The sequence below is a fragment of the Triticum dicoccoides genome, chromosome 3A, assembly GCF_002162155.2.
Source record: "Triticum dicoccoides isolate Atlit2015 ecotype Zavitan chromosome 3A, WEW_v2.0, whole genome shotgun sequence".
Lineage (NCBI taxonomy): Eukaryota > Viridiplantae > Streptophyta > Magnoliopsida > Poales > Poaceae > Triticum > Triticum dicoccoides.
The window spans coordinates 254,697,289-254,769,377 of record NC_041384.1 but is presented as its reverse complement, the minus strand read 5'-3'; positions in this window follow the sequence as shown (position 1 = coordinate 254,769,377).

Genomic DNA, 72,089 nt, shown 5'->3' with positions numbered 1-72,089 from the left:
CATCGGACCGGTGACGGCGTTGGCGGTGGTGATGGGGAACGACGGGGAGGCCCGCCGACGGGAGCCGTCTGAGCAACAAGGGAGGCGAGGGCGACCCGGTGCTCAGCACGAGCTCGGCGAGCGTCGGCCACGAGCTTGGTGGAATGACGAAGCGTGGGTCGATGAAGAAGAAGGCTTCGGCACACCCCTACCTGGCATGCCAAATGTCGGATTTCGGGTTTTGGGAAAACCCTTAAGGTTCGAACACTGGGGTGTGCGCGAAGATCTCTCCCCCACCGATCAAGCCCCCAAGCACTTCGCGATCTCTAAGGCTAGCTCGACGAACTCGGGACACAGGAGACACAAGATTTATACTGGTTCGGGCCACCGTTGCAGTGTAATATCCTACTCCAGTGTGGTGTGGTGGATTGCCTCTTGGGCTGATGATGAACAGTACAAGGGGAAGAACAGCCTCCTGAGGTGAGGTGTTCTTGTGCTAGGAGAGTGTGTGGATGGGTTGGATCTAGGTCTCCATCAGCTGCCTCCCTATGGTGGTGGCTAATCCCATTTATAGAGGCCCTGGTCCTATCCCCAAATATTGAGCGGGAAGGGAGCCAACAACGGACAATTTGAAAGGGGGCAACTAGTACAAGTTATCCTGACAAAAGCAGTCTTCGCCTGCCAAAGGCTCTGGTGGTGACGCCGTCTTGGGCTCCACGGTGACCTCCGTCCTACCGTCCTTTGGTCTTGGTCTCGTTGCACTGATATGGAAACCTTTGCTTGACGCCTCGGTACTCTTCGTCTGCACATGCCTCCTTAGCACCAAAGAGGAAACAAGGACACTGTGAGCGCTGGCGCCCGCCTGGCACCCGCCTGGTCTCGATCGTCATGGCTCATTGCCTGGCCTTGATCTCTCCGCCCCTCGTGAGCCAGCCAAGTGAGGCCGCTCCTGAGCAGGTCTTGTGTCGTCCGCCTCACGAGGCTTGGCCCCTCATGAGGGTCTTGAATTCTTGTTGGTGAAGATGGGCCGGACAGGCCTGCTTGCAAAGCCACGCCATGGGCCGCAGGCAGGCAAGTCTGGGGACACCCGTTCCTAGAAATCCGAGACCATTACATGCATCAATCTGTGGATAAGTTTGGGCTACTAGTTGAGTGGCATAACCCTCGTGTAGATCGGAGATTTGTCATGCTTAAGGTTAGAGTAATCAATCTTAAGTTTGTCCCTAAGAGTTTGGTTATGCATCAACTTGGGGGTCCGAGGCATAGTTGGACTGTTGCTGTTACTATACTGCGCAACAGTGATTAGAACGCTCACATCCCGGACGCCCCCCAGCCGGTGAGGATCCGCAGCCAGATGATGGTATTCCTCACCCTCTCCATGGTGATAACTTGACTACTAAACAGTTATATCAAATGCAACTCCACAACTGGATTGCTCAGAATGTTGCTGCCAATGGGAATGGGCAGGCTGCTAATGAGCAGGTTGATGACAATGAGGAACAGGTTCAGAATAATGAGGTTCATTTTCAGCCATAGTGGGGGGCTTGGCCTCCTTCACCCCCTCATTCTCCTCTTGCCGTCTTCAATTTTCAAGCCTGGCTTGCAGGAGAAGGTCTTAAGGTCTATCATGGTATCCCACCTGCTAATAACTTACAAAATAGTCCATCGGCAGCCTGGAATGATTCAATTTCCATTTTTAGCAGTTCTGACTCCAGTGCAACTCTGTCAGATGGTTATGCTATGGTTCCTCTGAATATTTCCAACCAGCTTCTCTCTGCTAGTTGTGCTGCAATTGGTGGATCAGCTTTAGGTACCTCTCACTCTACTGCTCTTGATCACAGTCCCAATATTGCCATATAGGGGCCAAATATCATGGAGGTGTCAATGTCTCTGTCCAATGCTGGGTTGCAATTTTCCATGTCCACTCATGAGGAAACATATGCTTCCCTGCTACTGAATGATTGTATCCCAATGTTCAGATTAAACACTTACCTCATGGCTGCTATTAGGCCCATTGTGGCAGCATATGGACCATGGCGATTTGGTTTTGGCTTGTGTGATGTCTCTATGCAGTTCATTGTTCAAATTGAGGAAACAAATGGGCAACATGCTGTCCGGAAGGAAACCAAAACCATTCAACACACTACAGACTCAAGTTTCTGCACTGATCTGATCCCTGGAAGCGCTTCTTGGCCCTTGACTCTTGCAGATGGTACTCCCCACACACTAGTGGCCCCCATCTCCAATGTGATTATCACAGAGATTGATGAAGATTCTTCCATGGCTGCAGCCTCTGAAATGAACTTAACAGTTACTGCTCCCACTGGTGCCTTGGAGGCAGGCACTTCCATGATCCGGGGCAAAGCCGCGACTAGGTGGGGCAAGGCTAAAGCCCCTGCCTCTCTAGTTGAAGTCTATAGGAGGAATCATTAAAACAAATATGATGGATTTAAAGTTCCTCTGATATCTGACAGTAAGGCCAAACCTTCCAAAGTCAAGCCTCGTCTAATCCCAAGTGCTGCTGTTCACCAGGATCCCTCTTCTACTCTTGGAGCTCCGACTGATGGTCAGATACCCTCACTTACTCATGTTCAAGTGCTGCAGCATATTGGAGTCACCAAGTGCGCCACCCCACTAGAAGAACTCACTGTTGAAGCTCCGACGACCGACCCAGAGGATGGCCCTTCAACCGCTTGAAGCTTATTTATTTTCTCTGTCATCGCCGCCTTAGTACTTTGCTCTTTCTTATCATGACACTTTTAACGAACTTGAATATCTTGTGTTGGAATGTACGCGTCTTAAATTCCGAACCTAAACTTTTGGTGCTATTGAATGCTATCTCTTCTAGCGGTTGCACAGTTATTTGCTTACAAGAAACAAAACAACCAGTTATTGATAACACTTTCATGAAAACTTGCTCCCAAGAAGATTTGATAAGTTTGCTTACATCCCCTCCCGAGGTGCTTCAGGTGGAATTGCTACAATCTGGAACAGTGCCATCTTCACATGTACCATTCCCATAGAGGAAGAGTTCGCTCTGGTGATTAAATTCAGGTCCACACAATCGACCCAAGAGTGGACCTTGGTTAATATTTACGACCCATGCCAGGGAGACCCATGAGTGACATATACAACTGGTTACTTAACCTAAATATCCCTCCAAATGAAGATTGGCTATTGCTTGGAGATTTTAACTACATTCGTAGCCCGGATAATCGAAACAAACCTAGTGGTAACCCCAATGACATGATGTCCTTTAATGACTTCATCCGCTCTCAACAATTAATTAAACTGCCAATCAAAGGCCGTACCTACACCTAGAGCAATATGCAGATGGACCCAATACATGAGCAACTAGATTGGTTTCTTACCTCCAACAACTGGACTTCATCGTACCCCAACACTCTTGTCATGCCGATGGGGAAACCAGTATCTGATCAAATCCTGTGTGTTGTCAAGATTGAAACCTCCATTCCTCGCAACAACATTTTGAGATTTGAATCATATTGGGCGGAACATCCAAGATTTCTTGAGCCGGTGCAATCGGTTTGGTCTAGACCAATGAAACCTTCCAATGCAAATGCAGCTACCCTGCTATGCAGGAAGCTGAAAGCTCTCTAATATGAGTTGAAACGATGGAGCAAAAGCATTTCCAAGCTCACAATAGCCATTGATAATTCCAATATGGCATTGGATAAATTGGATGCTCTTGAAAACCTAGGATCTTTCACCATTCCAGAACACAATTTTAGGAAAATTCAGAAAAAGCATATCCTACATCTTCTGAACTATCAACTACAGTACTGGAAGAAGAGATGTACTATAAGATGGATTAAACTGGGTGATGAAGATCCTAAATTCCTTAAAGCTTTCGCCTCTAAACGATACCGACGCAACACAATTCCAACACTCAAGTTCTCGGATGACACTGTTGTGGAAGACCATGCAAGTAAGGAAGCAATCATCTACCAAGTATTCAAAGAAAGACTAGGAAAATCTAGTGACTTCCAAATGAAATTTAATCTTCAAAACATCATCAAAAAGGTGGAGGGCCTGGACCAATTAACTGTCCCTTTCACCAAGGAGGAAGTTGATGTTGTCATACATGAAATGCCAGCTGACAGGGCACCTGGTCCGGAAGGATTCTGTGGAGTAGTTTTGAAAAAATGCTGGCCTATCATCAAAGACGACTTCTATGAAGTTTGTAACCAATTCTTTGATGGTGGTATCAACCTTTAAAGCATCAATGAGGGGTACATTATGTTGATACCCAAAGTTTGTTCCCTGGAGACAATGTCAGATTTCCAGCCCATCACGCTATTCAACTGTTGCCTCAAGGTTATCACTAAGCTCCTAGCCAACCGACTTCAGAAACTCATACTTAAAATTGTGCACCGCAATCAATATGGTTTCATCAAAGGTAGATCAATCCAGGATTGTCTCTCTTGGGCGTTCGAATATATCCATCAATGCCAAGCTTCGAAGGAAAAATTGTTCTCCTAAAGCTGGACTTCGCCAAAGCTTTTGACACGATTGAACACCATGCAATGATTAATATTATGGAGCATATGGGCTTTAACAATAAATGGCTTGGTTGGATCATTATTTTCTCCTTTGGCAAGTCCGTGGTGCTGCTAAATAGTGTCCCGGGCGGACAAATCATTTGCAAATGTGGTGTCCGGCAAGGTGATCTATTATCTCCACTTAGATTCGTGCTTGCAACCGATTTGCTTCAACCTGCCATCAATGATGCTTTCAGGCAAGGAAAATCCAGCTCCCATTCCAAAGGCAGAACCAAACAACTATCCGGTGATCCAATATGCCGATGACATGATCATAATACACCCGGCCTGCCCTAACCAAGCTCAAACTATCAAGGATATTCTCTCTGATTATGCTATATCAATCGGGCTAAAAATAAACTTCCACAAGTCTACACTCATGCCCATCAACTGTGATGAAAGATGCTATAATGAGATATCTAATATCTTTGGCTGCAAAGTTGGAAGCATGCCCTTCACTTACTTGGGATTGCCCATCGAGATTAGCAAACCAATAGTTCAAGATCTGATGCCTCTTGTTTGCATGGTGGAAAGGAGGATGACCAGTACACTTTCGATGATGTCATATAGTGCCAAGATCTCTCTCCTCAATACAGTGATTACGTCTCTAACAAATTTTTTCCTTTGCACACTCAAATTTCCACCGAAGATTCAGGACCTCTTGGACAAAATACAAGGGAAATGCCTTTGGACAAATAAGACTGAGCAAGGGCATAAATGTAATTCTCTTGCAGCTTGGAGTATGGTATGTCAACCAAAACGAAGTGGCGATCTTAGAATAATCAACCTTAGGATCCAGAGTGACGCACTGCTCCTCAAACACCTACATAAGTTCTACAATCGCTAGGATCTGCCATGGGTGGAGCTAATCTAGTCTTCCTGTTACAACGAGAAAATCCCGCACGCGTCAGAGCCATGTGGCTCCTTCTGGTGGCGTGACATATTAAAACTCACACCAATATATAGAGGAATCTCAAAAGCAAATGTTCACACTGGAGACACATTACTTATGTCGAAGGAGTTGTAGTTGGACAACATCTTGCAGAAACATATCCATGAGCCTTCTCGTGCACAATAAATGAAGATATATCAGTACGAGACTTCTTGGGATCCCAATCGATGCATGAAATGTTTCATCTACCACTCTCAGTTCAAGCACATGAGGAGGTTCGAAAACTATAACAAGAGGTTACCCACATAGGTAATAGTGAGGACCTACACACTTTTGACACATGGTTGTATTTCTGGGGATCTAAGGAATATTCTGGAAACCGATACTACAAATTCTATTTCAGAGATGTTATAGCCCACCAAACATACCATTGGCTTTGGAAATCAAAAGTAACATTGAAAATCATAATATTTGGTTGGCTCCTCCTCTTTGACCGCCTAAACACACGAAATATGCTCAAAAGGAGGCATTACAACATCGGCGAGGACTTCAACTACATCATGTGTGGTCAGGAGATAGAAGAGGACGTGGAACATATGGTCTTCCATTGCACTTTCAACAAGTCTTGTTGGTCCAAGTTAGGACTAACATGGGGAGAGAATGGCTCCAGGCTCTAATGGATAAGCCAGGCAAAAAAATAATTGGGACATGCCCATGTTGGTGGAAATATTTCTACAGGCTGCTTGGAGTATCTGGAAGGGGAGAAACAATAAACACTTCAGAAGCACCACCCCCACTTACAACTCCTGGCTTACGAGATTCAAGAGTGACTTTTCCCTACTCCAACATAGGGCTAGTGAGGACAAGAGGGATTTCATTCTCTCTTTTGTACAAAATATACCACCCACCTAGAATCCTTCTGTATTAGACACACCCTAGCATTGATAGCCTTTCCTCCTCTCTCCCAAAGTGGAGTTTGAGCAACTTGTAAATATGTAATACCACTTGTACTGTCCTCTTTTTGTTTAAACACAAACACAGTGGGAGCCTCTCCAATTGTATGAGTTCTAAAAAAAATCCAAATTTTATCACGCTTCTATGAACTTAAACAATGCTGCTACTGGACGCAAAAGTTTCTGTTTTTCAGTAAGATCAAATCAACTATCACCATAGACCATCCCAAAGGCCTTACTTGGCTCAAACACTAATTAAAACACTAAAATACAATTACTACAGAGGTAATAACATGTATACTCATGAAAACAGAAAAGGAAAATACTGGGTTATCTCCCAACAAGCGCTTTTCTTTAAAGCCTTTTAGCCACGCGTTGATAATTTTAATGATGCTCACATGAAAGATAGCAATGAAACACAAAGAGAGCATCATGTAGCATGTGAAAAGCAAGTTTAAGTCTAACATACTTCCTATGCATAGGCATTTTATAAGCAAACGAATTATCAAGACAATAAAAAACTAGCATATGCAAGGAAGAAGGAAGAAACAATAGCAGCCTCAACATAACGAGAGGTAATTTAGTAACATTAGAATTTCTACAACCATATTTTCCTCTCTCATAATAATTACATGTAGGATCATTATCAAATTCAACAATATAGTCATCACATAACATATTCTCAACATGATCCACATGCATGCGAAGTTGACACTCTTCCAAAATAGTGGGATTATCATCAACTAAAGTCATGACCTCTCCAAGCCCACTTTTATCAAAAAATTCATAAGATTGGTCATTACCCAAAGTAGTGGGATCATTATTTCCTAAAGTTGACACTCTTACAAACCCACTTTCAATATTATTGCAAACATTATTATCAATATCATATTCATCATGAGGCTCAAACAAATTTTCAAGATCATAAGAAACATTATCACCCCAATCATGATCATTGCAATAAGTAGTGGACATAGAAAAATTAGCACACCCAAGGTTAGGGTTTTGCATATTATTAGCACAATTGACATTAATAGAATTTATAATAACATCATTGCAATCATGCTTTGCATTCAAAGAGCTATCGTGAATCACTTCATAAATTTCTTCTTTTAACACTTCATCACAATTTTTAGATTCACGAATTTCAAGCAAAACTTCATAAAGATAATCTAGTGTACTTAACTCACTAGCAATTGGTTCATTATAATTGGATCTTTTAAAAAGATTAACAAGTGGATGAGTATCCATAAACTTTTTTGCTTTCTTATTTGGAATAAATACACAATTGTGGCAAGCAAACAAGCAAACAAACCAAGTAATACATAAGGGCAAACGAGAAGACGAACGAAAGAAGGCGAATAAAACGAAAATATTTTTCTATTTTTCTGAAAACGTTTTAGAAGTGGGGGAGAGGAAAATGAGAGGAAAATGGCAAATAATGTAAGTGCAAGAGATGAGGGTTTATGATGGGTACTTGGTAGGCTTTATGTAGAATCTCCCCAGTAACGGCGCCAGAAATTCTTCCTGCTACTTCTTGAGCTTGCATTGATTTTTCCCTTAAATAGGAAAGGGTGATGCATCAAAGTAGATATAAGTATTTCCCTCAGTTAAGAACCAATGTATCAATCTAGTAGGAGGCACAAGCACTACAAAAAAATACACTTCCGTGATGATACGTATTTGTCACAGTAGGTCACATTTTCTGTCATGTATGTACATCCATGATGATTTTATGACAGAATTAAGATAGTCATACCTGTGCTATCGTTGAAGTGTTCCATGACAATACCAAAATTATCATCACGAAAGTGTTCACTTCATGACGATAAATGATGTGTCATGGAAGTGCTTTCGTCAAGGGTAACCGACATGTGGCATCCACCATAACGGGTCACCGTTAAGCTATCGGGTCCGGTTTTGATCCAATAACCCGTTAACAGCCCGGACCAATGGGGATTTTCCACGTGTAAAATTCTCATTGGCCGAAGGAAACACGTGTCAGCTCGTCATTGGGTCAGATAGGCGCCTATGATATATCGACACGTGCGATGGCCCAACACTGGTCCATTTAGCTTACAAAGGCCAGCATGTTTAACCTAGTCAAAAGTTAGCAGGCCGACCCATGAAAAGCCTGTTAACAGTCTATTCGTACATATCCCATTTTATGGCCTGGTAACTCACATCCCATTAGGGTCTTCCTAAAATCGGCCCAACAGCGTCATGTGGGCCATAGAATATAACACCAGCCCGTTTCACTTTCGGCCCATGTATGGCCCATGACATCTTTCGGCCCATATGAGGCCTTTCGTATCTTTAGGCCCTTTAGTGGCCCACGGTGAGTCTGGCCCATAATGAACAATAAATTTCTTTATACCCATTAACGGCCCATGATTCACATGGGCTGTTTCCAGCCCGTGTTAGCTTTCAGCCTACTAATGGCCCATACGTTCTTGGGCTCCTTTCCAGCCCTCGATTACTTCCGGCCCATTACTGGCCTGTTCCCCTAATGGGCCAAATTCGGCCCGTGGTTAGAATCGGTCCGTTTGTGGACTGTTAACCCGTTGCGCCATTTCCAGCCCGTCCTATATTCTGGCCCATTAACGACCCATTATGCCTATGACAGAATTAAGCCTTTGCTATCTTTTGGCCTGTTAATGGCCCATTACCGTGCCCGATACGAATTATGGCTGTTTATGGCCCATGCGGACCCATTTATTAGATGGCCCGAGGCCCACCGATTCTACAGCTCGTTGGAGGCCCATTTATCCAACGACCCGTAGGAGGCCCATGGATCCTACGGCCTGTAGCAGGCTCAAGGTTACCACAGTCCGTATATGGCCCATGGTTGTTGCGGCCACTAGCAAACCAGGGAAAAATAAGTCTGGGAAATAAATAAGCCTGAAACTAATTAATGCTAGGCTATTAAGGCGATTGCACAGTTTACATCCAGTGGGCATCAAAGTTCGCCACCAGTGCAAACATAGGGAACACCCTACACTATACAAAAATGGCTTGCTGTTTTCTTCAGTCGGTGGCTGCACATTAAGAACAAATTTTGTATCGCAACAAAACAAATTACAACCATAAAACAAAAGGAAGGTTGGCATAAAAGTTAACAGTCTGGCAGTTAAATGCACCACCATAAGTTCAGAAGCTTAGTTCATTTGACTTGACTATTACGTTTTCATGTTGTACTGTCCGATGGAGCATCATAACCTTCACCTTCATTTCTCCTAGGTTCCCGAACAACATAGAAAATGTCTGATAGTCTGGTTTCAAAACCATGCATATCTTCAAGACATCGAACAATAGCTGTCCTTATTTCACAAAGGGTCTCTGTTAGGGAATGGACATGTGTCTGGAGCACAGATATAACATTGTTTTGAGCTTGCATATCTTGATCATGAGGTAGTTTGGATGAGATCGCCTTAACAACCAACCCGGTATTACGTAGGAATGTGCTTTTGGCACTGTTAGTGAACATGTACTGACCAGTGCAGCAAGAGGTGAAATTGCGGTTATAGTTGCCTCGTCACTTTCAGAAGGTGGCGGTTCCACCATTTTTCCATAGCTTGCTGAAAAGTTGAGTTTCCACATTAGTAGTACCAGAACAGAAGATATTAAGGAGGCAGCAAAACCAAACAAAATAGCTTTGGTCTATATATAGAACTTACTATGGTGAACCTGTGTAAAATATTAGTTGTATTGACTGCAAAGTACATAATAAAACCAGGTTCCAAACATATGACCATGTACCATGGCTAATGTATTGTCTATTTCTTCACATTGTATTGACAACTAAGGATAAAGAGACAAAGTTTATAATATGGTAAGCATAGTATGCCATCATTCATATCACAAAACAACTGAGAACAAACAAACAGGTAATTGTAACGTTGTGTGGGAAAGTCTAGCACGGAACTAGATTACAGATCAAGATCAAAGGAACATCACTCCTCTCTTATAAACCTTGTAAGGTTCAATGATACGCTAAGACAATTGTGTATAAAATTGAAAATAGTAATAGACATTGGCTGCAAACCATGCAGTTCAATGCACGAGTCAGAGTAAGTAGTAGTTAAAAGGCATGAGGATTAAGGACTTACAACAATGTCTTTGACTGGTGTAGTCATGCCTTTCGTCTTGCTGGTGTGACAGTCCTTGAAGATTTCCACAGCATTTGGTTCAGGTACTTTTTGGTCCTTGCGGGCTTTCCTCTGCATTTGGAACAAGTCAATATAGATATGATAATATGGCACAACAAAAAGAGTGAAACAACAACTAATTACAAGAGCCTCGCAGTGTGCAATATAGCTACGAGATCCTGTCGTCCGTTGGAATTTCACTTCCGTACAGTTGGCCTTGTTCTTTGAACAGTTCACCTACAAGAAGATAGATTTTGTGAGGCACATGCATAAATAGGAGTTCAACATGTGATCTGATCACATACATATAACATACTTGATACTTTGGATCAGACCAGTGTTTAACGAGGCCTCTCCAGTCTACATCCGATATATTTTCCACTGAAGATGTTTGGGCAAGTTCACTGTTAGCCTTGCCTTCAAAGTGAGTTTTCCTCAAGTTATACCAATATTGTCGCAGAGCAGACTTGAAAACATGGGTGCAAGCTTTTCAAGTTGCATCGTCTTGGCTATCCAACTTGAACCTCATTTGTTGAAAATTATGGGAGTCTCATTATCAGCAACCTAGAAAGTATGAGACATAACAAGAGGATATTACTAGTTTCCATACATAACCATACTTACAAATAAATGGCCGAGGAAGGTGTTGAACTGGGTTTCGTCTTTGTCATTCCTATACTGAATCCATGTTGGGAGGATACATGCATGACACCTAACAGCAACCGATGTCTCTGATACTAACTTGGCTGACTCTGTAGCATCACGTGGCCTTCTTAAACCTGCCTAAAAAAGAATCTCCATTCTTCCTCCTCTAGATTTAGTTAACCTATCGAGCATTATCCCTGATGTTTGTTTCCTCTTGCGCCTAGGTGCTAGTCCAACAAAGAACACAGGATGTGTTAGTGTACATCAAACTATGAGACTACATATAAAGAAGCATGCAACTGTAACTTGACTCCAACAACTACCTTCTTGTTGTTGAAGCTCACAAGGTTCATCTGATCTTGACAACTCGTCTTATGTCAAGAGTGCTTCAGAAGTAGTGTCAGGTGGCAAGGGAGCTTGGGAACGTGCTGCTAGCTGAGTTGACAAACGAGTAACTCGTGCAGTTGGTGGTACTGTGGAAGGTGTTGCAACAACTAGGGTTGTCTCTATTTGTTTGGCGGCAGCTATTAGTTTCTGTTTGGCTTGTTTTGCAGCTCGTGTGGCGGGGGATACCGCGTTTGTACAATTTTCTACTAGACTTTGACAGAGGATGGAAGAGGATGGCCTCCTTACCCACATGATCATATACGAGCGAGTTATCAGGTAGCCGTAGCGAAGCAATGCTGTTTCTGCGAAAACATTCAGTCGCCACCCTATGGAAGATTTTTGTGTTACCGTCACCAAACTTAAAGTATCTGATGGTACAATGTTTCTTCCAGTACACCCTTTTACAGTCAAGCAGATGGAGGATGCCTTTTCAAGATCTTCCTGAAGTTGGCTTCATGTATAGATAGCCCTCTATGTTCTTCCAACCCATCAAGACCCATGAGGGTTTTGTTGCAATTTTTAATCAGCATAGATAGTTTAGAGATTTTCTTGCTCCATTGTTTTAGGTCATAGCACAGGTTCTTGAGTTTTTTGCACAAGACTGCAGCCGTATTCGGGGCATAACAATGTTTGTTCCATGATCTCCGCACCACCTCGAAGAATCCTAGTTGCTTCCAGTAGTCCTCAAAATGAATTTTGGACTTGGGAATTTTGGTCTAGATGCTAACAAAGCAGGGAACGTGATCGAACATGGGTTTTTTGAGAGGCATGACGACTGTGTTTAGATATTTGGCCGCCCAATCAACATATGTGAAATGCCAGTCTAACTGTTCGAGCAGGGGGGTAGATTGCATATTTCTCTAGGTGAAGGATCGCCCTTTGATCGGTAGTTCTACCAACGACTGACTACGGATGAATTTGTTAAAGATCATCATATCATTAGCATCCCCACGCCCTCTGTTACGATTATCCGGTGCACGAATGTAGTTGAAATCCCCTAGGATAAGCCAATCCTCAACATTTGGAATGTGAAGATCAAAGAGCCATGCGGTAAATAATGATCTGTTGGGGTCGGTGCAAGGACCATAAACGTTGACTAACGTCCATGTATCGTTGGACTGAGTCGAGGTGAGCCTGTCGTCGAGCGCAAATGTTTCAGAGAATACCAATACACCTGTGAAGACCGAGCTCATCCATGCAGTGATTAAACCCCCCGAATTACCGACAGATGGTACAAATTCGAACATATCAAACTTCTTAGGGCGAAATAGTTTAATAAACAAAGCATCTAAAGAGTCACACTTGGTTTCTTGAAAGCAAACTACAGAGCAACCACTAATATCTATCGCGTTGCGGACCGCCCTTTGTCTATTGTCCTAGTTGATCCCACGTACATTCCAGCAAAGTACATTCCACTGCTTATTCGACGCCATCACTCTTAGTTCAGCTCAGATTTTTCCGCTTGATCGCTTGCTAGAAGCTTCTGGGTGCTGAGTTCGTCAGCAGGTATCCCATACAAGGCAGTACCAACATGCTGCAGCTATTGGATTGGTGTTGGTGGTGCTAGTTCGTCAATCTGAACTGTAGTAGGCTGCAACAACAACTTAGAACAAGGGTCGGTTATCTTGGAGGAGCATGCAACCGATGGAGCACCCATGGGCTTGACTTTGGACTATGTCTTCTTAGCGTCAGTGATGAGGTTCATTTTGAAGCCATCATATCTTGTGGACCGAGTGTTGCGCCACAGGCAAGTCGTATCGATTGGCATCTTCTTGGCCAAGATCATCTTCTGAATGTACTTGTTCTGTGGTTTGGCTATGGAGGATTCAAAAACTTCAGATATTACAACAGTTTCAGAGACATCGGAGTTGGTGTTGAAAGCAACACTCCCTTCTTCAATCAGCTCGGGGGCCTGCCTTGGGGCATTACCCGCACTATTAGTTATATCATCCTCATGCACTGTAATCATCTCAACAAAGTCTACTAAGATCTTTGATGGTATGATTATTTCTCCCTCAAGGCTTGAAGGAAAGTCAATCATAGGACAAAACTGACAACCTGCAGAGCACAAGGCCTCGATGACAGCAGCAATCACCATGTGAAAAATTACAAGAGGGTTTAGAGGCACTGAGGCAGCATGTCGTACTTCAAATTTTCATCAGGTGTAGTAATGCAACAGGTGTACCTGCCAAAGTAAATCATCCAGAGAAACTATAGAAGCGAGGTCCCTTCTACAGCCTGAACCTCAACAGAAAGGGAGCTACCATTAGCGCGCACAAACTGCAAACCAAAGGTTTGTCCACCATTGATCAGAGCATCCGCAACTTCGACGATATCCGAATACATGTACCATTCATCTTGAGTATCATCTGTGATATTGCTCTCTTGTTCTACCCCATCCATGAGGGAGGGACCTGTGTACTGGAAGAGGGTTCTGAAACTGAATCCCCTATACAGGGGAGGCGCAAAAGCCAAACCCCCAGCCACTATTCCGCGTCTGATGCTGCTGGGACACCTGCTGCTCCTAGGCTTCATCGATCTGTTGATGCATCCATTGCTGGTGTTCCAGAGCCCACTGTTGGGAGGCTGACAAGTACGGTAGCTCATAAGGATGTGGAGATGCATTTATTCAGGGAGTGTCATCTTCATTACCAACTAGCCTAGGGATAGTATCTCTACCATTGAGCACATAGACAGGAACTGACCAAGATCTACCCATGCCTGGTAGTGTGCCAATTCTCTTAGTCACAAGGCTATGGGGTACCTGCGCAATAACGCTGATGATCACGCGCACCAACACATGTTCCTTGTTATGTCCAGGCCTGTGCTAGAGATCCAGCTTCCCAAAGCATGACACTACCTTATTGATATAGTTGTTAGTTTGATAATCCATCGGAAACGCAAGGAATAGAACCCAAGCTACACACTGAAACGGGCATCGGCGCATGTTTTCCCCCTCATCATGCGGCACAAAGTAAAAAGTCATCTCATCATCCAGGGGGTTCAACTGATGCAGGCTTTCCTAAATAAACTGATCTCTCAGAGCTACATCAGCAAAAGCAACCATACCAACTCCGATAGGATACACAAACGCATCTGGCACTTCTAGATGAAAATCCTCTATCATGATTCGAACAACCTCATCCAACACAGCTGTTTCTAATGATCTAGGACCGGGGGAATAGCTGTGACAATGGCGTACCTCTCGTGGCTTAGTGGTGGGTCATCCACCACCATCATGTTGTGCACCAATCTGTGGTCAGGGCCACGCTCAATCTGGGCTCCCATCGGCACGAACTAGAAACATCTCACCGGAAAGTTGGCCATGGTGACGGTGGGCTTGACAATGGCAGTCGTGTTAGTCGATGGTGGGGCTGGGTGGATGGAGGGTGTGGCATTCTGCTCTTTGGTTGCCAAGGGAGGCAGTATTGGCAACTGGCGTGAGGCTTGAAGCGGAATCATCAGCCCTATGGCATTTGAGGAAAGGGGCATAGACTCCGACACTTTCTTTTTGGGACGCCATATCATTTTTCTTTTAGGAAAGAGAGGATTCCGTTGTGGATGCACATCCCGTAATCACGACGATACCACAAGCTCGATCGGGCTGGCCCATCTTACAATGGGTGCAGATGCATGCTTTCTTGAAATTATGGCAGGTGTCATAACTTTTGGCAGTATAGTTATTTGATTCATGGCCAATCCCGAAACATCTGGCACATTGGCCCAGCATATCGTGAATGATATCCGAAGGAGGCAACTCATTTAAATCATAGATATTTTGGATATCTGCCTCCTCATAATGAGTTTGCCGCAGGTCTAAGATACCTTCCAAGACCAAAGTGGGAATGTTACACCAATTATGCTCCCGATGCTTCTTTCGAAGAAACATTCTGGTAAGAATGCAAATATTTTCCAAAGATACCGGATTTTTCAAACGACCAAACTTCAAGGACCCATGTAGCATCTCATGGCTAGTTTTGTTGATCAAAACTTTTTCCGAGTGATGATCATCATGAAGATTGTCATGCTGAGTTGATGCATCATCAAAGGAACTCATCAAGTTAGTGTGCCTTTGCTTGGAGAGGCTGAATTTGGCCAATTCCTTATTAGCTGAATCATCCTTAGATGCACTTTTCTCAAGAAATTCAAGGTTAGAGCGAACAACTTTGGATGATCTAGCCACTAACGAAGTGGTCTCATGGGGCGTGCTCCATCCAACTGATACATTTACAAGCATGGTCCAAGGATATTTAAATAAACCAAAATGGCAAACAAAATCTGGCCAAACTCTATCCCGTTGGGCATAGATGAAATGACCCATTTTATTCGAAGCCACTAGAACCGAAAATTCCTTTCTCCAATGTGTGCAACCTTGAAACCAGATGTAAGACCCCCAATGCAACATTTTAAAGCCAAACCAACTGATGCACACGATAGGGGAAAGGAGGCAGAAGAGAAAGTGACCACCAAGAAAAATTCCTTGGAGGAGGAAGTGGGGGAGAAATGAACCGTTGATTTGAAACACCAATGAACCTGGTCCTCGACCTTGAGGCTGGGGTTGAAGTCAATGGAGTAGCCCTTCCATGGTGGGTTAGGAGGATCCATGGCCACCGGAGGTGCTGGGTGTGGTGGAGGTGGAGGAGGTGGTGGAGGAGGTGGATGTGGGAGGAGCCATCTGATACGACTCTGTTGTGCTTGTGCTGGGCTTGTCACTGGCTCGGCCAGTGCCCTGAGTAGCTATTTGTCTTCTGGTGCTCCCGGGATGGTGGTTCATGTAAAAAATATCTTTCCTTATCTTAATAAAGACCGACTTTGGCCTTTCAAATACAAGCTAGACACCATATGCAACATGCAACCACATATGACACCGCGAAGTTAAAGCAAGTGATAACCCACAAGTATAGGGGATCACAACAGTTTTCAAGGGCAGAGTATTCAACCCAAATTTATAGATTCGACACAAGGGGAGCCAAAGAATATTTGCAAGTTTTAGCAGTTGAGTTATCAATTCAACCACACCTGGAGATTAATTATCTGCAGCAAAGTGATCAGTGGCACAGTAGTATCGGGAAGTTGATAGTAGTGGTAGCAGCAATAGTAACAGTAATGGTGATAGTAATAGTTTTGTAGCAGTGATAATAGTAACAACAGCAGTAGTAACTTAGCAAGATCAATATGTAGGAAAATCGTAGGCATTGGATCGGCGGTTTATTGGATGATATTCATCATATAACAGTCATAACCAAGGGTGATTCAGCACTAGCTCTAGTTCATAAATATAATGTAGGCATGTATTCCGTAAATAGTCATACGTGCTTATGAAAAGAACTTGCATGAAATCATTTGTCCTACCCTCCGGTGGCAGAGGGGTCCTATTGGAAACTAAGGGATATTAAAGCCTCCTTTTAATAGAGAATCAGAACAAAGAATTAACACATGGTGAATACATGAACTCCTCAAACTACGGTCATCATCGGGAAGTGTCCTGACTATTGTCACTCCGGGGTTCCCGGATAATAACACTTAGTAGGTGACTGTAACTTGCAAGATCGGATCTAGAACATAGATATAATGGTGATAACAGAAATGGTTCAGATCTGAAATCATGGCACCCAAGCCCAAATTGTCAAGCATTAAGCATAGCAAAGTCATAGCAACATCAATCTCATAACATAGCATATACTAGGGATCAAGCCCTAACAAAACTAACTCGATTACATGATGAATCTCATCCAACTCCTTACCGACCAGCAAGCCTACGAAGGAATTACTCACTCCCGGTCGAGAGCATCATGGAATTGGCGATGGAGGATGGTTGGTGATGACTGATACGTCTCCAACGTATCTATAATTTTTGATTGTTCCATGCTATTATATTATCATTCTTGGATGCTTTACAATCATTTTATAGCAACTTTATATCATTTTTGGGACTAACCTATTAACCCAGTACCTAGTGAAAGTTGATGTTCTTTGCTTGTTTTTTACATCGCAGGAAATCAATATCAAACGGAGTCCAAACACTGTGAAACTTTTTCTGGATTTTTTTGGACCAGAAGACCCCCAATGGGCCAGAGAAGCACCTGGGGGTGCCCCAAGGGGGCACAACCAACCAGGGCACGCCTGGGGGCCCAAGCGCACCCAGGTGGGTTGTGCCCACCTCGGTGGCCTCCCGCACCCCATCTTTGCGCTATAAAATCCCAAATATTCCAAAAACCCTCGGGGTTAACCTGATCAGAAGTTCCGCCACTGCAGGCCTCTTTAGCAACCGAAAACCAATCTAGATTCTGTTCCGGCACCCTGCCGGAGGGGGGAATCATCTCTGGTGGCCATCTTCATCATCCCGGTGGCCACCACGATGAGGAGGGAGTAGCCCACCCTCGAGGTTGAGGGTTTGTATCAGTAGCTATGTGTTTAATCTCTCTCTCTCTCTCATGTTCTTGAGATGTCATGATCTTGATGTATCGTGGGCTTTGTTATAGTCGAATCATATGGTGTTTCCCCCTCTCTATCTTGTTGTGATGAATTGAGTTTCTCCCTTTGAGATTTCGTTGTAACCGGATTGAATACTTTTATGGATTTGAGAGCACTTGATATATGTCTTGCATATGAATACTCATGGTGACAATGGGGTATCATATTGATTCACTTGATATGTGTTTTGGCACTCAACTCGCGGATTCCCGCGGTGACATTGAGGTAATCTATGCATAGGGGTTGATGCACGTTCTCATCTTTTGTTTCTCCAGTAGAAATCTTGGGGCACTCTTTGAGGTTCTTTGTGTTGGATTGAGTATTAAGAATATGAAATTATTTGGTGTTATTCTAGTACGAACTCTTGGATAGATCGATCGGAAAGAATAGCTTCGAGGTGGTTTCGTAAACCTACAAACGATTTATTCATATGTTCTCCACTAGATAGGAACTTTGGAGTGATTCTTTGTTGCATGTTGAGGGATGGTTATATGATCCAATTATGTTAGCATTGTTGAGAGATTGCACTAGCGAAAGTACGAACCCTAGGCCTCATTTTCCAGCATTGCAATGCCGTTTTTGTGCCCGTTTACTATTTGCTACCTTGCTGTTTTATTTATTCAGATTATAAAAATATATTTCTACCATCCATTTTACACTTGTATCACCATATCTTCGCTGAACTAGTGCACCTATACAAATTGCATTGTATTGGGTGTGTTGGGGACACATGATATTTCTTGTATTTGATTGCGGGGTTGTTTGAGACAGCCCATCTTCATCCTACGCCTCCCACAGATTGATAAACCTTAGTTCATCCACTTGAGGGGAAAATACTACTGTCCTACAAAACTCTGCGCTTGGAGGCCCAACACGAGTCTACAAGAATAAAGTTGCATAGTAGACATCAAGCTCTTTTCTGGCGCCATTGCCAGTGAAGGAAATATGCCCTAGAGGCAATAATAAAGTTGTTATTTATATTTCCTTATATCATGATAAATGTTTCTTATTCATGCTAGAAATATATTAACTGGAAACTTGATACATGTGTGGATACATAGACAAAACAAAGTGTCCCTAGTAAGCCTCTACTAGACTAGCTCGTTAATCAAAGATGGTTAAGTTTCCTCGCCATAGATATGTGTTGTCATTTGATGAACGAGATCACATCATTAGGAGAACGATGTGATGGACAAGACCCATCCATTAGCTTAGCATAATGATCGTTAAGTTTTGCTGCTATTGCTTTCTTCATGACTTATACATATTCATTTGACTATGAGATTATGCAACTCCCGGATATCGGAGGAATACCTTGTGTGCTATCAAACATCACAAGGTAACTGGGTGACTATAAAGATGCTCTACAGGTATCTTCAAAGGTGTTTGTTGGGTTGGCATAGATCGAGATTAGGATTTGTCACTCAGAGTATCGGAGAGGTATCTCTGGGCCCTCTCCGTAATGCACATCATAATAAGACTTGCAAGCAATGTGACTAATGATTTAGTTGTGGGATGATGCATTATGGAACGAGTAAAGAGACTTGCTGGTAACGAGATTGAACTAGGTATGAAGATACCAACGATCGAATCTTGGGCAAGTAACATACCGATGACAAAGGCAATAACATATGTTGTCCTTACGGTACGACCGTTAAAGATCTTTGTAGAATATGTGGGAACCAATATGAGCATCCAGGTTCCGCTGTTGGTTATTGACCGGAGAGGTGTCTCGGTCATGTCTACATAGTTCTCGAACCCGTAGGGTCCGCATGCTTAACGTTCGATGACGATTTTGTATTATATGAGTTATGTGATTTGGTGATCGAATGTTGATCGGAGTCCCGGATGAGATCATGGACATGACGAGGAGTCTCGAAATGGTTGAGAGGTAAAGATTCATATATAGTACGATAGTATTCGGATACCGGAAGTGTTCTGGGGGTACCGGTTACGTATCGGGTCACCGGAAGGGGTTCCGCGCTACCCTCGGCAAACTATATGGGCCTAATGGGCCAACAGGGACAGACCAGCCCCTAAGGGGCTGGTGCGCCCCCCACGTGTGCTGGACAAATTGGAGGCTCTGATACCATGTGAGAACCCGAAATTATCTTCCAGATCCTCCTGTGTTTAATTGTCAACCCTAGGATCATTGTTGACAACACAGTGAAGTGGTATCATTGCTGAATATGAAAAACCATTAAATGTAGTATATTTGTCACAAGACATACCTAATGAAATGTCTCATGATATTTATTACAATCAGAAAACAACGGTAAGTAAAATGCGTAGCGACTCCATCTCAGCCACAGGTAGTCGATGTAGTCTACGTGACCTCACTCCTAAAGATCGCCATAGTAGTCGTAGTTATCACCTTCGTCTTCATGGAACTCTGTTGTCAACAAAAAATATTGCCATGAGTACATTACGTACTCAACATTCCTTCCTCGAGGAAGGTCCTAACAGCTACATGTGGCTTCAAAGGAAGGTTGTATGGTTCATTTCCATAAAAGCTAATTTTGTTTGAAAATAATTTAGCAGTTGGATAAAAGAAGTTTTTGATGAAAACATGTTTTATCTCTAGAATAACTTTCGTAAAGTGAGGATCCTCGATCAACTCACTCTCTTCATAGGTTCCATGAATAGGCAAAGAGGGAATAAGCAAGACAGGTCCTGTATGTCAAGAAAGATTCATGTGTCGGCCATGACCGTGGACACAGCTATTCGAATAGTTTTACACTCTGCAGAGGTTGTACACTTTACCCACACGACACATTCCTGACTTGTTGCCACTAGTCGTCGCTAGCTTAGTACACCATCTGGTATACCCGCCGGGAGATTGTGACGAGGTCTTTGGACTAGATCCCCCAAAGATGGGACATGCCCACCGGGTCTGGCGCATGGAACTGAGAGTACGTCCTCAAACCGGTCCCCCCATCTGTGCCGAGGATGCTCCTCACAAGGCTGCTATCCCATCTGTGGTACAGCGGCATCGACACCTAAGGCTGACTAGCTTACTTGACCAAGCCAGTGCCCATATAGCATGTGGCTGTACTGTTATCACAATCTTCAAATCCAAGATTTATTAGGCCTTAAGCGGCAGGGACGACTGATTGTCCCCTTCAACTTGTGAAGGGCAGCCAATCGCTCCTTCAATCCTTGATTCAGCTATCGCCCGCACCAGTATTCAGATGGTAAGTTTCACCCAGAGTAGAAGAGGATACAGAAGGTCAACAAGGGCCAACTGGCCTAGCTCAGCGTCAAGTTTCAAATGTCAATGACTCAGAGGTCATTCAACAGGGCACCTATAGGGTGATAAGCATGGCTAAGTATTTCCACTCTACCGGAATACTATAATTCTACTCAGGTTTCAAATGAATAGGTGACAAGCGGATCAAGGTAATGTGTCAATCGACACACTAGCTACGAGAATTAAAATAGCATGCACATAGTAACCATAAAACACAATGCAATTTTGTAAACATAGGATAAGTATGATCAAAGAAGGAGGCATGCCTTCGTTGTTGAGTCCTTCTTCGGTAACATGTTTCTGTCCATGTCCAACATCATCATCACTCCCTACTCATCGCAACGATAGCAAAAGTCAAACAATAAATACCAAAGCAATAGTAAATCCAAATAACATCCAAACCAATTAAGAGTAGATGGATAACAAGATATTGATGAATATGGAGATTCCGAAATGAGGTAGCATGATAAGGAGATAAGATAAAGGATTCAATCAAGTGACATGGTTTAGGTTGACACAGATAAGGAAGGCTTGGCGATCAAGACTAACGTTCCAATACGAACTATGGTACTAACCACTAGTGGTGCCCACTACACATCTGAACTAAATAGGAACTACCATATAACAATACACTGACATCAACACACATGGAATGGAACCGACGTATGCATTTAACAACACAATCACAACATGACATGATAATGGTAAAAGGTAACAACAAATAAATATTTGGATGGAATTATAATGGTCAATATAATCCAAACATATACATTAACTCTATAATAACTCCAAACAAGTGTTCTACACGACAATCAAAGCAACATTATAAAACATACTAGTTAAATAAGCAAAACATCATTCAACAACATGTGAATTGATCTAGGTCTAGCGATAAAACATTATTAAAATAAAATAGGATCAACTCTATTATAACAAACCAATTCATTTGTCAAACAATTAACAAGAAACTATAGAAGACATGGAACAAAAGAGTGAACTACTATCCAGACATGATATGATTAAGATTAATAATCAACCACAAGTAAATATTTGGATGTATCCAAATATTTATAATGGTTCACACTAAGCAAAGACTAAACACCAATCATAACAATTATTAGCAAGCATTTCTATAACAAAAGACAAACCAATGCTATCACAAAACTAATTGGAAAATTAAATAATCAGACACATCATACAAGGCATGTGAGTATAGAATTGTGAAGAGGTCTTATCTAATGAAACAAGCATTAAATATATGAGTGACCATGAGAAGATACTGAACTAGGACACTCTTTATAATAAAGGAAACAACTAATATCCAAATGACCTATAGCAAAAAGATTACTACAACATGATTAACAACAAAGCAACAATGTGCACTAAGCATATGAGAAAGACACAACTCAACTATTGAAAGGAAAACTATCCAAATCATGTGATGAGCTAATGCAACATGTGCCAAACACTCATAACACTAAGATGAGACAAGTCAAGCATATATGAGCAACACAAGTGCAACTATAACACATGGAACATCATAAGACATGAAAGATCACTTGCATGAACAACATCTAGATATACAACAATGCAACAATTAGATACAATGAATAACGCTAAGTATGAATGATCATCAGACGAGATGCCAAAGTATGATACTAATAGAATACAACTCACAAAATGAGATAACTTAATTGATATCGACTAACATGAATATCAAGAATGGCAAGAGCACACAACCTTACATACTAGTTATCTCATATAAACACACGGACATAGTTATGTCCTATAAGCACATGGACATGTCATACTAATCATTTAGGCAAGTTAGACAACTAGATCATGACATCAAGTAATGTACTATACTAGCATGAGTGAAAATGACATGCACCTCTATTTGTTACAATCTATAGTTGCAAAGACATAAGATACACCACTAGGCATGACCTAATACATGAACTGGTACGCACATGCTATACAATCTAGTTATGCAGTCGCATCATCATGCGGGATATTGATCAAGCATCAAACTTAAGTCATAGGAGATCATACACTGGTAACATGTATCTCTAACAGGAAAAGGCTAACCATATGTGCGATCAAAAAGTACAAACTAGCGATTATATAACACACCAAACATTTATAAGAAAGAACTGACCTAGGCAATAATATGTTAAGTGATAAGAACCACAACGGGTTTATTCTCAAACAAGAATCATTTCATTTGAATTCTAGCATAAAATAACTATGCAACAACATGTACGAAAATGAACATCCATCTAGACATCACAATGATTTTGAACCAATAGAACAAAATGTGACATGGATGAAATTGAATATGTAAACCATATCCGAGATTGCCGGGGAAAACAAAAAAAATGAAAATGATCAAACATGAAATATTCCGTAATTAAATAAATCAAGCAAATGTTAGAACAATCTTACATTTACCTACACATGGTAATAAATTGCAAAACCTAGTATATTCGTAGCCATGTCATACGAGTTTATACGGCACGAAAAAAATATCAACATGATCAACAACCTAGAGCATGGCATGACTTTAATGTATAGAACACACATGCAACATATTTGAGAGTGATTCTAGAAGCCATAGCTAACATATCTGCATGCTATTAGAATTAAAATAATTAAACAACACATCGACAATATCTAGTCACTCATACAAAATCTAGATAAAAATACAAAGAATAAACATGACAATAGTTCACAAAAATTAGTACACATGCACAAAACAAAGAATACATACTATCAAAAATTATCAAGCCAAAACAACGTACATATATTTTAATAATTTAAACAAAAGTAAAATAAATCTATTAAATCATAGTTTACTCCTAACATTATGAAATAATTAGGAGCGACTCATAGACATGTCATGAGAATATGATAAATAACGTATTAAACAAACAAACAAAAATATCACCGATCAACAAACAATAAACATACACCACATCCGATTGACCAAACAAGTAATCTAACACCTCCATGGGGTTACGAAGATCCTCGATGGGGTTATGAAGATCCTAGGGAATATTTCATCCATGGGACATGAACTCATATGACGAACAAAATAAAGAAATGCGTGACAGTCGTCAGATGACCTTTGATTTTGGATGCAGGCAGCCAACGACAAGGCAGGGCTAAAACATGATGTCTAACAGAGGAACAAGTTCTAGGAAAGTAAGCCTGCAAAAGGAATTGAAGAAGTGCTCACCGAGTTTGGCAAAATAGTGCGATGAACTCGATGAACAGTGTACACAGACTTGCAGAATTCTCCATGTGTGGTCGACAGATCCCGTTCTTTCTTCTCTGAATGGATTCATGGTGTGGAGATGAACCTTGGGGCGCAAGGGAGCTGATGGAGATGGTCTACATCACTGGGAACGAGCACCGGCGTCTATGGAGCTTCAAAGTTCAGGGAGAGTTCTTAGAGAGAGGAGGTAGGAAGAGGGCAGGAGTGCTACGTGAATGGAAGAGAAGATGGAGGCGCTGAATATGATGCCTTCAGTTTTGGTAACTGATGGGATTGATGGGAATTAAGAGGAGAGGAGGGATCGTGGTTGTTGAGGTTTCCTCTTCTGTGACTTGTTTTTTTAGGGCAAAACTCTTCTGTGACTTGTGAACATACAAGAAGGAGAGGAGGTTCGCTAGGTTGGGGGAGATGGGCCAGATTGGCCAGGCCCATGAGGAAGGAGGGAAGCAGGAGAAAAATTAGAGAGAGGGAGTTGTTGGGCTACAGTCCAAGAGAGATGGAGAAAGAAAAATAAAAGAGATGGGCTGGGTCCATTCGGGTGAGAGGAATAAGAAACACAGGGAAAATAGAGAAGGTAGATTGGGCATTGGATATTGCCCAGAGTTTGGGAAAAGAAATTAAATATATTTTCCTTCTTAGGAGAATCTAGAAAAGGAATAGCAGCTAACAAATTCAAAAGAAGTTCTAACATACATATGCGTATAATTTAATATGCTGAAGGGAGAAAACCAAAACCCAACTAAAAGATAAGAACAAACTCAATTTAAATTTAAGTTCACATTAGATCAAATTAAAGCATCCAAATTATAAAAGTCCAATTTAAGCCTTGTTACCAAATAAAACAAATTAAATTTTCTCGCCCTGATTTTCGGTAAAAGTTTTCTTAAACATTCCGAGAATCGGGATGTTACAGGCCAAGTGAGGGACAGACCAGCCCCTAAGGGGCTGGTGCGCCCCCGCATATGGGCTGGACAAATTGGAGTAGAAAAGGGGAAGTAGGAAAGGAAAAAAGGAAATAGGATCCCCCCTTCCCCCTCTTCCCTTCCTACTCCGAATAGGAATAGGAAAGGGGGGAGGCCGAATTGGGAGGACACCAAGTAGGATTCCTCCTACTTGGGGCTCCCTCTTGGTGCCTCTCCTCCCCTCCAACCTATATATATGAAGGGGGCACCACTAGAACACACACAATATCATTGTTAGCCGTGTGCGGCGCCCCCTCCACAGTTTACGCCTCCGGTCATATTCACGTAGTGCTTAGGCGAGGCCCAGCGCGGATCACTTCACCATCACCGTCACCATGCCGACGTGCTGACGAAACTCTCCCTCGACACTTTGCTGGATCAAGAGTTTGAGGGACGTCATCGAGCTGAACGTGTGCATAACTCGGAGGTGCCGTACATTCGGTACTTGATCAGTTGGAACAAGAAGAAGTTTGACTACATCAACCACGTTGTCAAACGCTTCCGCTTTCGGTCTACGAGGGTACGTGGACACACTCTCCCCCTCTCGTTGCTATGTATCTCCTAGATAGATCTTGTGTGAGCGTAGGAATTTTTTTGAAATTGCATGCTGCGTTTCCCAACAGTGGCATCCGAGCCAGGTTTATGCGTAGATGATATGCACGAGTAGAACACAAAGAGTTGTGGGCGGTGATAGTCATACTCCTTACCACCAACATCTTATTTTGATTTGGCGGTATTGTTGAATGAAGCGGCCTGGACCAACCTTACATGACCATGTTCATGAGACCGGTTCCACCAACAAACATGCAACTTGTTTTGCATAAAGGTGGCTGGCGGTGTCTATTTCTCCAACTTTAGTTGAATCGAATTTGACTATGGCCGATCCTTGTTGAAGGTTAAAACAGCAAACTTGACGAAACATCATTATGGTTCTGATGCATAGGTAAGAACGGTTCTTACTGGAAGCCCGCAGCAGCCACGTAAAACTTGCAACAACAAAGTAGAGGACGACTAACTTGTTTTTGTAGGGCATGTTGTGATGTGATATGGTCAAGACATGATGTGATATACGTTGTTGTATGAGATGATCATGTTTTGTAAAAGTTATCGGTAGCTGGCAGGAGCCTTATGGTTGTCGCTTTATTGTATGAAATGCAAACGCCATGTAATTGCTTTACTTTATCACTATGCGTTAGCGATAGTTGTAGAAGCAATAGTTGGCGAGACGACCACGACGCTACGATGGAAATTAAGGTGTCAAGCTGGTGATGATGGAGATCATGATGGTGCTTTGGAGATGGAGATCAAAGGCACAAGATGATGATGGCCATATCGTGTCACATATTTTGATTGCATGTGATGTTTATCTTTTTATGCAGCTTATTTTGCTTAGTACGCCGGTAGCATTATAAGATGACCCCTCACTAAAAATTTCAAGGTATAAGTGTTCTCCCTAAGTATGCACCGTTGCGACAGTTCGTCGTGCCGAGACACCACGTGATGATCGGGTGTGATATGCTCTACGTGCACATACAATGGGTGTAAGAAAGTTTTGCATGTGTGGAATACTCGGGTTAAACTTGACGAGCCTAGCATGTACAGACATGGCGTCGGAACACTAGAGACCAAAAGGTCGAACGTGGATCATATAGTAGATATGATCAACATAGAGATGTTCACCATTGAAAACTACTCCATCTCACGTGATGATCAAACATGGTTTAGTTGATATGGATCACGTGATCATTTAGATGACTCAAGGGATGTCTATCTAAGTGGGAGTTCTTAAGTAATATGATTAATTAAACTTAATTTATCATGAACTTAGTCCTGATAGTTTTTGCAAATTATGTTGTAGATTAATAGCTCGCGTTGTAGCTCCCCTATGTTTTTCACATGTTCCTAGAGAAAACTAAGTTGAAAGATGATAGTAGCAATGATGTGGACTGGGTCCATGATCTGAGAATTATCCTCATTGATGCACAGAAGAATTATGTCCTTGATGCACCGCTAGGTGACAGACCTGTTGTAGGAGCTGATGTAGACGTTATGAACGTTTGACAAGCTCGGTATGATGACTACTTGATAGTTTAGTGCACCATGATTTACGGCTTAGAACTAGGACTTCGAAAATGTTTTGAACACCATGGAGCATATGAGATGTTCCAAGATTTGAAAATAATATTTTAAACTCATGCCCGTTTTGAGACCTCTGACAAGTACTTTGCCTACAAGATGGAGGAGAATAGCTCACATAGTGAGCATGTGCTCAGAATGTCTGGGTACTACAATCGCTTGAATCAAGTGGGAGTTAATCTTCCAGATAAGATAGTGATTAACAGAGTTCTCTAGTCACTATCACCAAGTTACTAAAACTTCATGATGAACTATAATATGCAAGGGATAACGAAAACGATTCCAAAACTCTTCGCGATGCTAAAATCGGCAAAGGTAGAAATCAAGAAATAGCATCAAGTGTTGATGGTTAAGCAAGAACACTAGTTTCAAGAGAAAGGGCAAGGGGAAGAAAGGGAACTTCAAGAAGAATGGAAAGCAAGTTGCCACTCCCGTGAAGAAGCCCAAAGCTAGACCCAAACCTGAAACTGAGCGCTTCTACTGCAAATGAAATGGTCACTGGAAGCGGAACTGCCCCCAAAAAACTTGGCAGATAAGAAGGATGGCGGAGTGAACAAAGGTATATTTGATATACATGTTATTGATGTGTACTTTACTAGTGTTCATAGTAGCCCCTGGGTATTTGATACTGCTTCAGTTACTAAGATTTGTAACTTGAAACAGGAGTTGAAAAATGAACAAATACTAGTTAAGGGCGAGGTGATGATGTGTGTTGGAAGTGATTCCAAGGTTGATAAGATCACCATCGCACACTCCCTCTACCTTTGGGATTGGTGTTGGACCTAAAATAAATGTTATTTGGTGTTTGCGTTGAGCATGGATATGATTGGATCATGTTTATTGTGATGCGGTTATTCATTTAAGTCATAGAATAATTGTTGTTCTGTTTACATGAATAAAACCTTCTATGGTCATACACTCGATATAAGTGGTTTATTGAATCTCGATCGTAGTGATACACATATTCATAATATTGATGCCAAAAAATGCAAAGTTGATAATGATAGTGCAACATATTTGTGGCACTGCTGTTTAGGTCATATTGATGTAAAGCGCATGAAGAAACTCCATACGGATGGACTTTTGGAATCACTTGATTATGAATCATTTGATGCTTGAGAACCATGCCTCATGGGAAAGATGACTAAGAATCCATCCTCTGAAACAATGGAACGAGCCGCTGACTTATTGGAAATAATAGATATCGATGTATGTGGTCCGATGAGTGTTGAGGCTCGCGGCGAGTATCATTATTATCTGACCTTCACAGATGATTTGAGCAGATATGGTTATATCTACTTAGTGAAACACAAGTCTGAAACATTTGAAAAGTTCAAAGAATGTCAGAGTGAAGTGGAGGTTCATCATAAGAAGAAAATAAAGTTTCTACGATTTGATCGCGGAGGCGAATATTCGAGTTACGAGTTTGGCCGTCATCTAAAACAATGTGGAATAGTTTCACAACTCATGCCACCTGGAACACCATAGCGTAATGGTGTGTCGAACGTCGTAACCGTACTTTATTAGATATGGTGAGATCTATGATGTCTCTTACCGATTTACCACTATTGTTTTGGGGTTATGCATTAGAGATAGTTGCATTCACATTAAATAGGGCACCATGTAAATCCGTTGAGACGACACCGTATGAACTATGGTTTGGCAAGAAACCTAAGCTGTCGTTTATTAAAGTTTGGTGTTGCAATGCTTATGTGAAAAAGCTTTAGCCTGATAAGCTCGAACCCAAATCAGATAAGTGCGTCTTCATAGGATACCCAAAAGAAACTGTTGGGTACACCTTCTATCACAAATCGAAGGCAAGATATTTGTTGCTAAGAATGGATCCTTTCTAGAGAAGGAATTTCTCTCGAAAGAAGTTAGTGGGAGGAAAGTAAAACTTGATGAGGTAATTGTACCTTCTCTCGAATTGGAAAGTAGCTCATCACAAAAACCAGTTCCAGTGATGCCTACACCAACTAGAGAGGAAGCTAAAGATAATGATCATGAAACTTCAGATCAGGTTACTATCGAACCTTGTAGGTCAACCAGAGCACTTTCTGCGCCAGAGTGGTAGAGTAATCCTGTTCTGGAAATCATGTTACTAGACCATGATGAACCTACGAACTATGAGGAAGCGATGATGAGCCCAGATTCCGCAAAATGGCTTGAGGCCATAAAATCTGAGATAGGATCCATGTATGAGAACAAAGTATGGACTTTGATTGACTTTCCCGATGATCGGCAAGCCATAGAGAATAAATGGATCTTAAAGAAGAAGACCGACGCTGATGGTAATGTTACTGTCTACAAAGCTCAACTTGTTGAGAAAGGTTTTTGACAAGTTGAAAGAGTTGACTACGATGAGACCTTCTCACCCATAGCTATGCTTAAGTCTGTCCGAATCATGTTAGCAATTGCTGCATTTTATGATTATGAAATCTGGCAAATGGACGTCAAAACTGCAATCCATAATGGATTTCTTAAAGAATAGTTTATATGATGCAACCAGAAGGTTTGGTCGCTCCTAAAGGTGCTAACAAAGTGTGCAAGCTCTAGCGATCCATTTATGGAATGGTGCAAGCATCTTAGAGTTGGAATATACGCTTTGATGAGGTGATCAAAGCATATGGTTTTATACAGACTTTTGGAGAAGTCTGTATTTACGAGAAAGTGAGTGGGAGCTTTGTAGCATTTCTAATATTATATGTGGATGACATATTGTTGATTGGAAATGATATAGAATTTCTAGATAGCATAAAAGGATACTTGAATAAACGTTTTTCAATGAAAGACCTTGGTGAAACTACGTATATATTGGACATCAAGATCTATAGGGATAGATCAAGACGCTTAATAGAACTTACATAAAACACATACCTTGGCAAGATTTTGAAGAAATTCCAAATGGATCAGTCAACGAAAGGGTTATTGCCTGTGTTGCAAGGTGTAAAGTTGAGTAAGACTCAAAGCCTGACCACGACAGAAGATAGAGAGAGAATGAAAGTCATTCCCTATGCCTCAGCCATAGGTTTTATAAAGAATGCCATGCTGTGTACCAGACATATTGTGTACCTTACCATGAGTTTAGCAAGGGGGTACAATAGTGATCCAGGAGTAGATCACTAGACAACGGTCAAAATTATCCATAGTTACCTAAGAGGACTAAGGAAATATTTCTCGGTTACGGAGGTAACAAAGAGTTCATCGTAAAGGGTTACGTCGATGCAATCTTTGACACTAATCTATATAACTCAGTGTGTCAATCTGGATACATATTGAAAGTGGGATCAATTAGCTAAAGTAGCTCTGTGCGGAGTATTTTATACATAGAAATTTGCAAAACATATACGGTTCTGAATGTGGCAGACCCGTTCACTAAACTTCTCTCACAAGCAAAACATGATCACACCTTAGTACTCTTTGGGTGTTAATCACATAGTGATGTGAACTATATTATTGACTCTAGTAAACCCTTTGGGTGTTGGTCACATGGCAATGTGAACTATGGGTGTTAATCACATAAAGATGTGAACTATTGGTGTTAAATCACATGGCGATGTGAACTAGATTATTGACTCTAGTGCAAGTGGGAGACTGAAGGAAATATGCCCTAGAGGCAATAATAAAGTTGATATTTATATTTCCTTATATCATGATAAATGTTTATTATTCATGCTAGAATTGTATTAACTGGAAACTCGATACATGTGTGGATACATAGACAAAACATAGTGTCCCTAGCCACTACTAGACTAGCTCGTTAATCAAAGATGGTTAAGATTCCTAGCCATAGACATGTGTTGTCATTTGATGAATGGGATCACGTCATTAGGAGAATGATGTGATGGACAAGACCCATCCGTTAGCTTAGCATAATGACTGTTAAGTTTTATTGCTATTGCTTTCTTCATGACTTATACATATTCCCTTGACTATGAGATTATGCAACTCCCGTATACCGGAGGAATACCTTGTGTGCTATCAAACATCACAACATAACTGGGTGATTATAAATATGCTCTATAGGTATCTCTGAAGGTGTTTGTTGGGTTGGCATAGATTGAGATTAGGATTTGTCACTCAGAGTACCAGAGAGGTATCTCTGGGCCCTCTTGGTAATGCACATCATAATAAGCCTTGCAAGCAATGTGAAAAATGAGTTAGTTGTGGCATGATGCATTACGGAACGAGTAAAGAGACTTGCGGATAACGAGATTGAACTAGGTATGAAGATACCAACGATCGAATCTCGGGCAAGTAACATACCGATGACAAAGGGAATAACGTATTTTGTCATTATGGTACAACCGATAAAGATCTTCGTAGAATATGTAGGAACCAATATGAGCATCTAGGTTCCATTGTTGGTTATTGACGGGAGAGGTGTCTCGGTCATGTCTACATACTTCTTGAACCTGTAGGGTCCGCACGCTTAACGTTCGATGATGATTTTGTTTTGGATTTTTTTTGAAATTGCATGCTACGTTTCCCGACAGCCGGGGAGGTGAGGTAGGCGGCACTCACACCCCGTCAATGAAGCTCTTTTCTGGCGCCGTTGCCGGGGAGGTGAGTGCTTCAAGGTATATCTTTAGATCTTGCAATCGAATCTTTTAGTTTCTTGTTTATCACTAGTTTGGTTTACAAAAGAAAACTACAAAAAATGGAATTGAGGTTGCATCATATTATTCATATTTATAATGTATTTCGTGAAAATGATGGAAATGGAAATTGTGCTCAGTTGATAGAAGAAGAATTCAATAGAATGTTTGGTATAAATGTTGAGCATGATTGCAATGCTGTTAGTATGAATTCTTTGAATATCCATGATGCTAATGATATGCAAAGCCATAAGCTTGGTGATGCTATGTTTTATGAAGATGATATTTTTAGTCCCGGAAGATTTCATGTGAAAATTTGTTATAATGATTGCATGCCTCCTATTTATGATGATTATATTGATGAAAGTGGATTTGGAGAGGTCATGACTTTATTTAATGATGAATTCACTATTTTGGAAGAGGCTCCAATTGATTATGACAACAAAGTTCCTATTTATGATGATTATGGTGATGACATGTATGCCATAAAGAATAATGATAACCATGAAACTTGTCATCATGATTTTAATTTTCACTCTCATGATAGTTATTTTGTCGAGTTTGCTCCCACTACTATTGATGAGAAGAAATTTGCTTATGTGGAGAGTAATAAGTTTTCTATGCTTTTGTGTCATGAAAGGAATGCTTTATGTGATGGTTATATTGTTGAATTCATTCATGATGCTAATGAAAATTATTATGAGAGAGGAACATATGCTTCTACATATTGCAATAATATCAAGTTTTCCCTCTATGTGTTAAAAATCTTGAAGTTTTGCTTGTTTTGCCGTCGTATGCTAGTTGATTCTTGTACCTAAAAGTTTTTTGCTCATAAAATCCCTACGCATAGGAAGTGGGTTAGACTTAAATGTGCTAGTCATATGCTTCATGATGCTCTCTTTGTGTTTCAATTCTTATCTTTTATGCAAGCATCATTGAAACCATCATGCCGAGCTAAAAGGCATTAAAGAAAAGCGCTTGTTGGGAGACAACCCAACACACTTACCTACTATTTTTGTGTGTTCACATGATCAGGCTAATGTAGTAATCATGTTTTATTGCTTTCGTTTCAATAAAGTGCCAAGTAAGACCTTTGGGATGGTCTATGGTGATAGTTGATTTGATCTTGCTGAAAAACAAAAATTTTTGCGCTCAGGAAAACAATTCTCATTTTAAACAGAAGCATGATAAAATACGGATTCTTTTTGCATAAGATTAATAGCCAAATTTCCCAGTTTTTCCTAATTTTTCATAATTTTTCGAGTAGCAGAAATATGGTTGGAGTACAGATTACTACAGATTGTTCAGTTTTTGAAAGATTCCGTTTTCAATGCATAGTTTGCTTGTTTTCTAGTTTCTATGGCTTATATTGTTCAATATAAATTGTAGAAATGATATGCTACACTAGGAATTGTGTGGAAAAAATTATGAATCTTGTCTTTGATAGTACCAAAGTGAAATTGTTTGCACTTTATCATACTAACTTATCTCACAAAGTTTCATTAAGTTTTGTGTGATTGAAGTTTTCAAGTTTTGGGTGAGATGTCGATATGAGGAGAATAAGGAGCGACAAGACCCTAAGCTTGTGGATTCCTAAGGCACCCCCAAGGTAATATTCAAGTAAGATCCAAGCAATTAAGCTTGGGGATGCCCCAGAAGGCATCCCCTCTTTCGTCTCCTACATTATCGGTAAACTCACTTGGAGCTATTTTTTTATTCGTCACATGATATGTGTTTTGCTTGGAGCGTCATTTTATTTTGTAAAATAGCATAGAACATGTGTGGCACTCTTAAACTCACTTGTGAACCGGCCACTCGTGCGCCATTACTAACATTTTTTTTTATTTTTTTTAAAACTACTAATGGCACACCACACACCAGGTGCGACATTAGTAATATATTTAGCACCAGGGTTACTAATGGCACACCTGTGTGGTGCACCATTAGTAACCCTGGTGCTAAATGCACCCCCCCCCCAAGTGGACCGCCTTTTCAGTTTTAAAAAAAATAAAAGAAAATGATGGAAATGTCAAAAAAATAAGTTTCCCATGTGATATGTGGTCTAGTTGTTGGGAAAATTTACAAATATGAATTTCAACTTTATTTGCAAAATTTCTTTGGAATTTAGTAAAATGGACATAACTTTTGCATACGAACTTGGATTAAAAAGTTTTTTATATGAAAAATCATCTACTCGAAAAGTTACATCCGAATTGAACTGGGGGAACTAGGTTCAACATCCTCAAAATCTCCAAAAACCTAACAGAACAAAAGATACGGGGCTTTTAAGATCTAGAGGGGGGAAAATGAAAAAAAATCAAACTTACTAGTGGCGCACCATTTGCTAGGTGCGCCACTAGTAAAAGAAAAAAGATTGGTTTCAAATTTTTTTTGGAATTTTTTTCAAAATATGATACATAATATGACCGGGAAGTTTGAAATATTTTTTCAAAATTTCATCATACTCATGAACATGAACAAAGTCCTACACATCAACAAGGTTTAATAGGATTGATATGATAGATATATCAACAAGTGCCTATGAAGTGAGTTGGTTCTTGGGTTGGATAGAACTTGTGAAGTTAAGCGTGCTTGGGCTGGAGTAGTATGAGGATGGGTGACCTTTCGGGAAGTTTGACCACAAAGTGTGATTTGACTTGAGATTAAGCATATTGACCCAAGATTAAGCCATAGTGACCCGAGATTAAGAAAAAAACGAAAAAATTGAAGTTTTTTTGAAAAAAATAATTTGTTACTAATGGCGCACTTCTATGTGGTGCGCCATTAGTATCTGGTATACTAATGGAGCACCACATGTGTGCCACTAGTAGGCCTTTTCCTAGTAGTGCAAGCGCCGGACACGTTTGCTTGAATGGAAACAAGCTGCCAATAGAAAGTAGTTGTCAACTATTTTTGAATAAACAATATCCAAGACATAAATATGGTTGAGAAACTCGCATAATGGTAGAACTGGAGGCGTCTACACATCGACCCAGATGTCGATATTACCTTCAATATCATCTTCCAGACGAATATCAAAGGTGATAAGCATATCAGGCTCAAATGCATAAGCCTTGCATAGTGCTCTCCAATTTTTGCATTCAAAATAGGTGTAGGTGTCTGCATTGTATAATTTTGCGGTAAAAGTATAATCATGCTTGGTCCTCAAGTGAACTCTCTTTACCTTAATAGTTTCCATAGGACTGAAACTAATCTTATCCAAGACAAAAATAATTTGTTACTAATGGCGCACTTCTATGTGGTTCCATTAGTATCTGGTATACTAATGGAGCACCACAGGTGTGCCACTAGTAGGCCTTTTCCTAGTAGTGCAAGCACCGGACACATTTGCTTGAATGGAAATAAGCTGTCAATAGGAAGTAGTTGTCAACTATTTTTGAATAAACAATATCCAAGACATAAATATGGTTGAGAAACTCGCATAATGGTAGAACTGGGGGCGTCTACACATCGACCCAGATGTCGATATTACCTTCAATATCATCTTCCGGACGAATATCAAAGGTGATAAGCATATCAGGCTCAAATGCATAAGCCTTGCATAGTGCTCTCCAATTTTTGCATTCAAAATAGGTGTAGGTGTCTGCATTGTATAATTTTGTGGTAAAAGTATAACCATGCTTGGTCCTCAAGTGAACTCTCTTTACCTCAATAGTTTCCATAGGACTTAAACTAATCTTATACAAGACAAAAATTCTTGCATGGCAGGGGATACGCTAGTAGAATAGTAAAAAATTAAAATTATAAGTTGAAGCAAAAGAAGAAGAAGTCATGCTTAATTACGAAAAGACTTGTCGTTGTGACTTACTGTATCCACTTCGAAGGTCTCATCTAGCTTGATGCTGAAGCGCCTACCATCAACTAGGAAATTTCTGTCACACAGGCCGCACTTGTCTTCGAAGTAATTGCACATAAGGAAATCCTTTTCGTCGTTAGACATTTCCTATGTTCATAGTTGAAACATTAATTGAAAATCGATCGAAGGTAACTACCAGGAAACTCAACACAGATCACTATTACTCAATATGCAACGGGTTGACTTTAGGTTTGTCGAGTCTTCCTTCCTAAACTCTCATCATTACAAAAAAATACACTTCCGTGATGATATGTGTTTGTCACAGTGGGTCGCGTTTTTTGTCATGCATGTACATCCATGAAAAATTTATGACAGAATCAAGATAGTCATACCTGTGTTGTCATAGAAGTGTTCCATAACATTACCAAAATTATCATCACGGAAGTGTCCACTTCCATGACGATAAATCGCGCGTCACAGAAGTGCTTTCGTCAAGGGTGACTGACACGTGGCATCCACCATAACGGAACGCCATTAAGCTATCGGGTCAGGTTTTGGATCCGATAACCCGTTAACAGCCCCGACCAATGGGTATTTTCCATGTGTAAAATCATCATTGGCTAGAGGAAACACGTGTCGGCTCATCATTGGGACAGATGTCATCCACTCACTGGACAAAAGGCGCCTATGATACGTTGACATGTGGCACGGCCCAACAGTGGCCCATTCCTGTGTCCGTTTGACTTGGTCAAAAGCTGGCGGGCCGGCCCATGGAAAGCCTGTTAATGGCCTGTTCGCATATAGCCCATTTACAGCCCGCTAACCCAAGGCCCATTACGCCCTATCCGAATTAGGCCCAGTAGCGTCATCTGGGCCATCCAATATGATTCCAGCCCATTTTCACTTCTGGCCCATGTATAGCCCATGATGTCTTTCGGCCCACATGAGGCCCTTTGTAACTCTTGGCCCATTAGCGGCCCGTGCTGAAATCGCCCATAATGAATAGTGTATTACCTTACACCCATTAACGGCCCGTGGTGAAACTGGCCCGTAATGAACAGTGTATCACTTTATACCCATTAATGGCCCGTTATTCCGTTGGGCCGTTTCCAGCCCAAGTTAACTTTCGGCCTTCTAAGGGCCCATTTATACTTGGGATTATTTGCAGCCAGTTACTGCCATTTTCTGCTTGTGGGCCAAATTCAACCCGTCGTTACAGTCACCCCGTTTGTGGACCGTTAGTCTTTTGGGCCATTTTCCTAGCATCACCAAATACGGCCTATTAACGGCCCATTATGGTCAGCCCATAAAATGTACGATTTCCATTAAAGTCCCGTCTACGGCCCATTAAAGGCTCGTACAAGACCCATAAATGAGTCGGCGGCCCATGGATCCTACGAGACGTAGAAGGCCCATGGATCCTACGAGACGTAGAAGGCCCATGGATCCTATGAGACATAGAAGGCCCATGGATCCGACGGCCCGTGAAGGGCCATGGTCGGGCGAGTTGGCCCCCGTTTGAACGATATAGCATATTCAAAAATTATCCTACTCAATACTATCACCTCTAAAAAGCATACACTATACAACAAAGAGATCAAGGCATAGAAAGGTAGAATAATCCTACACTATACAATAAAGAAATTACAGCCGATTATACCCACTGGGCATTATGGTTCGGCATAGGTGATAATAAAGCATACACAAACAGCAAATTACATACACTTGGCAAATACAGCTCATACATCATGGACGCGCATCAACTTAACTCCATTTGAACTATAATCTCTTCAGAAAATAGGATTGACCGGATTCATATAGCACAAATTTCAGTCTGCAAAATCTCCAATTCCTTCATTGTTACCTCAGTGTCTTGTTTCATTTTTTTGACTCCTACACCTAATACCTGCATGTCCAGTCTCAACTTGTTGATTATACGTTGACAATCATGTACATGTTGTCTTCCCACCTCTAGTTGATGCTCGCATCAGCACATTCCAATTCCAATCCATAATCATTCGGTAATGGCCATGCCGCACTGCTCGCAGATCTTTGTGTTGATGTCACTTCATCCTGAAATGTTTCTGTAAGTACACTGACTAGGGCAAAAATATAGTTACAACAGTGAAGCGAACAAGACACTATTTTGTACTACATGGAAAAACAGGACTAACAATAATGTTACACGTCACATTAAAAAAAATGTTACACGTCATGAAGCATAAGCAGGTGATATTTTAAAAATTATAAAAAAGATAGTCTGTGCAGCCTGCATACAGAAATCCCTCTTAGCTCACCAGAGGAGCATGATGTTGGGGCCCAATCAAAAACCACAGACAAGTTACAAATTTAGACAACACATTGCGTATAAGTAAGCAAGCAATTGGCCATTCTGTGCCTCAATTAAAGTCTTAGGGAGCATAATGAATAGAAGAGGGTTTCATACAAACATACTATAGGAGGCAAAACTATGCAATCATTAGCGTAGTATAAACTAGATTGTGAGCCTCATGTAATAATAGTTGGTTAATAGACTTCAAAGCTTCAGGCACACTTCGGTAGAGTAATTAAATGGCAAGGCCTTTAATTATGTCAACTAATAGTGATACAAGTATCGAACATCAGGCATGATTATTTGGGTATCTCATTAACTGAGGACAAATAAAGCAATTGAAAAGAGAAAATTAACTATGCCAGAAACAAACAAGGAATTGAACTGTTGAGTTGCATACAGTGACTTACCTTAGCAGGTTGAAGAGGCTCAGCGCAGCTCCTAATTCTCTTGCAAGGCTCCTTCCTAAAATCTTGTACATGGAAATCCTCAATCTTATCTTTACTGCACCCCCTCTGCAAGGTGACACAAACTAGTTACTCGTCCCCTTGGAAGATAAATATGCATACTTTCTAGTCTGTGAACACAAAAGAATGAGATTATAACAAAACAACACCACATAATGAAACATGCCGCATATCTTGCACTTGCACATAATGAAATGAGCATTTACTATGTCTGCACTATGTAAAAACTAGGCATACCTTCGAACTGGATCTCCAGGTACTCTTGGAGAGCCTACTATAGTGTACAACCAAACCTTTATGTCACCTATGAGTTAGACAAGGCCCCACTACAGCAGCCCTTAGTGTTTAAATCATTGACAAGCTATGTTAGAGTGTTAGGTTAAGAACAACAAGTAATCAAAGCAAACAGTCCTAGTATGGCTGGCTGATGCAAACAAGCAATTGAATAGATGTGTGAAAAATCTTACATATCAAGAAAAGAAGCAAAGAAGGAGGCTTAAAGACCATCACTTGACTGACCAGATTTAAGGGGTATTTAAACATCATGTGCAACGTATGTACTAACATAAACATTGCATATTCCAGATTCTACAATGGAATGCACATGTATTAGGTTATGCCATGTATGATGATGCCTAAATGTACAGATAGCAGGCATGAGTGATTCATCATTGCACGCACAATTGAATTGCAGGTTAAGGACCAGTTTGATTCCGCCTTTTCAGGGCATATTGTCAAAATAAGCCATAAAAGATGTAAAGAAGTCATTTTTGAGTTATGGGCTTTGGCTTAACTAATTTCGCTTTGAAGGGGGGTGTTTTGGGTAGAACCTCACTAAAAATTGAAGGGAAGGGGAATAGTGAAATGACTCTGTTGTCTGCCTATATTACACTCAAAATGCAACTGCTGACGCATGTATCACACCTGAACCTCAAGTAAAAACAAACATGCAAGCATTCATTGCCCCGCCCGCTTGCATCTCCTCTCCCCCTTCCCTCTACCTTGATCCCCTGCCTGCAGCACTAGGGTTCCTCCAGCGAGCCGTCGCCACTGGTCCCATCTGTCCTGGTCCTCGACGATGCTATGTCCAGCTAGGCTACATGGCCGGCGGGTAGGGGAAAATCTCCCTGGCTGCTCCTCCCTCTGGCGCCGCCCCTCATTCTCATGGTCTCCAGCATATCCTCCATTGTGGTTCGCCCAACTCATGAGCTGCTCCTGCTGCTGCTATATGATGAATTGCTATGAGCTGCTGCTGGTATATGATGAATTGCAGACTGCTGCTGATGTATGATGAGTTGCTATGAGCTGCTGCTGCTATATGATGCTTTCAGGTGGTGCTGCTATACGATAATAACCAAGTCATACATAACATGTTCATACAGGTAGGGGTCACAAGACCCGACACTCAAGTCATACAAGCATACAAGCACATGCGGAAGCAAATAGTCTGAGTACAGACACTAGAAAGAAAGAAGGCTTGTCGAAGCCTGTCTATATAGGGCCCTCCATGGCCAGAATCACCACCTGGGTGGCAAGTTACTCATCGACGTCGAGGTCTACGTAAAACCCATCGGAGGGGGCAGTGTTGTCGTCTGAAAACAGTAATTAAAGCAACATGAGTACAAAGGTACTCAACAAGTCTTACAACAGATCCTACTATACATGCTCATTCTCAAGAAGGTGGTGGAGTTATTACAGCAAGCCAGCTTTGACTCTTGGCTAAGCTATCCTACGAGACACCGCTGTAAAATAGTTTTCGCACACGAGTCCACAAATCACCAACACAATACTCCACTGGGGATCCTCCCTCGTCATCCTACGAGAGGGTCATCGTTGGTACTCACACTTATCTTGAGTCTTTTAGTAGTAACCATTAACTTGTCTATGAACTGTATAGGCAACCAAGTAGTCCTTTATCGCGGACGCGGCTATTCGAATAGATGATGTTAACCCTACAGGGGTGTACTTCTTCATACACGCTCTCACCACTTATCGTCGTTTACACGACATGTACTCGACAACCTTCAAGTGGAAGCCCAACGAGGGTGTCGGCCACGGCCTACCTAAACACACAAGTCTCTAGTCCAGGTTTATCGCCTATCCAGGTTCCATCCGCAGGGAGTCCGGCCGAGGTTTCCACATACGGCCCCGAACAATGTGTACAGGGTCCCGAGACGCCAAACGGGCGCCGGGCATACCTGGCCACGGTGTATCTACCGCATCATAGCCCATCGCTAGGGTGAGCGCTACGCACGACCGCCAACACATAACCTACAAACACCAGAAACTAGTTGCAACTCCTGGACAGAGTACTAGAGTGGTTAAGAAGCCGAGAGGGTCAATTAAGGATCCCAATGCATGGTAGTAACTGATTCTTAAATCAGACATACATATCTCAGTTCTCAGGGACGGCCTCAATGAAACAACCCACCATGTACTCCTAGATGGCCTCTGATCGATACCTTTACCAAATCATGTTCAACACATCCCTATCATTATCGACGTAATCATTTCACTCTAGCCCATCACCCATATGAACTAGACCTGACACAACTCTAAGCATAGCAGGCATTGCAAGGTAGGAAACACATACATGCCTCAATCAACTCCTACACATGCTAGTGGGTTTAATCTAGTTACTGTGGCAATGATAGGTCATGCAGAGGATAAGGGTTCAACTACCGTAGCACACAGGAGTTTGAAACGTTGTTGTCTTAATGCAGTACATGAGAGCAGAAGCGAGAACATGGGATTGTGTCGATATGATCAATGGGGCTGCTTGCCTGATGGAGTAGTACTAGGGTACTGCCCTTCAGTTGGATACTCGGAGATATCCTCGGAGGTAGAACCTACCACGAAAGACACCACATAACACAATCATCACATGGCAATATGCAACAATATGATGCATGCTATGACATGGCAATATGAGGTGTCCTGCCTAATGCAATGTGAAACAAGTTGGTTTGGGTCCATTTGAATCAAAGATTCAAATGGAAACTTATGTTCTTAAACATTATAAGTGTATTAGCTTGTTTCACCTAAAAAGCAAGGTTAAAGTGTTTTGTCATGCATGAAACCATTACAGATGGAAAGATTGAATTTTTATGATCAAATTTCATATATAAATCTTTGCATTTGGAGTTACAGATTAAAAGTTATGAATTTTTGAAGTTTGCAATATTTTCTGGAATTTCCGGTATAAGAATAATTCCAGTAATTGAGTTATTGCGTCAGCATTGCGTTAGGGTGATGTCAGTAGGTCAAAGGCGACAGCCCAGGTCAAACCTGACCGGTGGGCCCTGTCTGTCAGTGTAACAACTAACTAACAGAGTTAGTTAGTGTTACGTTAGCACTAATCTAGGTTAGTTAGGGCCTGGGCCCACATCTCAGTGAGTCAACCCATTAACTAAAGTAACTAGGGTTAACTAATCTAATTCTAAATTAAACAGGGGCATGGCCCACACGTAAGTGACCCGGGGGGTCAAATTGGGTCAGCGGAGTCAAACTCGCCGGTGTTTAGTTGCCGTCGAGGCCAGACGCGGCGGGGCGGTGCGGGTTTTGCACTCCGACGACCAAATGGATGGCAGAGACCTCCTACGGGTAGCTGGGAGCAAGGCGCATCGAGTGGTGGCAATGGCTGGGCTCAGGGTCGCTGGAAACGATGCCGGCGATGAGCGTTGTGGCTGCCGGAGTTCGGGCAAGGTCGAACTAGCCGCTAGGAGGCACGGCGAGGAGCGTGCGGGGGTGCTACGGGCTCCTGCGAGTGCGATGAAGATGATGACGTGCTCGGTTGCGAGCCAACGTGGCTGTGGCCACGACGGCGACGTGCGGTGGTGGCGGCGAGTGCGGCCGAGCTTGGTGCGGGCACTGCGGTGCTCGAGAAGGCAAACGGAGAGGATGGGGAGGTGGCTGAGCTCACGGCGGTCACGGCGGAGCAGTTGGCATGGTCGGGGACGAGCTAGTGCTGTGGTGAAGGCGAAGGGGATCTCTGGCGGCCGAAGTTGGGGAAGACGGTGTCGGGGCGACTCTAGAGCGGGCGAGCGCTCGGGGCTCGGCCTGCTCGACGTAGTTGACGACGGCGGAGCTCGTGGACACGGTGGCGCGGCGCGAGGACGACGGAGGGCGCGGCTACGTCAACGGTGCGGTGGCAGGGGCGTCGGCCATGGTGGGAGAGGGCGAGGGAGAGAGACAGAGCAGTGAGCGAGGTGTCTGCGGGGTCGGGGCGGCGACGTGGAGCTCGCCCAAGTGTCCAAGGGCGAGGGCAGCAAGCAGCTGACGCACTGGCGAGCTCGCGCACGCCGGCGTCACCTCCCTGCCTGCCTGGTGCGGACAAAGCAGCTGGTTGGCACGGGCCAGCACAGTGCTGGGCCGCCAGGTGGGCCGGCTGGTGGCTTTGGCAGGTTAGTTTCCTTTCTCTCTCTCTTTTCTCTTTTCTATTTATTCTGTTTTGTGTTTTGAAATAGTAAAAATACTATTTCATTTAGGAAAACCCTGAAAATATTCAGAGGCACATTTGAAAATATTCTCAACAACCTAAATTACTTTCAGGATTATTTGGGCATTTTAAAATATATAAAGGATTTAAATTGCCCAAATGCAATTAATAATGAATTAATCCAATGACCTTATGATGTCATAGAAAAGTGTGCACCATTTTTGTCAAAGGTTTTAACCCAAAACAAAAAGGGTGGACTTTTTAGAAGGGCATTTCAAGTTCACTGGAAAAGTTTTTAGTGAACCCTAGTTGTTCCAGGGGGGTGCTGGGGGTTATGTCATCCCCATTTCAGTTTTTTGGGAAAATAAACATGATGCAACACTCTAATGCATGAACTAGCTAGGGTGTGACAACGACCATGGGGACGCCCTCAGTTGTTTATCACCAGCGCGGAGCATAGTGCTTACGCTTATGCATGGGCATAGCCGCTCCTCGGCAGTGTCGACGGACAGCGCAGAGCATGGTGCTTCCACTTGTGTGTGGGATGGGGGCCCCCTCCGGGAGGAGCCCCCGGGGCGTGTACAGCCCCGCCCTGACACGTGGCTTGCACGGCAGGGCTGCGAGGTGTATTTGGGAACTCGTGAGCCAGTGCGGGACTCACGAGGCCCTACCTTAAGGCGGGTTGCGCCTGGTCTTGAGTCTTGGTGACTATGTGTTCCTACAAGGCGGTCAGGTGCAAGCACTCTACGTCCTCAGGTCCTGCCCTCGACCGAGCTCAGTCGCCGCTGGGATGCCAGGTCGCGATGCCGTGGTCAAGGCCAGGGGGTGAGGGCTGGAGAGCCAGTAAGAGCTCCTGAGTCGCGATGCTCGGGAGCCCCCCTTTTAACGCGCAAGAGAATTGCACGGGGTGAATGTATCTGCGGCGGGTGGCAATTGAGCAGGCGATAACCGTAGGCAGGTTAAGCAGGGAAGGCAAATCAGCTTGGGTAAATGCAGGAAGATACATGCCACTTGGTACGGCCCGAGCGGCTTGGGGATGATGCATCCCGAGGGGTTCCCCCAGCAAGGTAAGCTAAAGACATAAGCAAATGGGATACATGCCATACGGACGGACCCACACGGCCTGGGAATAATGCAGCCCAAGGGGCGCTCCCAGCTTAACGAGCTTGGAAGATGTCACCTAGTTCTGTAGACGAAGCAGAGTTGGTGCAGCTGAAGGCGTGTGTCGAAGAAAGGACTCCTCATGAGCCACCGGAGCCCTGAGCCTCGGGAGGCTCTAGTGGCTCAGGAGGCTTCCCGAGGACTGTCTCCATTCCCTCCAGGATGACGCGGTGCCTGGCCTCTTGGTCTGCTAGGTCACGCCGCACGGCGCGCTGATAGGACGACGCCACGCTCGGCAAGCCGAGGGGCATGCGAACGTAGCTGTGTGGCGGGCCCCCACAATGGCCCACACGTGAGGGCCATAAGCGCTCCTGAGACGCGGCCCTGTTGAGCCCTGAGATGTCGATGCAGACACGCAACTCAACACCCTCGCCTGGGTGGTGAGCCGCGCCTTGTGAGCAGCTATCGCCGCACATGGCTCTTGCGTCTTGGAGTTCCTGTGTGGTCTTGGCGATGAACTCCTAAGCGGTGGGCACCCCTTTCCCTACGTCCTCCTGAGGAAGACGTGCCGCATGGCACGCCTCCAACTGGCGCCCAAGCGCCTCCCTCGTGAGTTTGGCAAGGCCTGAGGCCCTCCAGAAGAGAGCCCCCAAGCCCTGCCCAAGGAGGGAGCTGGGCGTGCCTTCCTATGCGATGGAGGGAGGCGCCCCTGGGACGACACTGATCCCCACGAGGCTCCCGCCGCGACTCCATCCTCCTGAGGTCCTGCATGACGTAGCTGCTTCTTCTTGGGGATGGCCTCCGGAGGTCCCTCACTTCTGCTATCGGGGTCGTCGATTGCTGCAGCTTGGAAGGCGCTCGAGGGAGCACACCGCATCCCTTTCTTCACACGGGACCATGATGACCCCACCACTTCCAGGCATCTTGAGGACGTTGTAGCCATGGTGGGTGACCGCCATGAACTTTGGCAGGGCCGGATACCCATGGATGGCGTTGTATGGCAGGCATATGTGCGCGACGTCGAAGTCGATGAGCTCGGTGCGGTAGTTGTCGCGTGTGCCGAAGGTGACAGGCAGGCGGACCTGCCCTATCGGTGTGGTGGATCCATCGGTCACTCCTGAGAAAGGTTTGGTAGGCTAGAGCTGCTCATATGGCACTTGGAGGTTGTCGAAGGTGTCGACGGATAGGACGTTGAGCCCCGCACCGCCGTCGATGAGAGTCTTGGTAACCTGCACATTGCTGATGACTAGGGAACACAACATCGGGAGGACGCCGGCGGTGGCCGCACACTTGAGCTGATTTGCCGAGTCGAAAATGATGGCGCACTGGGACCACTGGAGAGGGCGCGTGGCCTCAAGCTTGGGGAGCGCCGCGTTCACCTCGCGAGCGAACCGTTTGAAGATGCGCTGAGAGGCTAGGGCCTAGGAGCTGCCCAAGATGCAGGCAATTACACGCGGCTCCTGGAAGCCCCCAGCCCCCTCGTCCAGATGATGGTCGTCGTTCCTTCATGGCGGTAGTGGAGGAAGACTGGCGTTGCCTTAGGGGCGATCCTTACGAGGCTAGTCCCTCCAGGGCCCCTCGCGAGGATGGTCCTGCGAGCGATCATCACGAGGCCTGGCGCGGGCCACGGTCGTCCCAGCGTTTGCCTCGTCCTCCACCACGGCAGTAGCCCCGGTCGTTGCGCTCGAGGCGTCGACCGTAGCGTCCCTCGCGTAGGGCTTGGAGCTCTTGGCAGTCACTGGTGTTGTGGGTGTTCAGGTTGTGGAAGGCGTAGAATGGTCGGCTATCCTTGGATGACTTGGGCTGATCTCTGCCCCGTTTGGTGTCGGGCTCCGCAGCTAGCACTATCGCTTCCTTGCGCTTCACATCCCTGGCCTTGGCTTTCTTCTCCTCTGTGCCTGTGGCTGGCAGCTCAAGGAGGGAAAGGCGCCCCTCCTCATCTCTCGCGCACTTGGTCGCCAGGTTGAACAGCTCCTGAGACGTGCAGAGCTCCTCATGGATGGCGAGCTCTTCCTTCATCTTGACGTCACGGACGCCGTCGGAGAATGCGGAGATGATGGCCTCATCCGTCACCTTGGGAACCTTGAGGCGGGTGCTGTTGAAGCACTGGATGTACTTCTGGAGGGTCTCCCCTGGTTGTTGCTTGATGCGGTGCAGGTCGGTCATGGCCGGCGGGCGGTCGCGAGTGCCCTGGAAGTTGGCGACGAAGCGGTCGCGCATCTCGTCCTAGGAGGAGATTGAGCCGTGCTGCAGGTTCAGGAGCCAGGTGCGGGCCCCATCCTTGAGAGCCATGGGAAACCAGTTCGCCATGACTTTCTCGTCGCTGTTGGCTGCTTCGATGCTCAGCTCGTAGAGCTACAGGAATGCTGCGGGGTTGGCGGTGCCGTTGTAGCGAGGCCAAGCAGCGCTGCGCAACTCGAGGGTGAATGCGCGGCAGCCGGTCGTGGTTGCTGGGGGCCGCCTTGGAGGTGGAGCTTGGTCTTGTCGAGGTCCGCGCGGCGCCGCCGCAAGCGGCGCACGGTCCTGACGAGGCGGCGTGGGAAGTGCGGGTGCAGCTTCTCGCGGCCATGGGATTTCTTGGCAACTTCTCTCTTCACGCGCGGGCACTGGCATGGGGGATCGCACCGCAGGGCCGCAGGCCTTGGTGCCAAGACGCCGTCTTTGTGCTGAGGTGGTGGAGGCGCGCCTTGAGCCTCGTCACCCGTGACTAGCTGAGGGTGAGGCCGAGAGAGGGACGGCGCCGGGGAGCCCCCTGCGGCACGGATGAGCTCGGCGATGCGGTGAAGCCACTCCTCGTAGAGCTCGTCGACTGGGCGGTAGCGCAAGAGCTCGTTTGCGGCGATGAGTGCGGCCCGCGCCTCCATGGGAGCGCGGTGTGCATGAGACGAAGAGCCGGCTGGGGCCAGCGATGGATTGGCGGTGCGGCCGTCCTGCCACACCGAAGGATGCAGCGAAGACGCTTGCTGCTCGTTCCCCACCGGGCCGGTGGCAGCATTGGTGGTGGGAGACGGAGAACGACGTGGTGGCCCGCCAATGGTGTCGGCGTTCTGGGAACGGGGGTCCCCAGACTTTCCTGCCAGCGGCCTGTGGCCTACGGTGTGGCTCAAAAGGGGGCCCAGCACGGCACATCTTCATCAACACAGACCGAAGACCCTCGCGAGGGGCCAAGCCTCGCGGGGCGGACGACACGGAGCTTCCTCAGGCACAGCCTTGTCAGGCTCGCTCGCGAGGAGGCGGAGAGATCAAGGCGGGGTACCTCACGAGGTGCCCGTGCCGCAAGCCATGACGACCAAGGGTGCCAGGCGGGCGCCAGCCCGCGCAGTGTCCTCCTTTCCTCTTTGGTGCAAAGGGAGCAAGCGCAGGCGAGAGCATCAAGCAAGGGCACCCGTTTCGGTGCAACGAGACCAAGACGAGTCCAACGGCAGGGAGGAAGTCATTGTGGAGCCCAAGCCAGCGTCACCACCAGAGCCTTTGGCAGGCGAGGACCAACTTTAGTCAGGATAAGTGTACCAGATGTTCCCCTTCAAAATGGCCAATTGTTGGCGCCCTTCCCGCTCAATATTTGGGAAGAGGCCCAGGGCCTTTGCCTATAAATAGGACTAGCCACCCACAGGGGAAAGAGATCGGATCGGAGAGAGAATCGAGAAGAGAGAGAGAGAGAGAGAGAGAGAGAGAGAGAGAGAGAGAGAGAGAGAGAGAGAAGGGTGACTGAACTCCTCCTAGCAGTTCATCCCCCCAGCCAAGAACAGACCCTCGCGAGGCCTTTCTTCCTTGTATTGTTCATCATCATCAGCCCAAGAGGCAATCCACCACACCACACACTGGAGTAGGGTATTACACCACAACGGTGGCCCGAACCAGTATAAACCCTGTGTCTCTTGTGCTGTTCTTTCCATAGCTTAGATCTTAGCGAGGCGGAGGGGTGCAGGTAGGTAGAAGGCGAAATCTCCGCGCGCACCCCAGTGTTCCAACCTCAAGGGTCTGCCGGAACCCGAAATCCGACATTTGGCGCGCCAGGTAGGGGTGCACTGGAGTTTTCCCTTCCGCCACCGCCGCGACCTGCCTCGCGATGAGTAGCACGCCGCCCGCTCCGGCCGCCGGCGCCAGCACGGGGGCCAGGGGGCTCCGAGCCCTGGCCCCAGCCCTGCAACGGGTACGGTGGCCGGACAAGTTCGAGCCAACGACGCCGCCGCGCTACAGCGGCGCGACTGATCCACTGGCCTTCTTGCCGGCGTACGAGGAGGCCATCCTCGAAGATGGAGGTGACGATAGGGTCATGGCCAACTGGCTCCCCATGGCCCTCACCGGCGCTCCACGCGCATGGCTGCCCCACCTGTCGGCAGCATCCGTGGCCTCTTGGGAAGAGCTCCGCAGCCTCTTCCTTGCCGACCACACTACACCAACACCATTGGTCGTCGCGGCCCTCCTGGGCGGCTCGCAGGCGCCGCCTACGAGTCACCACGTCAAGCCGTTCATCCGCCGGATCAGCGCCGCTTCCACGCGGCAGGGGGCTCTCCTAGACCGGGCGGCGCCCAAGGCCGGCCTGACCTTCAGCTCAGAGGACCACCCCTCCAACTCGGCCTGCTCGGGTGCGCTCCCCATGCTGTGCACCCCCACCATCTGCCAGGTGGCCGTCACCAGAACTCTCATCGATGGCGGTGCGGGCCTTAGTGTGCTCTCGGTTGAGGCCTTCAACCTCCTCTGCATACCCTTGGAACGGTTGCAACCCAGCCGGCCCTTCTCAGGCGTTGGGGGCGGATCATCCAGCTCCTTGGGAGAGATCCGACTCCCAGTAACCTTCGACACCTACAACAACTTCCGCACGGAGCTGGCCGACTTCGACATCGCCCCCATCGGCCTCCCCTACAACGCCATCCTTGGCTACCCAGCACTGGCCCAGTTCATGGCCGCGACGCACCCGACGTACAACCTCATGAAGATGCCCAGGAGCAGCGGTGTCCTCACCGTGCACGGGGACACCGGAGACGCGCTGCAAGTGCTCAAGCTCGCCTTCAAGACGGCAGCGTCGGCACAGCCTGCCGACTCGGAGACCCTCGAGCCCAAGGGGGCTGCACCCGCCAGGAAGAAACAGTTGTTCACCCAAGACAAGGTAGAAACCAAGCAGATACCCGTCGATGAGGATGGGTCCACCAATGCCACTTTCAGCATAGGCGCAAACCTCGAGCCCGAGCAGGAGGAGGCCCTGGTCAGGTTCCTGCGAGCAAACAAGAAGGTATTCGCTTGGGAGCCTGACCAGTTGGCGGGGATCCCTAGGAGCGTAAGCGAGCATCACCTCAACGTGTGCCCCAACGTGCGCCCCGTGAAGCAGAAGGCAAGGCGGCAGTGCACAGAAAAGCAGGCCTTCATTGTCGAAGAGACCCGCAAACTAGAAGCCGCTGGGGTCATTCGCGAGGTCCGATACCCGGATTGGTTGGCCAACCCTGTCGTTGTGCCAAACAAGGGAGGGAAGGAGCGCATGTGTGTCGACTTCACCAACCTCAACAAGGCATGCCCGCAAGATCCGTTCCCGCTCCCCCGCATCGACCAGATCGTTGATTCCACCGCAGAATGCGACCTGCTATGCTTCTTGGATGCCTTCTCTGGGTATCACCAGATCAAGATGGCGGTAGAAGACGTCGAAAAGACAGCCTTCCTAACCCCGTGTGGGGTATACTGCTACACATGCATGCCATTCGGGCTGCGTAACGCAGGGGCGACCTTTCAGCGGCTGATGCACATCACCTTGGGTCCGCAACTCGGGAAGAATGTTGAGGCTTACATCGATGACATTGTGGTGAAGTCTCGGGAGGCCAGGACCCTGATACAAGACCTGGAGGAAACTTTCGCGAGCCTCAATGCAGTGAACCTGCGGCTCAACCCAGAGAAGTGTGTGTTCGGAGTCCCCTCGGGCAAGCTCTTGGGTTTCCTCGTGTCCCACCGAGGCATCGAGGCTAACCCAGAAAAGGTTAAGGCGGTCGAGGACATGAGCCCGCCAAAGACCCTCAGAGAAATGCAGAAGCTCACTGGGCGTGTGACCGCGCTAGGGCGCTTCATCTCCAAGTTAGGGGAGCGAGCGCTGCCCTTCTTCCAGCTAATGAAGAAAAAGGGGCCCTTTGAATGGACTGAAGAGGCCGACAAGGCGTTCCAGGATCTCAAGAGATACCTGACCAGCCCTCCGGTCATGGTGGCTCCGCGCCCTCAAGAGCCCCTGGTGCTCTACCTCGCCGCCACTCCCTACTCCGCCAGCGCAGCCCTGGTGGCGGTTAGGAAGGAGCGTCGAATCAAAACCACAGTGGCAGCCCGGGACAAGGCAAAACAGGAACAAGGAAGGCCCACAAAAACCGCCACCATGGCTGAGGAGGATCGGCCGCCGCAGAGGAGTGCACCGGAGGCGGAAGAGGCCCCTCTCCCAGATGGCCAGCCTCAGGAGGCCTCATCGCCTCAGGAGGCACCATGGTCTCCGGAGGGCGCCACCAGCACTGACACACCCGACCTCGTTGAGCACCCAGTGTACTTCATCAGCACGGTGTTGCGGGACGCGAGGGCACGGTACCCCATGCCTCAGAAGCTCCTCCTCGCGCTACCGGTGGCCTCGCGCAAGCTGCGACACTATTTTCAGGGTCACCCCATCAAGGTCGTCTCGTCATACCCCCTGGAGAGAGTGCTCAGGAGCCCTAACTCGGCTGGAAGGGTCACTAAGTGGAACATAGAACTGCAAGCGTTTCAGCTCGAATTCAGCACGACCAGAGTCATCAAGGGAGCAGCATTAGCGGATTTTGTGGCAGAATGGACGGAGGCACCAGGCCTCAAGGCCGACGAGGATCGGTCCCTCTCCCCGGGAAGCGAGGCGCCAGAAGGCTGGGTCATGTACTTCGATGGGGCATTCTCCAGGCATGGCGCTGGGGCTGGGGCGGTGCTTATATCGCCCACTCAGGACAAGCTTTACTACGCTGTACAGCTCTGTTTCCAGCAAGGTGAAAAGGTCTCCAACAACATAGCGGAGTATGAAGGTTTAATAGCGGGCTTGAAGGACGCAGCTGCCCTGGGTGTGAAACGCCTCACCATCAAGGGCAATTCGCAGCTCCTTGTCAATTTCTCCAACAAGGTGTACGAGCTGAAGGATGAGCACATGGAAGCCTACCTTGCGGAGGTCACAGGATAGAGAAGCAGTTCTGGGGGTTGGAGTTACAGCATGTGCCCCGTGGCACCAATCAGGAGGCCGACGACATCGCCAAACGGGCGTCCAGGTGGTTATCTCAGGAGCCTGGCGTCTTCGAGGAGTGGCTCTTCAAGCCCTCAGCCCTGCCGTCATTGTCAAACACAGCTCAACCTCGGGAGGAGCTCCCCCAGCCACCTGCCTCAGGAGCCCCAGTCTGTGGCCCGGCCTCAGGAGCACGCCTGCTCCTGACGGTGGAACCTCAGGAGGGGTGCTGGATCACGGAGCTCCGGAGTTACTTAACACAAGGGACCTTGCCGGAGAAGGAGGAGGAAGCGGATCATGTGGCACGACAGGCCACGACATACTGCATCAAGGATGGAGAGCTCTACCGGAAGCGACCAAACGATGTATTCCTGTTGCATCTCCAGGGAGCAAGGAAAGGAACTACTGGAAGATATACATGGCGGACACTGTGGACATCATTCATCATCACGGACCCTCGTCGGCAAGGCGTTCTGCAGTGGGTTTTATTGGCCCACCACACTCAATGACGCTATTGAACTGGTGAAAGCTTGTGAGGCCTGCCAGTTCCACGCCAAGCAGATCCATCAGCCGGCAGGAGGCCTGCAGACTATACCCCTTTCATGGCCATTCGCAGTCTGGGGGCTGGACATCCTGGGCCCGTTTCCTCGGGCGCCAGGGGGCTACCGCTACCTCTACGTCGCCGTGGACAAGTTCACCAAGTGGGATGAAGTAGAGGCCGTCCGCACCATCCCCACGGGTTCCGCGGTCAAGTTCATCAGGGGCATCGTGAGCCGGTTCGGGGTGCCGAACCGCATCATCACAGACAACGGTTCACAGTTCACCAGTAACCTCTTCAAAACATACCGTGCTAACCTTGGAACGCAGATATGCTATGCTTCGGTGGCGCACCCCCGAAGCAACGGCCAGGCCGAGCGAGCCAACGCAGAGGTCCTGAGGGGCCTCAAGACCAGGACGTTCAAGAAGAAGCTGGAGGCCTGCGGCAGAGGTTGGTACGACGAGCTTCAGTCCGTGTTGTGGTCCATCCGCACAACCGCGACCAAGCCGACTGGAGAGACCCCGTTCTTCCTGGTCTATGGAGCCGAAGCGGTCCTACCTCACGAGGTCAGACGTCGCTCCGCGTGGGTCCTGGCGTTCGACGAGGCGCAGCAGGACGCCATGCGGGGGATGGACCTCGTGCTGGGGGAGGAACGTCGCCGAGAAGCCGCGCTGTGAGCGGCGAGGTACCAACAAGCACTGCGACGATATCACTGCCACAACATCCACCCCAGAACTCTCGAGGTAGGAGACCTCGTGCTCAGGCGGGTTCTCTCCAGGGAGGGACTGCACAAGCTCTCTCCCATGTGGGAGGGCCCGTTCAAGGTTGTTCATGTTTCCAGGCCCGGCTCCGCGCGCTTGGAGACTCAGGAGGGTTGCCGGTCCAGAATGCATGGAACATCCAGCACCTCTGGAGGTTCTACCCCTAAAAAGGCCCAGAGCCTGTGAAGAAGGAGAATGCCTGTGAAGATTATCCTTTTTTGAAAAGGCCCAGAGCCTGTGAAGAAGGCGAATGCCTATGAAGATTATCCTTTTTGGAAAAGGCCCAGAGCCTATGAAGAAGGCGAATGCCTGTGAAGCTGTCACGTTTTGGAAAAGGCCCGGAGCCTGTGAAGAAGGCCAACGCCTGTGAAGCTCGCCGCCCGTGACACTCTCACGTAATAATGAGTTGGGGCTGTACACGCCCCGGAGTCTCAGGAGCGCCGACCTCAGGCCCTGAGGCTCCCTCCCACGCCCAGTGGCAGCACTTAGCTCCGCACTGGTGAGAAGATGTCATAGACTAGATTAGGTGTCGGACGCGTCTTTTTCATTTGCTTTCCGCAGTTTGCTTGTTCATTCTCATTCGAAGTTTTATTAAAGCTGTTGCCGTCTTTGGCTTTTGGTTCTTCGACTTTTCACTCTCCTGCCTCGATTTCTCTTATGCAAGGCCTCGCGAGGGGGGCAGCCGAGCGCCCTCACGAGTGTTCCTGTCCTAGTCGTTCAAAGGTTTCACGACCTGGGTCCATTACAGGAGCACCCCTCCAGTCCGTGCCCCACGGGCACCGCGACACGAACACAGGGCCTGGGTCGGTCTCCCCCCCCCCACGGCTGGGGCCGGGAACTATCCACGCGCGGGAACGTAGCCGGAAGGCATGATAACGGAAGCAAAGCGATGATTAACAGCAATAACCCAAACACGCCCCGTGGGGCTCCACGCTACTGTCTTTTTACGCAGGAAAAAGGAAAAGGAAGAACAAATCAGGCGCAGCTCGCCTCACACCGGCCTGCAGGGAAGACTCGAGCTGCCTCCTGGGCTCAGGCAGACTCCCTCTCGCGCTTCACCGAGGCGTGACGGCGGGCAGACACGCTACCACCTCCCAAGCAGGTACGACGGCGTGGAGGCTGACCACGGCCACCGCTAGAAGAGTCGCCGCCTGAAGAAGAACCGGTGAAGCTTGGGGAACCCTGAGCACCGCCAATCACGTGAGCGCTGTCCTGTCCATCATCGCCGGGGCTGGGTTCTCGGCCGCGGTCGTCGTCCTCAGGGCAGCACCCTGCGCGGCGACCATCTTCCCCAAACACCCTCACATAGAGGGTGGCATCACCGTCAAACTTGAAGTGCAGGGTGCACCGACGGCTCAGGCCACGCGCGCGGGAAAACGTCTGCCAACTGCGGGTCAAGGCCAGGCTCCCGGCTGTGGAGACCTCCAGTGAAGCCCATGAGGCCCGGCTGTAGCAACCGTCTGCCTGAAGCCAGAGGCCGCCCGGGGCGCCGGCCGGGAGCTCGCCGAGGAGGAAGCGAGGAAGTTGAAGCCGGTGCTAGTCGGCTCCGCCGACCACACAACGAACTCCGGCAGCACCTCTGCAGCGCGAAAGCGCGGCATAGGGGAACGCGCGACTGAAGCGCGCCCCCTGGCCGCAGCAGTCCGCCCGTCACCATGCTGGAAATCGTCTCCACGACCACGGGGAGCTGCCGTGGTGGCCACAGGATGTTTGCGAGGGCGCCCTCGGCCGCACTTGGGCGGGGGAGAGGCAGGCTCAACCTAGCGAGCCTTCCCCTTCTCTACGGCCGAGAACCTCCTCGACGGGGCCATGAAGAAGAAGGAGAAGCAAGGGGGGATGAACTGGAAGGGCGCGCACCGATCCATACTTATAGCCGGCGAGGGCCAACCGTCGGCCCCCACGATCGCAGGTAATCATGACCCGCTTTGCATGCAGGGACTTGTCCAATCCGTGCAGTTGCAGAGGCGCCGTGGGGAAGTGGAGACGCCCACGTCCAATCAACCGCCACGCGACGCCCAAGGCTGCAGGCTGTTAGGGCTTGCGGCGCTTAGCCCTTGCCCTTTCGCCTCCCTGCACGGCCAAGCCCGGGGGCGCCTTGGGCCCGGGGGCTACTGTCGGCGTTCTGGGAACGGGGGTCCCCAGACTTGCCTGCCTGCGGCCTGCGGCATGGCTCAAAAGGGGGCCCAGCACGACCCATTTTCATCAACACAGACCCAAGACCCTCGCGAGGGGCCAAGCCTCGCGGGGAGGACGACACGGAGCTTCCTCAGGCACGACCTCTTCAGGCTCGCTCGCGAGGAGGCGGAGAGATCAAGGCGGGGTACCTCACGAGGTGCCCGTGACGCAAGCCATGATGACCAAGGGTGCCAGGCGGGCGCCAGCCCGCGCAGTGTCCTCCTTTCCTCTTTGGTGCAAAGGGAGCAAGCGCAGTCGAGAGCATCAAGCAAAGGCACCTGTTTCGCTGCAACGAGACCAAGACCAGTCCAACGGCAGGGAGGAAGTCAATGTGGAGCCCAAGCCAGCGTCACCACCAGAGCCTTTGGCAGGCGAGGACCAACTTTAGTTAGGATAAGTGTACCAGATGTTCCCCTTCAAAATGGCCAATTGTTGGCGCCCTTCCCGCTCAATATTTGGGAAGAGGCCCAGGGCCTTCGCCTATAAATAGGACTAGCCACCCACAGGGGAAAGAGATCAGATCGGAGAGAGAATCGAGAAGAGAGAGAGAGAGAAGGGTGACTGAACTCCTCCTAGCAGTTCATCCCCCCAGCCAAGAACAGACCCTCGCGAGGATGTTCTTCCTTGTATTGTTCATCATCATCAGCCCAAGAGGCAATCCACCACACCACACACTGGAGTAGGGTATTACACCACAACGGTGGCCCGAACCAGTATAAACCCTGTGTCTCTTGTGCTGTTCTTTCCATAGCTTAGATCTTAGCGAGGCGGAGGGGTGCAGGTAGGTAGAAGGAGAAATCTCCGTGCGCACCCCAGTGTTCGAACCTGAAGGGTCTGCCGGAACCCGAAATCCGACAGATGGGAGCCGTCTAAGCAACGCGGGCGGTGAGGGAAGCCCGACGCTCAGCTCGAGCACGGCGAGCGTCCGCCATGGAGACAATGAAGCGATAGAGCGACGAACTGATGGAAGGAGACCTACGGCGCACCCCTACCTGGCGCGCCAAATGTCGGATGTGGGGTTCCGGCAAACCCTTAAGGTTCGAACACTGGGTGCACGCGAAGTCTTTTCCTCCCACCGATCTATGCCCTAACTCGCTAAGATCTCGTGGACGAACTCGACGAACTCGCAACATGGAAAGATACAAGATTTATACTGGTTCGGGCCACCATTGTGGTGTAATACCCTACTCCAGTGTGGTGGTGGTGGTGGATTTCCTCTTGGGCCGATGATGAACAATACAATGGGAAGAACAACCTCCTGAGGTTGAGGTGTTCTTGTGCTTGGCTAACTTGTGAGGGTGAGAGTGATCTCAGATCTCTCTCCTCCCCTCCTCCTCCTCCTCCTTCTTTTTCTTCTTATGGTGGTGGCTAGTCCTACTTATGGAGGCCCAGGTTCTCTTCCCAAATCTTGAGCGGGAAGGGAGCCAAAAATGGTGGGCAAATTTGAAGGGGGACAGTTAGTACAAGCTATCTTGACAAAAGTGGTCTTCGCCTGCCAAAGGCTCTGGTGGTGACGCCGTCTAGGGCTCCACGATGACCTTCGTCTTGTCGTCCTTCTGGTCTTGGTCTTGTTGCACCAAAATGGAAACCTTTGCCTGATGCCTTGGTACTCCTCGCCTGCGCTAGTTTCCTTAGCACCAAAGAGGAAACAAGGACGCTGTGCGCGCTGGCGCCCGCCGGGTGCCCGCGTGGTGTCGATCGTCATGGCTTACGAAACGAGAGCCACGTGAGGTTCACCTCGCCTTGATATCTCCGCTCCTCGTGAGCCTGCCTGACTAGGCCGCTCCAGAGGAGGTCTTATGTCGTCCGCCTCATGAGGCTTGGCCCCTCACGAGGGTCTTGGATGCCTTGTTGAGGATGGTGGGCCGTACGGCCTGCTAGCTTAGCCATGCCGTGGGCCGCAGGCAGGCAAGTTTGGGGACCCCCATTCCCAGAACGCCGACACCCTGGGGCTCCTGTCGGTGTACAAAAGTAAGGGTCCTTTTTGTACCCCTTTACTTGTGCACGGGCAGTCGCAGCCACACACATGCGACCACACTTGGCGGAGCGGAGGAAGCAAAGACCCAAGACTACCAGAGCAGCGCCAGGCCGAAGGCACGAGAAGCAGAGGGGCGAGGTGAAATTCCCCCGGCAAGGCCCTTGCTGGGGTGGCCTTCACGGCCCCGGCAAGAGTCTTGCCGGGGAAACTTGCCCCACACCAACATGGCCGCCACCCTCGAGTCTAAGAGTCCCGACGGCATCAACCGCATCGGAACCAAGGCTCGGGAGGCGCCTCCATGGTGGCATGCAGACCTTTGTAAAGACAAAGTGCCTACGAGGCCTAGATAGGAACCAAGAAACAAGACAATAGTAGGGCTCCTTGCCGAGGATGCCCACGAGGCCCCTACAAGGCTCCTGCCAAAGATACCCATGAGGCCCCGGCAAGACTCTTGCCGAGGGCGCCCGCGAGGCTCCGACAAGACCCTTGCCGAGGGCGCTCACAAGGCCCCGCCAAGACCCTTGCTGGGAAGATCCACAAGACCGCGACAAGGCCTTGCCGCCGCGTCGCCACCCCAGCTCAGTGGCCGACCCACCAACTAAGTAGGTACCCGTGTGGCAGTACGTGGCACCTAAGCCAACTAGTCAAGAACCTACGTGGTGGCATACAAATCTTTGTTAAGACCCTGCCACCACACCAGCTCAGCAGCCTGCCATCCTACATGGCGCTACATGCCTCATTGGCCTGGACGCACGTCGGAGCAAGGCGAAGTGGCGACGGAGGAGACGGGCTTCGCTGCCATCCCCGATAAAGAAAGAGTACTCCTAAGTAGCGCATTTAATGTGTTTTGTCCCATGATGTCAGGTGATAAACTTGACTACTGTATAACTTTCCACCTCCTGTGTGCCACTTTGGCAGCCCCTTTGACTATAAAAGGAGGCCCGTGGCGTATTGTGAGAGGATTAAGACTTTTGGACCCTGCATGCTTTGTAGCTAGTCCAAGAACACCAGATAAATACACACCAGCAGGACTAGGGTATTATGCATCACTTGCAGCCCGAACCTGGATAAACTCCCTCGCTTTGATATTCTAAACCCGCTCTTTCCACAGCCCTGCACCCCAGCAACCGTACTAGGGATTCCCCGTGATCGCATAGGTGTCGTTCCTGAGCACCGACAGGGCTAGATTTCCATGACCCGGCCCAAAATTCTTTCCTCCACATATTAGCGTTCACCGTCCTGTGCGAGGCTCTCCTCCGCATCGCACCACACTTCGGCCCATGGCTTAAGGTTTTCAATCTAAAGCCAAAGGTGGTCGATGGACAACACGCGGACTACGGTAGGGCCATGGTGAGCAAGGTTTCCAATGCCGTTTGGCCCAAAGTGGCATTCGTGGAGACGGTCAAGGTGTGGCAGCAGGAGTGGTTCTACATCACCAAACCCCACAACACCAACTGGGAAGACATGCCCGACTTCAGATCCGGGCCCCCCCCACCATGCTCACCTCCTAGAGCGCTAAGGGCCTTGACTAGGGGTCCACCATGGAGGTGCAGATGCTGCAAAAGCGCGTCGCCAACATGATAAGCACCAGTCTCACAGACATGATTCAGGTGATGCTCTTTCGCCCGACTCTTCCTTGCCAACTCCGGGCCTCTCACATGTGGGGTATTAATCTGGAGGAGCCATGGACCTTGAAGCACTTCTTTGGCACGGCGCACGAAGACATTTGGAAGTTGCACTTTAAGGCCCAAAAGATGTGGCCGAAGAATACCGAAGACATTGGTCTCGACATCGAGAATCTGGCCTCGCTGGTAAGCATGATTTTCCCGAGTACCTATTCGATAAATAAGTTTAGATATAATGTATTGCCTGCCCTTCATATAGGGCGGGACAGCAAAGGCGGAGCAGATCAACTGTCTGGCACCGCTGCCGAAAGATCTAGCCATACCCCAGCTGACAGATATGTTGGTCCCGGCGCCCTATCAGGCGCCGGAGAAGAAGGCGAAGAAGAAGAAGGGCAAGGAGGCTAGAGGCAGCCCCCGCCACAAGGGTCCTTCGGACGCAGTGTCCGGAGAGATCAAAGCCCTCTCTTCCCACGAGGGAGATGAGGAAGAAGAGGAGGTGGAAGTGGAAAGCGACTCCCCTCTAAAGGGGAGGAAGAAGAAGAGGGCGGCCTCCATAGACCCGGAGGGGGAGGCGCCTAAGAGGGGGAAGATGGCCCTCTCGGAGTTCATACTCAGAGTCCAAACTAGTGCCCAAGAGACATCCCAGGGCGAAGCCCCTGGCCAAATCATAAGTATAAAAAGATCTGCTGTTTTATCTTTGGTCTTCCTATTTTCATTATATAATTTATTATGCCATGTGCCTTTCAACCCTCCCCGCGATCTCCCAAACCCTTCATTATCAGAGGGGGGGTTCTCTGCCACCTGAGATGGCACAGAGCGAGACGCCGCCACGAGCCCCCTCACCTATCACCATGGAGGACACTGAGGTGTCTTCTCGAAGGACCTCTCCCAACCGAGGAGGGGGGGCGAGAAGGCGCCTGAGGTTAGCACCTCAATCGCCGAAGACTTAGGGGAGGCGACCCCCATGACAACCGATGGCGGGGACCTAGCCGAACATCGTTTCAGAGACCAATGTGGCTCCGAGATCGGGTGAGCAGCCCCCTCGAAGGAGGGGGGCATCAGCTCTGTCGGTGATCTCCACTAATCCGGAGGCACCGAACACTCTAGTGGAAGCACTGCAACGTGCTTCCATCGTGGAGGAGCGCCGCACCCTGATAGGTGTGGTGGTAGAGAAGGTTCAGTCTGCCAAGAGCGGACTGAACGAAGCCTTGACCAGCCTACTGACAGGCTTCAAGGTATGCGACGTAATGCTGTAAACGCTTTTCCATATATAGAGAATATACCTATATACAGATAGTAGCCCCTGAGGCTCTGTTTGATGTAAAACAAACCGAATAGAGGATCCACATAAAATTTGGGAAAGCTAATATACTTCTCTGTTATTCTAACAGGCTTCCCTATTGGCGTCAACCGCCCAGGCCGCAAAAGTTTCGAGCTCAATCGGAAGCTTAAGTTGGCTGATGAAGAAATCGACCGTGTTAACAAGCGGTTCGATGAGACACAAGGTATGTATATAGTGTTAAAAGTGTAGTTGTATATCATAAGTGATAGTTATATTCAGAGATTCACTTATGTCATGATTTGACTATGAGCATAATTGGCGCAGCCGAGGTCGAGACCCTCAGAGGCGCCCTTGCCTAGGACAAAAAGGAGGCAGAGGCGAATAAGGCAGCCGCTGACAAAGTGGCTACGGAATTGAAGACCGAACAGGCCGCCCGCCGCCAACATGAATTTCGGGTAGCCGAAGTTGAGAAGGAGTTGAAAGATGCCATCGAAAAGTGTGAGGTGTTGGAGGAGAAGGCGTCAGCGCAGTCGACCGAACTCGTCAAGGCTCTCAATGATGCCAAGACAGCACGGGTTGAGTCTCGAAGTGCTCGCAAGGAGATCCATCCAACGAAGGAGATAGCGGCTGGTAAGTCCTTTCTTTTGCAGAGTATTTTTGGAGGTCAGAGGTATGCTTTGCTCACACGAGTGTGGAGTTCTCTAGACATGTTTGCGGATCTTCCGAGGAGTGTGCTAATGCCGCGCAGTTCTTTCGAGCGCAGGAGGGGAACTCGACCAAGAAGCTATTCTGGTCGCAGTTTCTTGCGCTGGAGCATTTGACGCCTCTAAACGACCAGATGAAGCAGTTGATGGAGCTGCATAGGGTGGCTGGCTTGGCCATGAAGGACTTAATAGTCTAACTCTGGCCGACCGAAACTATTCCTAGCAGCTACTTCGGTTTGGTGAAACGGCTTGTTGATGTGCGGCCCCACATTGATGCTATAAAGCATTCATCCTGCATAGAGGGTGCCCGGATGGCCTTTGCTCGCGTCAAGATGCATTGAGCAAAGATGAAGGCCACCAACGTGGCGACCGCAGGCCCGCCCAAAGCCAAGGACCACCGCAAGCCAGAGAGGTACTTCGAAGACGTCCTGGCAGGGGTCCGAATAGTAGAGGGCCAGTGCTCTAAGGACGTGATATTTGTGTAGGTGTGTGCTAGTTGTAAAAAACTATGTTATGATCCTCTGCTATTAATATATTTGCGTTGTTTATCTTAAGAAATTTCCTTCCTGTGCGCCCATTTAATTCTGAAAGTTACCAGTCGTCGGCTTCAGCCCCCACATAGATGCTACGGGGGTGTTCGGCATAGCGCGTTGTAGGTGTCATAACCGGTGGATCTCGGGTAGGGGGTGCCGAACTGTGCGTCTAGGGCGGATGGTAACAAGAGGCAGGGGACACGATGTTTTACCCAGGTTCGGGCCCTCTTGATGGAGGTAAAACCCTACGTCGTGCTTGATTTATTCTTGATAATATGAGTAGTACAAGAGTAGATCTACCACAAGATTGGAGAGGCTAAACCCTAGAAGCTAGCCTATGGTATTATTGTATGTTGTCCTATGGACTAAACCCCTCCAGTTTATATAGACACCGGAGGAGGCTAGGGTTACACAAGGTCGGTTACAAAGGAGGAGATATGCATATCCGTATTGCCTAGCTTGCCTTCCACGCCAAGTAGAGTCCCATCTAGACACGGGACGAAGTCTTCAATCTCGTATCTTCATAGTCCAACAGTCCGGCCAAAGGATATAGTCCGGCTGTCCAGAGACCCCCTAATCCAGCACTCCCTCAGTAGCCCCTGAACCAGGCTTCAATGACAATGAGTCCGGCGCGCAGTGTTGTCTTCGGCATTGCAAGGCCGGTTCCTCCTCCGAATACACCAGGAAGAGTTTGAATACAAGGATAGTGTCCAACCCTGCAAAATAAGCTCCACATACCATCGTAGAGAGAATAATATTTCCACAAATCTAATCTGCTGACACGTTTTGGCAGCATGACATCACGCCACGGCCCGGTAATTATTTGAACCGTTTTTCTTTAACCAGCCCCACACATAACGCGATGCGATTTCTTGACACGTCTTGTCAAAGAAGAGATTGTGTTCCCTTTATCATGAGATTCTCATCAATACAAACATGGGTAACCCAACCGTGTCTGTTGGTATGACTCCTAGATCTTAGGTAAGTCTCGAACGGCCACGAGGAGGACGCCTGATATTCATCCCCTTTATAAAGGGAGAATGCTTTTTGTTTTTTCCCTCCTGTGCTCAATCGAATCCTTCCCCCGCCTCGAGTTCTAAAACCCAAAGCCCAGGTCAGTTGCCTCAGACCTTCAATCATGTCCCGATCCAGCCTTCAAGGCCGGTGGATGCCTTCCTCCGTCATGGAGGAGGACATCAAGAAGTTGAGGGAGGCCAGATATCTAACCGCCAAAATTTCGCACAGGCTGCCTGCCCGAGGGCAGGTCATCCCTACTCCCAAACCCAACGAGAGCGTTGTGTTCGTATCCCATTTCCTCCGAGGACTAGGCCTCGCTCTGGATCCCTTTGTTAGGGGTCTCATGTTCTATTATGGGCTGGATTTTCACGATATGGCCATGGATTCCCTTCTTCACATCTCGTCATTTATTGTCGTTTGTGAGGCCTTCCTCCGCATTACACCTCACTTCGGCCTGTGGCTCAAGACCTTCGATGTGAAGCCGAAGATGGTCGAGGGGCAGTACGCAGCGTGCGGAGGTGCTCTAATAAGCAAAATTGCTGACGCTCCATGGCCAAAGGGTTCCTTTCCAGAGGTGTCCGGATTGTGGCAACGGGAGTGGTTTTACGTCACAGCTCCCCGAACTGCCAAGTGGGTAGCTGCCCCCATCTTTCGCTCGGGCCCTCCACCACAACTGATGTCATGGATCAGCAGGGGCTGAGCTGGGGTCCAGCCAAGGACGTGCCAATACTGCAGAGCCGTATCCGAGATATCTTCGAGGGAGATTTCAGTTTGGTTATGGTAATGCAAGTTATGCTAGTTCGTTGAGTCCAGCCTTGCAAACGCCGGCCCCTCCGCATGTGGGAATTCAGCCCGGAAGGACCGCGCACTATTCAGAATTCCTCGGCATGATGCACGAGAAGATGTACAAATCGTTCTTCGGACCCCAAATAGAGTATCCGGACACTACCGAGGATGTGGGCCTGAGCTGCAACCGCCCTGCTCCCCAAGTAAGTAATCCCATGGCCGAACACACTGTCCTTTTATTTATCATGACATCATTCTAAAGAATCACTCTTTGACCAGGACTGGATAACAAAGGCGAAGATGATCCGGTGTTCGGCCCCCCTTCCTGAAGGCTTGGACAATCCGGTGCTGGAAAAGATGCTCGAGCTAGCACCTTATCTAGTGCCCTCAAAGGAAGATGAAGGGGGGAATAAAGAGGGTGAAAGTAGGCCTCCATCGCTACCTATTCCAATCGAGGTAATGAGCGCCTCCGCGAGGGAGGATAACCAAGGGGAAGAATCTGACATTCTCTCTCCCTGGGGAAGGAAGAGGTCTACCTCTGAAGATCCGGAAACTAAGGTTTCCAAACGGGAGAAGAAATCTCTACCAGAGGGACCTGCCTCGGAGGGTACTCTTGCCGCACAATGTCCGCGCGGGGATCAGCCCTCTACTGAGCTGTAAGTAAAAGGGTATTCAATAACGAAAATATCTTGCTCTATTTTTGGGGAAAATAATCAAAGCATTTATCTTGCAGTTCGGATCTTAGCCCTTCTCTGCAGAGCTTGTCTTCGGGGGATCTTCTTTCGGAGATGATGGAGAGCGAAATGCCTCCCCCTGCCACACCGCCTTACGAAGCGGGCGACCCCGAGGTGTCGTCGCGGAGGGCTTCTCCTGATCCGGCAAGGCCAGAAGGTAATCCTATGGCCACTCGAAGTCCTCAGTATCTGGCTCTCGAAGAGAGCAATCAAAAGAGTCCGACACTGTCTGGTGTGTGTTTGGACGTACGGAGGGTTCTGCTGGAGAAAGCGGCTATCTTTGAAGAGCACCGCACATTGATGGGTACGGTGATTGAAAGGGTTTCGTCCGCCGAAAGTGGGCTGCATGAAGCCTTTATGAGTCTACTGACGGGTTTTGAGGTACGTGAAATGATGTACATTTTTGAAAGTACCACACATTTTTAGATGTGCCCTGTGTAGATAGTAGCCCCTGAGACTTTGGTTTTCGTCGAAAAGGCAGCAAATAGAGGATCATAGTCCTAGGTAATAACCAGACTGCCTTTATGTGCAGGTGGTGGAGGCTCCGGTGGCTAGCCGGACTGATGGGTATGCCAAACTAAAGCGGCAGCTGGATGCGGCAGATGTTGACATCGTGCTTGTCAACAAGCGGCTTGACGAGGCGCAGGGTCAGTGATTTCTCTGGCGATTGTCACATAATAAGAGCAGCCTGATGCCAGTATCTTTAATATGTTGTGACTGCAGATGGAGCGGCCACCGTGGAGACCCTTCAGGCGGAGCTTGCCCGAGCCATGGAGCAAGCAAGGAGTAGCAATGCGACCACTTTACAGGCGGCCGAAGAGTTAAGGGCCGAACAGGCCGCACATTGCGAGAGCAAAGAAAAGATTGCTAAGATGGCCGTGGAGTTAAAAGATGCTGCTGACCGTTACCAGCTTCTTGAAGAGGAAAACCGGGCGAAAGCGACAGACTTGGATAAGGCCCGGGTGGCTGCCAAGGAAGCCCGCTCCAAAATTAGAGCGACGAAGGAGGAGCTGAATCAAGCTGCAGATATCGTGTCTGGGAAGCCCTTCTTGTTGCGGACTAAGTTCGGAGATCCGAAGTTTGCTCCTCTGGACTGGCTATGGAGTGCTGCGGACGCGTACATGGATTTGGCTACCAGCGCCGCTGATGCCGCCGAGTACTTCAAGAATTAGAAAGGTCCCAAAGTGGAGAAGCTGTTCTGGTCACAGTTTCACGCTCTAGTCCGTCCGCTGCTACTGAATGAGCGATTGACTGGTTGGGCCAAGCTCCATAGGTTGTCCGGGCTTGCCATGAGGTCCATTGTGGATCACCTGTGGACGGGACGGCCAAGGCCGAGTAGCTACTTTAGCTTAGTGCAACAATTCCTTGAAGTTGGGCCATGCATCGATGTTGTAAAGAGATCAGCGTGCATAGAAGGTGCGCGGATGGCCCTTGCCCGTATCAAAACATACTGGGCGGAGATGGAGGCCACCACTGTTGCGGCACAGGGTTCGGCCATAGGACGAGTGGCTGCCGAGCACTACTTTGAAGAAGTCCTTGAAGGCGCTCGTTCGATAGAGGCGCAGTGCTCGAAGAATATTATTTTCTAGTGACATGTAGTCCCATTATACAAACAATGTTTTATTGAATTTATCAAGGCTGTATTTATACTTTTGCCCAAAAGTGCTATGATGCCTCCTGTGCGGCCTTTTATGTATATATGTGTATAACCTGAAAGAAGGCAGTCGTCGGCTTCAGCCCCCACGCATATAATGCGGGGGTGTTCGCAGAAGATGCATGTTCACACTTGATCCAACGTCTTGGTCCATTAAGGAGGTGATAGCGCAGCGAACTAGGCAACTGGACTATAATGCTTTAACACTTTCACTTAGCCAGAGGAGTTTGACAGTGGGGCTACTATATAGCCCCTGGTGGCTCCGCGCTCATCCGGATTTGGGGCACATACATGCCTGGCCGGGAAAAGGCCCTTTGTTAAGGCGGAGGAATCCCGAAGATTCCGCTGGGTCATCGAGTGGTTGACCAGTCTCATGCTATATCATGGCAGTCAGTTTTTGGCTTTCTCTACTGACGTGCTTGTCCGGATGAACCAGGGCACAATTGCAGTAGTTCTCCTGGTGCCGCCTTACCCGATAGAGCGGAACGTAAGGCAGCAAAACACAGGAGCCAGGTAAACCCAACATTTGACCAAAGACATGATTCGGAGCTGATGCATATAAGGCCAAACTCGCGATGCCGAATACTCCCTAAGGTATTCGGTCTTTATGATGTAAACTGGGCCTAAACTGTGCTCTTTGTAATAAGCCCCTGGTGTCCAGGTACGTGCAATATTCTGACGTGGCACATGCCAATACGTCAGCATCCTTCTCAATTGTACTGAGAATCTGAGGGATGTGTATCAACAAGAGACAGTAAAAAAGGTTTACGCAGGGTCTTAATCTAAAAAGAATCCTTGGAACAGGTCCTTGATGCACATTTGCGCCTGTGTCTCCGCTGTGCCGTATTCTGGACGGGTGTAGCACGATGGTCATCTGAAAAAGAGAGGAACTTAATTGAAAAGTTGTCGTGCAAAAGGTAAGTTATACTAAATAAACAATATATAGTTCAAAATGAGTAAAGTTGAGCCTAATTGCCACTTGTGCGCGCGCATTGAGCCCCTTGTATTGTAATAGGGGTATAGCCATCAAACCTGTATCAATTACATATAGCTGCACCGGACTCGTCTAACCGTGTCCGTGGTCTTAACGACCTGACAGATGCTTTAGTTGGTGAGGCCGTTTAGTGTGCGGCTGCCAAGGCAGCCGCGCGGTCTTCCGTTCGCAAGGAGCGCTCAACATTTCCATTTACTGTAATGATGCCATGTGGACCGGGCATTTCAAGCATGAGGGAAGAGTAATGCGATATTGCATTAAAGCGAGCGAAAGCTTCGCGTCCGAGTAGTGCTTGATAGCCACTTTGGAACGGAGCGATGTGGAAGGTTAAATTTACACTGCGGAAGTTATCGAGGAAGCCGAATATAACCTCTAGTAGTAGGGAGCCCGTGCAATGGGATTCTGGGCCTGGCATTACTCCTTTAAAGGTAGTATTGCTATGGCTAATTTTTGTTGGGTCTATCCCCATTTTGCGGATTGTGTCCTGATATATCAGGTTTAAACTACTCCTGCCGTCCATCAGGACTCGTGTGAAGTGGTATCCGTCAATTATCGGGTCTAACACCAAGGCAGCCCATCCTGCACGCCGGATACTTGCTGAGTAATCCTGATGGTCGAAGGTCATCGGTTGGGATGACCAGTGGCAGAACTCCGTTGTGATAGGCCCTGGGACATGTGTCTCTAGGAGTGCCGCTTTGTTTCTCCCCTTTGTCATGTGTAACACGTTTACTGTTTTAACTTCTGGTGGGAATTTCTTTTGTTCCCCGGTGCTTTGCTTGCGAGGCTCGTCCTCGTCTTCGCTTGGTGTATCCTGCCCCTTGTGTTCGGCGTTGAGCTTGCCGGACTGCTTGAAGACACAACATTCTCTATGGGTATGATTTGCAGGTTTATCAGGGTTTCTGTGGATCTGACATATTTTGTATAGATTCTTGTTTAGGCTGGATAGTTCGTCTCTGTTGCCTTTGGAGGGCAGCTTTTGCTAAACTGGCCGAGAGCTTCTGAATCCGGCGTTTACCGCCGTGCTCTTCGGGCTGTCTTCTTTATTCCAGCGCTTGTTTTTGCTGCGTCGTGGTTTCCCATTTTCATCCCTGACTTCGGATGTACTTGGGTCACTGGTGCTGCACTGGGCTAACTAGCTGTCCTCGCCCGCGCAAAAGCGGGTCATGAGGCTTGTTAATGCTGCCATTGTTCTCGGCTTTTCTTGGCCGAGGTGTCTGGCGAACCATTCATCTCGAACGCTGTGCTTGAAAGCTGCTAAGGCTTCGGCGTCTGGACAGTCTACTATTTGGTTCTTTTTAGTGAGAAACCTGTTCCAAAGCTTTCGGGCTGACTCTCCGGGCTGTTGAGTTATATGACTTAAATCGTCTGCATCCGGTGGTCGGACATAGGTCCCTTGAAAATTTGCCAGAAAAGCATCTTCGAGCTCTTCCCAGCTTCCAATGGAGTTTTCGGGGAGGCTTTTAAGCCAGTGCCGAGCTGGCCCTTTAAGCTTGAGGGGTAAGTACTTGATGGTGTGGAGATCGTCTCCTCCAGCCATGTGGATATGGAGGATGTAGTCCTCAATCCAGACCCCAGGGTCTGTCGTTCCGTCGTACGCCTCTATGTTTGCAGGTTTGAATCCCTCTGGAAATTCGTGGTCCAGCACCTCATCGGTGAAACATAGGGGGTGTCCGACACCCCTGTATTTGGGTGTACCATGGTGTTGGGATGTTTGTTGTGTTGCATTGCATACTGGAGCGCGCTTGCGTGGCCCATAGATGGATCTGGTTGCGCCATGCTTTTGATGCGATCCCTCATGTGGGTCGCGTACTCGCTTACGTGCGGCATCGTTTGCCGCTCTATGTTGGCCATGAGGACGTCTATCCGACCGGATGGCCGTTTTGTTTTTTGATTGCGGGGGATCTAAGGCCTCCTCATCGAATTCAGGTAGCATCTTTTGCTTCGGGTAGCTCTTGGTATGGCGATTACCGCCGTACTTCGCTGCAGTGTTGAGTATTTCACTCCATCTAATTCTGAGTGTGTCTTGTGCAGTCCTGAGCCTTTGCTTCTGCTTTTTCAGACTCCTCGTAGTGGCAACAAGCCTTTTATGGGTATTCTGTTGCTCCGGGTGCCTGTCCGGTGTGATGTTATCCAGACTGTTATCTTCGACAAAGTCAGGTTGTTCGGTTTGATTCTCCATGTTGCCGTGGTCGGACGACGGTTCAATGCCTTGTTTGTCGTCCGCTGGCTCGCCTTGCTCTATGGCTGGGTTTATATGATCGCTGCTTCTGCCGAGGCGGGATTTGGAGTGGCGCTTACGCCGCCGCTTTGACTGCTTCTCGAGGGAACAACCCTTCGCTGCGTCCTTCCGTTCCTCGTCATCATTTTCTTTGGGTGTGTCCACCATGTATACATCATATGATGAAGTGGGCGTCCAGTGCCCTGTGGGCAGTGGTTCCTGTTCATCTCCTGCATCCTCGTCCATAACGTCGATGTCTTCGGAGTCGAAGTCGAGCATGTCGGTCAAATCATCGACAGTGGCTACTAAGTGGGCGGTGGGTGGGCGGCGAATTTCTTCGTCCTCCGCATCCCAATCCTGCCGAACATAGTTCGGCCAGGACTCACCTGACAGGGAGAGAGACCTTAATGAGTTCAGCATGTCGCCGAAGGGCGAGGGCTGAAAGATATCCGCGAAGGTGAACTCCATGATCGGCGCCCAGTCGGATTCAATTGGCACGAGCGAGGCGGTTCGGAGTCCATGGCCAGGGAAGAATCCGGCATTTCGGCATCACGGCTCCCGGGAAGGGTAAGGTCGATATTCGGCTCGATCGCCGCTGAGGATACGGCGTCCATGGCAGGGTCTATCCACCCGTCCATGGATGGTGCAATTTGCTCCGAATTGAGGGTCGGAGCGGTCGCCGGTGGAGTCTCCTGAACACTGTCCGATGGTAGAGCTAAACCATGCTCATCTTGACCATGCGGCGCACTCGGCAGGGACTCGAATCCGTCGAAGATCAAGTCTCCGCGGATGTCGGCCTTGTAGTTTAAGCTTCCAAACCTGACCTGGTGGCCAGGGGCGTAACTCTCGATCTGCTCCAGATGCCCAAGCGAGTTGGCCCGCAGTGCGAAGTTGCTGAATACAAGGATCTACCTGGGGAGAAAATCTCACCCTGGACTGCATCGCTATCGATGATCGAAGGAGCCATCAAGCCTAATGACGACAACAAAGAGGAACTCTCAATGAAAGCACCAATATCGGTGTCAAACCCGGCGGATCTCGGGTAGGGGGTCCCGAACTGTGCGTCTAAGGTGGATGGTAACAGGAGCCAGGGGACATGATGTTTTACCTAGGTTTGGGCCCTCTTGATGGAGGTAAAACCCTACATCCTGCTTGATTTATTCTTGATAATATGAGTAGTACAAGAGTAGATCTACCACGAGATCGGAGAGGGTAAACCCTAGAAGCTAGCCTATGGTATGATTGTATGTTATCCTATGGACTAAAACCCTCCGGTTTATATAGACACCGGAGGAGGCTAGGGTTACACAAGGTCGGTTACAATGGAGGAGATATGCATATCTGTATTGCCTAGCTTGCCTTCCACGCCAAGTAGAGTCCCATCCGGACACGGGACGAAGTCTTCAATCTCGTATCTTCATAGTCCAATAGTCTGGCCAAAGGATATAGTCCGGCTGCCTAGAGACCCCCTATTCCAAGACTCCCTCATGCGTGATCACACTTTATCCAATGTCTTGGTCCATGAAGGACGTGTCCGCAAGGTGAACTAGGCAATCAGACTATGCGGCTTTATTACTTTCACTTAACCGTAGGAAGCTTGACTATGGGGCTAAGTACTAGCCCTTGGTGCGTGTGTGGCAATCTGGATTATGCGCCCTTACAATGTGGCTGGGCGAAGACCAGCCCCTTGTATAACATGGGATAAATCGCTAACAATTTGTAGTATAAGACTAAGTCTCCGAATCACTGACCAGCTCTCGCATTATCATGACAGTCAGTTTTTGGCTTTCTCTACTGAGGTATTTGACCGGACGAACCAGAAATACAATCGCAGTAGTTCTCCCTTTACTACATTATTCGAACAAGCGGAATGGAAGGTGGTAAGCATAGGAGCCGGGCAACCCAACTATAGACCAAAGACATGACTCGGAGCCATTGCATGTAATTCCATATCCGAGATGCTGAAGAGTACCCTATAGGTGTTCGGACATGAAAATGTGCGGAGCCGAATACACCCCCCCCCCAGTGTTAAAGCCAGACTAAATGTTGGTGCAACAAACCCTGGGTCTGTTGCCCAGACAGTGCACAGGCACAAGAGCAACGTTGATGTGCCAAGGCCAAGCCGGAGTACAAGAAACCAAGAGATTCGAAGAACTAGCATGCAGCCGAGAGAGACTGAGGCCAAGCCAGAGAAGCAAGATATCGCCAAGAGAAGGGCCTCCCTTGCCGGGCAGGCAAGCTCGACAAGGGGCAAGGCCACCCCCACAAGCAGGCGCCCGAGGCGCCCTGGCAGGGCCTGCTGGGGCTTGCGGAGCGAAAACCACGTCACCAACCACTGATGGGGCTCGCGCAGCAAAAACCACCTCACCAACCACTCCAGCACGACCCACGTCGTCGATCAATGCGGTGTCAAATGACAAGATGATTAAGTGGCAGCCATTCGCCACATGCCAGTCATTTCCTACAGAAGAAAGCCACAGATGACACCCTCCCTACGACGTGTCAAGAGAACAGGAGCGGAGCTGGCGAGATAGCCCGGCAAGCCTTGCCGGGCAACCAGTGATGTGACACTAAGTGGTGCATTTAATGCGCCCTGTGAGCCTGCAGAGTTTGGTATGATAGCACTGTTTGCTATCATATCAGTGCATAATGACCACTTTTCCATTGTGGTGACCCCTTGATCTATAAAAGGAGGCCCATGGCAACCGTAGAAAGGGTTGGAAAGTTGATGAACCCACACCCCCATACGCGCGTAGTCGCTACTACCCTAAGGCAACCCCTGCCGGGCAAGTGTACTAAGCTTCACCACCTCTATTCCACCATCAATCCACCAAAGCAGGAGTAGGGTTTTACGCCTCACGGCGGCCCGAACCTGGGTAAATTGCTTGTGTGCTCTCTGCCTTGCTATCGTACGCTGGTCTGCTCTTTGTGCAACGCGACGTCCCCCCGTCGAACTAGTAAGGGGCCTCCTGGTCCCATAGGTGGCCGCGGATATCCCATGACATCTTTGGCGCGCCAGATAGGGGGATCGCTTACGTGAACCTTAAAGCATGTGCATCTCGTCATCTTCATCACCATCGTCATCTTTGACGACACCATCGACCATGGCGCCCAAGAAGTTCGGTGCTTCAGCCCATCCATCCACCTCGGAGGCTCCGCAGCCCGTGGCCTCTAATGCCGCAGGGGATGCGGAGGGACGCGAGGACATGAACGCTGCTAGGGACGTGGTTTGACCGGGTGGCGCCATCACCACCTCCCCCGCGGTCGACACGGGGGAAAGAGATATCGGAGGAGAACAACATTAGCAGTGCCTCAATGGCCACGCTCCGCAAGGTGCGAGCGAGGGGGTCACTTCGTCCGCACCCCCCTCTCACCGACGGGCACATCCGCAGCAATGGCGCTCGGTCTGGGGTAAGCCATCACCCTCCAGCCGCCCCTACCACAGGAGCGACCGCGGCACATGCGCCGCCG